Source organism: Carcharhinus amblyrhynchos, unplaced genomic scaffold, assembly GCF_965287045.1.
Source record: "Carcharhinus amblyrhynchos unplaced genomic scaffold, sCarAmb.v2.hapA scaffold_47, whole genome shotgun sequence".
NCBI classification, from domain to species: Eukaryota; Metazoa; Chordata; class Chondrichthyes; order Carcharhiniformes; family Carcharhinidae; genus Carcharhinus; species Carcharhinus amblyrhynchos.
This window is the reverse complement of record NW_027649788.1, coordinates 24231-96319: the sequence shown is the minus strand read 5'-3', so window position 1 is coordinate 96319 and position 72089 is coordinate 24231. Positions and strand designations below refer to the sequence as shown.

Here is a 72089-nt window from a genome sequence, read left to right as displayed (position 1 = left end):
GGAGCTATCAGCAAGTAGTCACACCAGAGCAACAGGAAGAAGGCACGTGGGTAACTATTAGGAAGGGGAAACCTCAGGTGATGGAGAGCACGCCGGTGGATGTCCCCCTTCAAAATAAGTCCTCCTGCCTGAGTACTACTGGGGGGGACAGCTCATCTGAGGGAGGCAGCAGTGGCCAGGTCTCTGGAGCTGAGCCAGTATGTCAAAAAATTAAAAAAGAGAGCAGAAAGGTAGTATTAATAGGGGTCTCCACAGTGAGGGGGGGCGGACAGGCATTTTTGTGGACGTAGACGTGAGTCGTGGATGGTGGTTCGTCTCCCTGGAGCTGGGATCCGGGATGTCTCTGGGCATGTCCCAGACATCCTGAAGGGGGTGGGTTGGGAACCAGAGGTTGTAGTGCATATAGGTACTACTGACGTAGGCAAGAAGAGGGAGGCAGTGGTGAAAAGGGATTATAGGGAACTGGGTAGGCAGCTGAGGAAGAGAAATGCGAAGGTAGTAATCTCAGGATTGCTGCCTGTGCCACGAGAGAATGACGGCAGGAATGGAATGAGGTGGAGGCTGAATGCGTGGCTGAGGGACTGGAGCAGGGGCAGGGATTTCGGTTCCTAGATCATTGGGACCTCTTTAGGGGCAGGTGTGACCTGTACAGTAAAGACGGGTGGCACTTGAATCCCAGGGGGACTAATATCTTGGTGGGAAGACTGGCTAAGGCTACTGGGGAGACTTTAAACTAGAAAGGATGGGGGGAGGGAATTGTGATGGGGAGACTTGGACCGAGGAGGTTAGCTCCCAGGTAGGGAAGGACTGCAGGCAGTATGAGAGGGAGGTTAGACAGGGGTTGGAGAAGGGAAATGCCCAGACTGAGGGGCTGAAGTGTATCTATTTTAACGCCAGGAGTGTAGTAAATAAGATAGATGAGCTTAGGGCGTGGATTGCTGCTTGGGAATGTGATGTGGTGGCCATTACGGAGACTTGGATGTCTCAAGGACAGGACTGGGTACTTCAGGTGCCAGGATTCAGATGCTTCAGGAAGGACAGGGAGGGGGACAAAAGAGGTGGTGGAGTGGCTCTGTTGATCAGGGACAGTGTCATGGCTGCAGAGAAGGAGGATGCCGTGGAGGGACTGTCTACGGAGTCCCTGTGGGTGGCAGTTAGGAACAGCAAAGGGTCGATAACTTTGCTGGGTGTATTCTACAGGCCGCCCAATAGTGACAGGGAAGTTGAGGTGCAAATAGGGAAACAGATTCTAGAGAGATGTAGTAATAACAGAGTTGTCATGATGGGAGACTTCAATTTCCCAAACATCAACTGGAATATCCCAAGGGTATTGGTCTCTGGAGAAGCAGGGGCAAAACATTAACCAGTCGGGGAAAACATGAACCAAATGGGGAAAACATTAACCAGTGGGACTTGGTCCCTGGAGAAGCAGGGGGAAAGCATTAACCAGTTGGACTTGGAGCCTGGAGAAGCGAGGGGAAAACATTAACCAGTCGGACATGGTCCCTGGAGAACCGAGGGGAAAACATTAACCAGTTCCACATAATCCCTGGAGAACCAGGGGCAAAACATTAACCAGTCGGGGAAAACATTAACCAATAGGGGAAAACATTAACCAGTGGGACTTAGGCGCTGGCTGGAGTGGGCAAAACATTAACCAACCGTGGGGAAAGCAGTAACCAGTCGGACGTTGTCCCTGGAGAAGCTGGGGAAAGCTGAAACATTTGGACTTGGTGCCTGGAGCAGAAGGGAAAACATTAACCAGGCGGACAGAGTCCCTGGAGAACCGAGGGGAAAACATTAACCAGTTGGACTTGGTCCCTGGAGAAGCAGAGGCAAAACATTAACCAGTCGGGGAAAACATTAACCAGTGGTCCTTAGGCTGTATAGGGCATTGGTGAGGCCGCAGCTGGAGTACTGTGTGCAGTTTTGGGCGCCGCACCTGCGCAAGGATATTTTAGCCCTGGAGGGAGTGCAGAGGAGGTTTACTAGGCTGATACCGGAGTTGAGGGGATTGAGCTATGAGGAGAGGCTGAATAAACTGGGCTTGTACTCGTTAGAGTTTAGAAGAATGAGGGGAGATCTCATTGAGACGTATAAGATGATGAATGGGATGGATAGGATAGAGGTGGAGAGACTCTTCCCGCTCAAAAAAGACAGTAGGACTAGGGGGCACAGCCTCAAGATAAAGGGGAGGCGGTTTAGAACAGAGTTGAGGAGGAACTTCTTCACTCAAAGGGTGGTGAATCTCTGGAATTCTCTGCCCGTTGAAGTGGTGGAGGCTGCCTCGCTAAATATTTTTAAGAAGCGGGTTGATGGGTTCTTGATAAGAGAGGGGATTAAGGGTTATGGGGAGAGGGTGGGAAAGTGGAACTGAGCCACGACAGATCAGCCATGATCTTATTGAATGGCGGGGCAGGCTCGAAGGGCTAGATGGCCTACTCCTGCTCCTATTTCTTATGTTCTTATGTTCTTATTATCCAACCGGGGAAAGCATTAACCAACCGTGGAAAACATTCACCAGTGGGACTTAGTCTCTGGCTGGAGTGGGCAAAACATTAACCAACCGCGGGGAAAACATGAACCAGTGGGACATGGTCCCTGGAGACGCAGGATGTAAACGTTTACCAGCTGGGCTGGGTGCCTGGAGCAGAAGGGAAAACATTACCCAGTCGTAGTTGGTGCCTGGAGAAGCAGAGGCACAACATTAACCAACTGTGGGGAAAACATTAACCAGTCGGGGAAAACTTTCACCTCTCCCTCTGTATCTCTGTGTCCCAGTAAGCTGATTCAGTGTGAATGTAGGCCTTGCTTGTCAGTACGAACCATTCAAGGTGACACCTTTAAATATCGATCCCCCTCTCTCTGTCTGTCTGTCTGTCTGTCTCTCCCTCTCTCTCACTGTCCCTCTCTCTCAGTAACTTCACTGCAGTGTTAATGTCAGCCTGACTTCGGACACTTAATAAACTTTAAAAACTCACTCTCTGCCTCTCTCAGTTCAGGCACAGGTTGAGTGTTCGAGTGAGAGCGGGGGAGAGGTGAGTATTGAAGCCGGTGCAGGCAGCTGTCAACAAAGCTTTGAAGAAATGGCAGGCAGTGTTTGTAAAGATGCTGAGGGAATGGGAAAGTCAGTGTGTCAGCCAGATGGGGGAAGGGAGGCTTCCACTTGCCAGGGGAAACCATTAACCAGCTGCTGCTGCTGCGGTGTGGGCAATGGCAGTCCCCCTTTTATTGTACCCTCTGGACAAGCAGGGGCAAAACATGAACCAGTTGGACGTGGTGCCTGGAGCAGAAGGGAAAACATTAACCAGTTAGACTCTGGTCCCTGGAGTAGAAGGGAAATCATTAAACCAGTTGCACTTAGTCTCCAGAGAAGCAGGGGCAAAGCATTAACCAGTCGGAGAAAACATTAACCAGTGGGAACTGGTCCCTGGAGAAGCAGGGGGAAAACATGAACCAGTTGGACATAATCCCTGGAGAAGCAGGGGCACAACGTTAACCAACCGTGGGGGGAGAAAGCATTAACCAACCGGGGAAACCATTAACCTGTCGGGGAAAACATTAACCAGTGGGACTTAGGCTCTGGCTGGACGGGCAAAACATTAACCAACCGTGGGGAAAACATTAACCAGTGGGACTTGGGCCCTGGAGAAGCAGGGGGAAAGCATTAACCAGTTGGACCTTGTCCCTGGACAACCGAGGGGAAAACATTAACCAGTTGGACATAGTCCCTGGAGAAGCAGGGGCACAGCAGCAACCAAACGTGGGGAAAACGTCTGTTGTGGGTACGGTTTCGTTAAGGGGAAGTCGTGTCTGACAAATTTACTGGAGTTCTATGAGGATGTGTCTCGGGCAGTGGATAGAGGAGAGCCGGTGGATGTGGTCTTTCTTGATTTTCAGAAGGCGTTTGACAAGGTACCTCACAAGAGGTTATTGCAGAAGGTAAGGGGGCATGGAGTTGGGGGTAGGGTGTTAGCGTGGATAGAGGATTGGTTGTCAAATAGGAGGCAGAGAGTAGGGGTCAATGGGTGCTATTCGGATTGGCGGTTGGTGACTAGTGGAGTGCCCCAGGGGTCAGTGCTGGGACCTCAGCTATTTACCATTTATATAGATGATCTGGAGGAGGGAACCGAGTGTATGGTGTCGAAATTTGCTGATGACACTAAGATTGGGGGAACGGCAAATTGTGCGGAGGGTGTGGAGAGTCTGCAGAAGGATCTAGATAGGCTGGGCGAATGGGCCAGGAATTGGCAAATGGAATTTAATGTTGGCAAGTGCGAGGTGGTCCACTTTGGCAGGAATAAAGGTTGGAAGGACTATTACTTACGGGGCGAAAAACTGCAGCAGGCGACGGTGCAGAGGGACCTCGGGGTCCTTGTGCATGAGTCGCAAAAACCCAGCCTGCAGGTGCAGCAGGTGGTCAGGAAGGCAAATGGGATGCTGGCCTTCATAGCGAGGGGGATTGAATATAAAAGTAGGGAGGTCTTGCTGCGGCTGTATAGGGCACTGGTGAGGCCGCAGCTGGAGCACTGTGTGCAGTTTTGGTCGCCGTACTTACGCAAGGATATTTTAGCCTTGGAGGGAGTGCAGAGGAGGTTTACTAGGCTGATACCGGGGTTGAGCTATGAGGAGAGGCTGAATAAACTAGGCTTGTACTCGTTAGAGTTTAGAAGAATGAGGGGAGATCTCATTGAGAAGTATAAGATGATGAATGGGATGGATAGGATAGAGGTGGAGAGGCTCTTCCCGCTCAGAAAGGACAGTAGGACTAGGGGGCACAGCCTCAAGATAAAGGGGGGGTGGGCTAGAACGGAGTTGAGGAGGAACTTCTTCACTGAAAGGGTGGTGAATCTCTGGAATTCTCTGCCCGTTGAGGTGGTGGAGGCTGCCTCGCTAAATATTTTTGAGACGCGGGTTGATGGGTTTTTGATAAGCGAGGGGATTAAGGGTTATGGGGAGAGGGCGGGAATGTGGAACTGAGACACGACAGATCAGCCATGATCTTATTGAATGGCGGGGCAGGCTCGAAGGGCTGGATGGCCTACTCCTGCTCCTATTTCTTATGTTCTTAAGTTCTTAAAACATTAACCAGTAGGGCAAAACATTAACCAGTCAGGGAAAACATTAACCAGTCGGGCAAAACATTAACCAACTGGGGAAAACATTAACCAGTGGGACTTAGGCTCTGCCTGGATGGGCAAAACATTAAGCAACGGTGGGGAAAGCATGAACCAACCGCGGGGAAAACATTAACCAGTGGGACTTAGTCCCTGGAGATGCAGAAGGGAAAACCTTAACCAGTCGGACATAGTCCCTGGAGGAGCTTGGGGAGAACATGAACCAGTCGGACAGAGCCCCTGGAGAAGCTTGGGGAAAACATCAACCAGTTGGACATAGTCCCTGGAGAAGCAGGGGCACAACATTAACCAACCGTGGGGAAAGCATTAACCAACTGGGGAAAACATTAATCAGTCGGGCAAAACATTAACCAGTCGGACCTCGTCCCTGGAGAACCAAGGGGAAAACATTAACCAGTTGCACAAACCCCCTGGAGATAGATGCAGGGATAAAACATTAACCAACGGTGGGCAAAACATTAACCAGTCGCAGAAAACATTAACCAACCGGGGAAAACATTAACCAGTGGGACTTTGGGTCTGGCTGGATGGGCAAGACATGAAACAGCAGTGGGGAAAACATGAACCAACCATGGGGAAATCACTAACCAGTGGGACGTGATCCTTGGAGAACCGAGGGGATAACAGGAACCAGTTGGACATAGTCTTTGGAGAAGCAGGGGCAGAACATTCACCAACCGTAGGGAAAACGTTAACCAACCGGGGAAAACATTAACCAGTCGGGGAAAACATTAACCAGTCGGTGAAATAGTTAACCAACCGGGGAAAACATTAAGCAGTCGGGGAAAACATTAACCATTGGGACTTCGGCTCTGCCTGGGTGGGGAGAACCAACCGCGGGGAAAATATTAACGAGTTGGCCTGGGTGCCTGGAGCAGAAGGGAAAGCATTAGGCAGTTGGACATGGTGCCTGGAGAAGCAGGGGGAAAACATTACCCAGTTGGACATAGCCCCTGGAGAAGCAGGGGCACAACATTAACGAACCATGTGGAAAACATTAGCCAGTCAGGCAAAACATTAACCAATGGGACTTGGTGCCTGGAGAAGCGAGGGGAAAACATGAACCAGTTGGACATAGTCCCTGGAGAAGCAGGGGCACAACATTAACCAACCGTGGGGAATACATTAACCAGTATGGCAAAACATTAACCAGTCGGGGAAAAAATTAACCAGTTGGGCAAAACATTAACCAACCGGGGAAAACATTAATCAGTCGGGGAAAACATTAACCAGTGGGACTGAGTCTCTGGCTGGATGGGTAGAACCGTATCCAACCGCGGGGAAAACATTAACCAGTCGGGCATAGTCCCTGGAGAAGCAGGAGCACAACATTAACCAACCGTGGGGAAAACATGAACCAGTCAGGCAAAACATTGACCAGTCGGGGAAAACGTTAACCAGTCAAAGAACAAAGAACAAAATCAGCCTGGGAAACAGGCCCTTCGGCCCAACGAGCCCACGCTGCCATCTCAACGCCACCTCTCTACCCATGACCCCTATCAAATGTTTTATGGCCATCCAGATTGAGGGAAAACTGATTTAGGGACAATTTATTCCTGCCAATCAGCCGAACAGCACATCTTTGGGGTGTGGGAGGAAACCGGAGCACCCGGAGAAAACCCACACAAGCACGGGGAGAATGCGCAAACTCCCACAGACACCGGCCCAAATCCATGTGTCTGCACAGCAATCAGCGATAGTCACTGAGCTGTCGTCTTGCCCAGTATCTTGTCCAGTTTAGGCACACACTAACGACATGAAGCACTAGGCCAATCTCGAACAACCAAGAGCAGCCCCAGTACGACCCATCGCGTGTATGCCCCTCGTTGGACACAAGGTGGACCGACTTCAAACCTGTGAATGAAAACAGAGAAAAACATTATTATCATACTATACCCATTTACATTTCTAGGGACACCCCAATGCTAATGACCCTTAATTAAAGGTTCTCCTATATCCACCCATCTCCAGCTCAGTCATGTGCCTAAGTTACTCTTAAAGGACTCTAGCGTGTTTGCTTCCACCACCTTACTTGGCAGAGCATTCCATACCCCCACTACCCTCTGCGTGAAAAACCTCCCTCGAATATCTGTGTTGTACCTCTCCCCCTTCACCTTAAGCCCATGGCCCCTCGTCCTACGTGACTCGATTATAGGAAATAGCTTACCTCTGTTTACTCTATCTATACCCTTCATAATCTTATATACCTCTATTAGATCCCCTCCTCAGTCGGCGTCTTTCAAGGGAAAAGAGCCCCAATTTCTTCAATCTTTCCTCACACCCCAGTCCTTCCATACCAGGCAACATCCTGGTAAATCTCCTCTGCACTCTCTCCAGAGTCTCCACGTCCTTCTGGTAGTAAGGCGACCAGAACTGTACGCAGTACTCCAAATGCGGCCTAACCAACATTCTATACAACTGCAACATTAGACTCCAGCTCCTATATTCTATACCCCTTCCTATAAAGGCTAACATACCATAGGCTTTCTTCACCACACTCTCCACTTGCACTGCCACCTTCAAAGACTTGTGCACTTGCACCCCCAGGTCTCGCTGCGACTCTATACTCCTTACAGGCTTACCCTTTATCATATAACTTCCCCCTACATTATTCCGGCCAAAATGCATCACCTCACATTTATCCGGATTAAACTCCATTTGCCACGTATCTGCCCAATCAACCAGCCTATCAATATCCTGCTGTATTGCCAGACACTGCTCCTCACTGCCCGCCAATCCAGCCATCTTGGTGTCATCAGCAAATTTGCTGATCACACCACCAACTCCCTCTTCCAAATCATTTATATACACTACAAAGAGAAGAGGTCCCAGTACCGAGCCCTGCGGCACCCCACTAGTGACAGACCTCCAGCTAGAAAAAGACCCCTCCACAACTCCTCTCTGACTCCTCTTTGCAAGCCAGTTCTCTACCCATCTAGATACCTGACCACATATCCCATGAGCTTTAATCTTCTGTACCAACCTACCATGAGGGTCTTTGTCAAACGACTTACTGAAATCCATATAGACATCAACGGCTCGTCCTTCGTCAACCGTTTTTGTCACCTCCTCAAAGAATTCTACCAGATTCGTAAGGCAAGACTTCCCCTTGACAAAGCCATGCTGCGTATCCTTAATCAGATCGCAACGCTCCAAGTGCACATACATCCTATCCCTAAGAATCCTCTCCATCAACTTACCTACCACTGACGTTAAGCTCACCGGCGTATAGTTACCCGGGCTATCCCTCCTACCCTTTTTAAACAACGGTACCACGTTCGCTATCCTCCAGTCCTCTGGGACCTCACCTGTGTCCAAAGAAGAGACAAAGATTCGCGTCAGAGGCCCAGCAATCTCATCCCTTGCATCTCTAAGCAGCCTAGGATAAATGCAATCAGAACACGGAGATTTATCAGTCTGAATGCCCTCGAAAAGCCCTAACACTTCTTCCCTCGTAATCAACAGATCTTTCAATCGGTCTACCGCTCCCTCAATGGCCGTACTAGACATCAAGCCCCTCTCCTTCGTGAATACCGACGCAAAGTATTCATTCAGGATCTCCCCCATTCCCTCTGCCTCGAAGCACAATTCCCCACGTCTGTCCCTGAGAGGACTGATTTTACCCCAACCACCCTTTTGTGAAACGACCTCAAATATTACCGAGAGCCAGAACAGGTCCCCATCCCACACTTAGCAGAAGTACTGAGAGAGTTACGTCTCTAAGTGGGACACTCTGTTCGATTATACCACCAGTTCCAATCACATATCAAAACCCGAGAGCATGACACAGAGTCAGCCTTACAGAGCCAGACATGGGTTCGGAAGGTGTGGGACTGGGGTCTAAGTGTGGACATTCACCCCTGGATCCGGATAGTCTCGCACATACCGGTTGCCATCTAACTCATACTGGCAATATCCTGGGGGGGGGTCATAATGTGCTATACATCCCACCAGCACAAGAAAAATAAAACTAGGAGGGAACTAATCGGAACGATTGGCAACATGGGACAATGAACATCTCGGGAAGACTTCTCCCGCATACACCTAATTTGACAAACCTGGGGCTCCCCTAAACTGTACGACTGCAGCGTGCAAATGCAGGGAGCACCGGACATAGCATTTGTGAAGGAAATCGGTCTGAGGGAGGAGGAACAAGCCCGCTCCCGACCCACACGGGGGAACTGTTATGGGACAGCAAATTTTATGAAATTGGGCACACAAAATGGAAGCAAACTAAAGCTACCCTCAGAGCCCCTCCACCAAGAATCACAAAGTAACAGACACCGATCTGTGGGCAAGAGCATGCTCTTAGAATGCAGGTGAGGGCTGGCACATAAGGGAAGCTGGACAGGATGGCACCGACAGGAACTAAATCTCCACCCCGTCAAAATTAGCACCTTTAAAACAGTCAACCAACCCATGGAGACACCTAAAATTAGCACAGTTAAGGAAACATACTTGGCCCCTCAAAACCTCTTTTGAGATCAATGACACACCTATGGTTCAAACCCCGGAGATTCTAGACTATTAAATAACCAATCAGACAAAGCAATTAACACACACTGAAAACAATTTCCTCAACACTTGGAAACATCGAGACAGGATGGCTAAGGTCGAATACTGTAAATAAAGTATTAGCATTTGAATCACACACTGCCCCGAAGTTCAGGTATAACTATAGCCTGCTGCCAGGGACGGGCAGAGCGCTTTCGGGACAGTCCGATTGGATGTCCTGACTGTGCTTCTCCGTCGACGTAAATGAAAATAAAGCTGTGCCATTATTGAACTTCACCCTGAGTCCGTCGTGGTCGTTTCGCCCACTCGCGCTAACACCCTCTATTCTTAGCAGTCTCTGGTATGCTTATGTCGCCGTTTCATCTCTTTATTAGAAACATTAAAGATTCAATTTCTATCATTCCGTCTTTCTGGCAAGGCATAAGAACATCAGAGCATAAGAAATAGGAGCAGGAGTAGGCCATCTAGCCCTTCGAACCTGCCCCGCCATTCAATAAGATCATGGCTGATCAGAAGTAGATCAGTTCCACTTTCCCACTTTCTCCCCATAACCCTTAATTCCCTTGTCTGTCAAAAACCTATCTACCTGTGACTTTTTTTTCCCCAGTTTGTTCATTTTCAGTCTGTTAACGTTTCTCCCATTATTATGCAATATTTTTCTTCACAGCCTGTCACTGGATTCAAATTGGGCTGCACAGTAGCACAGTGGTTAGCACTGCTGCTTCACAGCTCCAAGGACCTGGGTTTGAATCGAAGGGCTACATGGCCTACTCCTGCTCCTATTTCTTATGTTCTTACGGCCTTACCCGTGAGCATCACGCTCCATCCTCCCCAGGCTACAGACTGCGGCCATCCCTTCCGGGTTACACACCGTCTGATCTCACTGGCTCCATGCCCCCGAACTCAAGTCTCCATCCTTCCCGGGTTACGCACTGTCTGAACTCGCTGCCTCCGTTTTCTCCAGTTTACACACTGTCTGATCGCCATGTCTCCATCCTGCCCGGATTGGACACTGTCTGTTCATATTGGTACCATCCTCTTGTGTTTACAGACAGATCTCACTGCCTCCATTCCCACCCTCCCGCCATTACACATTATCTGATCTCACTATCTCTATCTCCCTGGGATTACACTGTCTGATCTCACTATCTCTATCTCCCTGGGATTACACTCTCTGATCTCACTATCTCTATCTCCCTGGGATTACACTGTCTGATCTCACTATCTCTATCTCCCTGGGATTACACTGTCTGATCTCACTATCTCTATCTCCCTGGGATTACACTGTCTGATCTCACTATCTCTATCTCCCTGGGATTACTCTCTCTGATCTCACTATCTCTATCTCCCTGGGATTACTCTCTCTGATCTCACTATCTCTATCTCCCTGGGATTACACTCTCTGATTTCACTATCTCTATCTCCCTGGGATTACACTCTCTGATTTCACTATCTCTATCTCCCTGGGATTACTCTCTCTGATCTCACTATCTCTATCTCCCTGGGATTACACTCTCTGATTTCACTATCTCTATCTCCCTGGGATTAGACTCTCTGATCTCACTATCTCTATCTCCCTGGGATTACACTCTCTGATTTCACTATCTCTATCCCCCTGGGATTACTCTCTCTGATTTCACTATCTCTATCTCCCTGGGATTACACTCTCTGATCTCACTATCTCTATCTCCCTGGGATTACTCTCTCTGATCTCACTATCTCTATCTCCCTGGGATTACACTGTCTCATCTCACTATCTCTATCTCCCTGGGATTACTCTCTCTGATTTCACTATCTCTATCTCCCTGGGATTACACTCTCTGATTTCACTGTCTCTATCTCCCTGGGATTACACTGTCTGATTTCACTATCTCTATCTCCCTGGGATTACACTCTCTGATCTCACTATCTCTATCTCCCTGGGATTACACTCTCTGTTCTCACTATCTCTATCTCCCTGGGATTACTCTCTCTGATTTCACTATCTCTATCTCCCTGGGATTACTCTCTCTGATCTCACTATCTCTATCTCCCTGGGATTACTCTCTCTGATTTCACTATCTCTATCTCCCTGGGATTACTCTCTCTGATTTCACTATCTCTATCTCCCTGGGATTACACTCTCTGATTTCACTATCTCTATCTCCCTGGGATTACACTGTCTGATTTCACTATCTCTATCTCCCTGGGATTACACTCTCTGATCTCACTATCTCTATCTCCCTGGGATTACACTCTCTGATCTCACTATCTCTATCTCCCTGGGATTACTCTCTCTGATTTCACTATCTCTATCTCCCTGGGATTACTCTCTCTGATTTCACTATCTCTATCTCCCTGGGATTACTCTCTCTGATTTCACTATCTCTATCTCCCTGGGATTACTCTCTCTGATCTCACTATCTCTATCTCCCTGGGATTACACTCTCTGTGATTTCACTATCTCTATCTCCCTGGGATTACACTCTCTGATCTCACTATCTCTATCTCCCTGGGATTACTCTCTCTGATTTCACTATCTCTATCTCCCTGGGATTACACTCTCTGATTTCACTATCTCTATCTCCCTGGGATTACTCTCTCTGATTTCACTATCTCTATCTCCCTGGGATTACACTCTCTGATCTCACTATCTCTATCTCCCTGGGATTACTCTCTCTGATTTCACTATCTCTATCTCCCTGGGATTACTCTCTCTGATTTCACTATCTCTATCTCCCTGGGATTACACTCTCTGATTTCACTATCTCTATCTCCCTGGGATTACTCTCTCTGATTTCACTATCTCTATCTCCCTGGGATTACACTCTCTGATCTCACTATCTCTATCTCCCTGGGATTACACTCTCTGATTTCACTATCTCTATCTCCCTGGGATTACTCTCTCTGATTTCACTATCTCTATCTCCCTGGGATTACACTCTCTGATCTCACTATCTCTATCTCCCTGGGATTACTCTCTCTGATTTCACTATCTCTATCTCCCTGGGATTACTATCTCTGATTTCACTATCTCCATCTTCACTCTCTTTGCTTTCTGGGAAAGTCGGAATTCGCCATTTTCTCCCCAGAATTGGTCCAGGAACCAGGCCGCTTCTTAAACACGATTAAAAAAGCTGAAAATCCTCCCTGCTCAGAACCGAGTATAAATATTTGCATCGCTTTCTCACCCGGACTTTCTACCGCCGAAACTTCTGGAAAGAAGCATCTCTGCGACTGCGCGTCGTTGTTTGTGAAGTAAAACTGCACGCGCTCGAAGTGCCCGGCGCATGCGCATACGGAGAATTGCGTCTTCCTTCCCCCTCTCCCCCCTTCCCCCCCTCCCCAGATCACAACTCACAAAGGGCCTGCGCAGTGCGCGAGTCTTGGAGTTCCTTCCGTGCTGTCCGTCTCGCGCACAGGCAGTTACAACCCGAGCGCGCCGCTGCCTGGAGAATGAAGAGGGCGGGGCTGCAATCTACACCCTCTCCCCATTTGTTGTAGCGGCTATCAATCACCTGCTCCCAGCCAATAGGAAGGTCCTTCTCATCAGTGTGCTGTCTTGACCCCAGTGAAAGGTTCTCATCAGTGTGGATGGAGCAGACTTTAAACAAGGAAGAATTAGCAATTGGTGCTCAGCTCCTAATAACACTCACATTGGCTGAAAAATGGCTTTCAAAAGAACTGGAAGTCGGGGATACAATTCCTTTCCTTTACTGAACGCTGCTGTACATCCTGGCAGGTTAAATCTGTTTGTCACAGTCAAGAGGTTTTTTCTTTCCTCAGCCATTGAATTGCTGTCCAGATGTTTCACGGTACTTCTGGGTGACAAAACCAGATCCTTCACAGAATATTTACCTCGGATTTACGCCACACATCTTCACTTGTACGTCACATTACGACTTTCAACTTGGTCCTGGTAGATTTATCAACACAGATGTCATCATCTACATTAGCGTGCAGGCTTAGATATTGAAGAGCTGCCTGCCAGTCACGAGACATGTCTTCACATATAGGAACCCAGAAAAGAAGTCAACAATATATTTCACCTTCACGCTACCAGCGCTAAGATGGAATTGGATATCACCCTGGTGGTCACAACAGTATCAAGGCCCCAAACTTGTTCACCCAGATGTATTTCTTGATAGAACCCTTGGCTAAAAGCATCACCTCCTCAGGACTGCAGAAGAAACCTCCAAAACATTCCTCTGTAAACTCGTTCCTTCCTCATTGGGATCACATGCCAACATCCTCAGGACCTCTGTTTTTGCGAGCACATGTGATTGTTGGAGGTCAGCCATCTCCGTTCCATGGCACTACAGCTGGAGTTTCTCATGTGCGTTTCTGAGGCCTACCCGCCTTTAGCTATCCTTCCAAGTGGGGACATTCACTAATAACTGAACAATGCACAACACCATTCGCAAACCCTCAGATACTGAAGTCGACCATGTTCAAATGTAGTAAGAAATAGACAATATCCACTTTTGGGTTGACAAATGACAAGTAGTGTTAGCGCCACACAAGTGTCAGGCAATGACTATCTCCAATAAGAGAAAATCTGATCATTCCTCCTTTGATATTCAATTGCATTACCATCGCCGAATTGTCCATTACCGACACCCTGGGGTTTACTGTTGGCCTGAAACTGAACTGGATTACTCATATGCATACTATTGTTCCAACATCACGTCAGATGGGAGGGGAGGTAGTATACAGTCATATTGTAATCAGTGCAATAATCCAAAGACATAGGGCCAGGCTGTTGAACTGAAGACCCGTGTTCAAACCCTATGAAACCGTTGTCAATTGTTGTGAAAACCTATCTGGTTCACTGATGTCCTTTACTCAAGTAAATCTATGATCCTTGCCTGGGCTGGCCTTTATGTAACCTCAGACTAAAAACAATATTGTTGTCTCTGAAAATGCCTTCTGAAATAACCTAACAAGCCATTCAGTTCAACGGAAATGGGAGAGGAACAATAAATGCTGGCCCAGCCAACGATGCTCAGATCCCATGATTAGAAATAACCAATGGCAAAATCTCATCTCCTGACTTTCGAAAACCAAGGAATCAGGTGTTTGATGGAGTACTCTGTTATTTCTTTTGGGATGAGTACAGCTTCAACAATGCTCAAGACACGTTATGCCGTCCAGGACATAGTAACCCATTTGATTGGCACCTCATCAAAAAATACCCACTCCCTCCATCATCAATGCGCATTGGTAGCAGTATGTGCAATCTAACAGTTGTACTACAGAATCTTATCAAGCCTTCTGAAGTAGCAAATTCCAAACCCACAACCACTGTCATCTAGAAAGAAAAAGGCAGTTGACACATGGGAAAATCACCGCCTGGAAATTTTCCTCGAAGTCACTCAACATACTGATCGGGAAATACATTGCCAATCCTTCACTGCCATTAGAGAAGAATCCTGGAACTGTTTCCCAAACAACACAATGTGTTTACATATATTACATGGACTGCAGCAGTTCAAAAAGGAAGATCACCACCGCCATCTCATGGAATTGGACAATAAATGCTGGCTAAGGCAGCAAGCACTACATCTTATGAATTAATAATAATAAAAAAAAGTGGATGGTGTCCAGCTGCCCAAATCAAATGGATCAACATGCAACTCAATTGAAGAATGTCGATCTTCACAGGGTTCCTGGCCACTTTCTTTTGCTTCCAGTCCTAACCAATATTGCCAACTCCCTCCATGACATCAGTAAGGTAATTGCATCCAGAAAGTGGATGTCTACTCCAACCCAGCTACCTGGCTTCAAATTCTCATCAGCAGTTTCCCTTAAACTGAATTAACTTGAAATTAATTTTGCAACATGAATCACTATAGAGGACACAAGTATCATCAACTTTATAAGACCCTTGTCAGGCCTCATTTGGAGTACTGTGCGCAGTTCTGGTCGCCTCACTATAGGAAAGACGTAGAAGCTATTGAAAGGGTACAGAGGAGATTTACAAGGATGTTGCCTGGACTGGGAGGCATGCCTTATGAAGATAGGTTGAGGAAACTGGGTCTCTTTTCCCTGGAGAGACGTAGGTTGAGAGGCGACCTGATAGAGGTTTATAAGATGTTGAGAGGAATAGATAGGGTGGATTCTCAGAGGCTATTTCCCCGGGTTGAAATGGTCGCTACGAGAGGACACAGGTTTAAGGTGCGGGGAGGAAAGTACAGAAGTGATGTTAGGGGTAAGTTTTTCACTCAGAGGGTGGTGAGTGAATGGAATCGGCTGCTGTCAGTGGTGGTGGAGGCGAACTCGCTGGGGTCTTTTAAAAGACTTCTGGATGAGTATATGGGGTTTTATGGGATTGGAGGTTATAGATAGGTGTTGATGTGATCGGCGCAACTCGCGGGCCGAGGGGCCTGTTTGTGCTGTAGTGTTCTATGTTCTATATCATATCAGAAGCAGTCATGAACTAGGAATGGAAGGCAGGGAGGAAATCAGCAAAATTGCATCAGGAAGGTGTTACTTAAGCAAAAAATGTTGCAGCTACGGGCTGGCATCTGCTTCCTCCTGAGAAGCATCATTCTTGAGTCTTAAATGAAGTTGCTGGTGAAATGATGATGCATTGCTTTTAGTTTTCCGAAGTCCATAGTTTTGGGGAAGGTCATATTAGATTGGAAGATAATTGTCTTAACGGTTATGGGTCTGTGATTGGGTAGGTGGGCATTACGAGGTTCGAACTGGTTCCTCAAGAGTGATGGTCAAGTTTTGATGACAGTCAAAGAAAAAAGCACGGGAAACAGGCCCTTCGGCCCAACGAGCCCGCACCACCATTTTAACATTGAGTCCCCTTTCCACCCATGACCCTTGTCTATGCTTATGGCATTCCAGATTGAGGGAAGACTAATTTAGGGACAATTTGTTACACCAATCAGCCTAACAGCACATCTTTGGGGTGTGAGAGGAAACCGGAGCACCAGGAGAAAACTGACGCAAGCACGGGGAGAATGTGCAAACTCCTGCAGACACTGGCCCAAATCCATGTATCTGCACAGCAGTGATAGTCACTGATCTGTCGCGTTGCCCATCATCTGGTTCAGTTTAAGCGTACACTAACGACGTGAAGTACTAGGCTATTCTCGAAACAACCAACAGCAGCCCTCGTACGACCCATCATTGTTCCCTGACCGCTCGACATTATCAATTACCTGTGGGACGATCCCACTAATTAAAGTTTGTTTGTTACTTCAGCTGATTCTTGTCAAGGTAAAATAACTTTCATGATATCGGCCTTACCAATTTATTTAGATGGGAAAATATGTTGTCATGTTCCCATGATTAATATCGTGAGCTCCCAAACAGTGAACCTAAACTATTTGCAATATATATAATGTCTTAGATACAGGGATAGAAGGTATTATAGCCAAGTCTGCAGATGACACAAAAGTAGATGGGATACTAATTTGCAGTGAGGGAATATGAAACTTAAAAGATGGATGTAACTAGGCTTGGTGAGTGTGCCAAAATGTGGCAGATAGAGTTTTACGTGGATATGTGTAAGCTTATCTATTTTGACCAGAAAAGTAGAAAGGTAGCATTTCTCTTTCTCAATTGAAATGCAGTGGGATCTGGGTATCGTTGTGCGCAATTTGCGGGCAACTAGTATGCTGGTATAGAAGATAATAAGGACAGCAAATGGAACTTTGGCATTTATAGCTGAAAGAATTGAGTATAAAAATAACAAAGTGTTGCTGCTACTACATGGGGCATTGGTGAGACCAAGTCAGAATACTATGCAAAGTTTTGTTTCTCTTATTTGAAGAAGGATGCAGAGACATTAGAGTCAGTTCAGAGGCAATTCACCGCATTGATTCCAGAGACAAGGAGTTCTTTTACGAAGATAAGTTGAGAAGTTTAGGCTGATACTCTTTAGAATTGAGAATCATGAGTGTAGATGAAGTATACAATATGATAAAGAATATTTGGTTTAATTAATTTGGACCTGATTTGTCTGTAAAATTATCGCCACAGAAATGGAAACTGCAATATTCTGATTATAGTACGAATTACAGGATAATCAGATGTCTTACGGAATAAGCCATTTGACTTATCTCAGTTGGCTGGACTGCTGGATAGCGATTTTAAAAAGTGATGCCAAAAACGTAGATTTAATTCCCGTACTGACTAAAATTATTCATTAAGTCCCACCTTCTCAAATATGCCTGACGGTTGGTGATCATTGGGTTAAATCACCATCAGTCACAACTTATATTTAGCTGGGACGATGACGAATTTACCTTTTGCAAGTAAGATAAGAAAAAGTTTTGACAAAATAAGTGAAAAATGGACATTTCCTCTTTTGGGGCAATTTAGAATGAGAGATCATTACTTTAGGATGGAAGGTAGCTGATTTAAAACAGATGAGAAGAAAATACTTCTCTCAAATGTTACGAATCTGTAGAATTCACTTTAATCATTGAATTATTACAGTGCACAATCATAGAAGGCCATTCAGCCCATTGAATGTTGTTCAATTATTCTCTCCAATTATGCATGGTTTTGATGTCTCAGTGAGACTTCTGCAGAATTTCATATTTTAAATATATATTCTGATATTTCATAGAACATAGAACACTACAGCACAAACAGGCCCTTCGGCCCACGAGTTGCGCCGATCACATCAACACCTACCAAGCCATAGACCTATCTATAACCCCCAATCCCATTAAATCCCATATACTCATCCAGAAGTCTTTTAAAAGACCCCAGCGAGTTCGCCTCCACCACCACTGACGGCAGCCGATTCCATTCACTCACCACCCTCTGAGTGAAAAAGTTACCCCAAACATAACTTCTGTACTTGCCTCCCCGCACCTTAAATCTGTGTCCTCTCGTAGCGACCATTTCAACCCGGGGAAATAGCCTCTGAGAATCCACCCTATCTATTCCTCTCAACATCTTATAAACCTCTATCAGGTTGCCTCTCAACCTTCGTCTCTCCAGGGAGAAGAGTCCCAGCTCCCTCAACCTATCTTCATAAGGCATGCTTCTCAATCCAGGCAACATCCTTGTAAATCTCCTCTGTACCCTTTCAAACGCTTCTACATCCTTCCTATCGTGAGGCGACCAGAACTGCGCACAGTACTCCAAGTGGGGCCTGACAAGGGACTTATAAAGTTGCAGCATTACCTCCCGACTCCTAAACTCAATCCCTCGATTAATGAAGGCCAGTACACCATACGCCTTTGTGACCACATCCTCCACCTGCGAGGCCGATTTCAGAGTCCTGTGGACCCGGACCCCAAGATCCTCCTGCTCTTCAACACTGCTAAGACTCCTGCCCTTGATAGTGTACTCGTTCATCCCATTGGTCCTGCCAAAATGGACCACTACACATTTATCTGCGTTGAAGTCCATCTGCCACTTCTCCGCCCAGTCTTGCATCCTATTTATGTCCTGCTGCAACTTCTGACATCCTTCCAGACCATCCACAACACCACCGACCTTTGTGTCATCGGCAAACTTACTAACCCATCCCTCCACTTCCTCATCTAGGTCATTTATGAAAATGACAAACAGCAAGGGTCCTAGAACAGATCCCTGGGGCACTCCACTGGTGACTGACCTCCATGGAGAAAAAGACCCATCCACAACCACTCTCTGCCTTCTGCAGGCAAGCCAGTTCTGGATCCACAAGGCCAAAGCCCCTTGGATCCCATGCCCTCTCACCTTCTCAAGAAGTCTTGCATGGGGGACCTTATCAAACGCCTTGCTGAAGTCCATGTACACCACGTCCACTGCACTTCCTTCGTCAATGTGTTCAGTTACATTTTCGAAGAACTCAACTAGGCTCGTAAGGCACGACCTGCCCTTGACAAAACCACGCTGACTATTTCTGATCATGCTAAACCTCTCCAAATGCTCGTAAATCTTGTCCCTCAGAAGCCTCTCCATCAGCTTACCAACCACTGAGGTCAGACTCACCGGTCGGTAATTTCCTGGCCTATCTCTGTTCCCTTTCTTGAAAATAGGAACCACATCCGCAATCCTCCAATCCTCCGGAGCCTCTCCCGTCTCCATTGACGACGCAAAGATCATCACCAGGGGCTCTGCAATCACCTCCCTCACCTCCCACAGTAACCTGGGGTACATCCCATCTGGTCCCGGCGACTTGTCTATCTTGATAGAATTCAAAAGTTCTAACACATCCTCTTCCTTAATATCCACATCCTCAATCTTTTCCATCTGCTGCAAATCCGTAGCAAAATCTCCCAGTTCAGTTTCCACCGTGAATACTGAGGCAAAGTACTCATTAAGTACCTCTGCCATTTCTTCTGGTTCCACACAGACTTTCCCCCTTCACCTTTTATAGGTCCTATCCCTTCTCTTCTCATCCTTTTACTTTTCACATATTTATAGAAGGCCTTGGGATTCTCCTTAATCTTACCCACCAAGGCATTCTCATGACCCCTTCTGGCTCTCCTAATTTCCCTTTTAAGCTCCTTTCTCCAATCCTTATACTCCTCTAGATCCTTAACATCTCCTCGCTCCCTGAACCTTTTGTACACCTTCCTTTTCTTCCTGACTAGGTTCACCACATCCTTCGTGCACCACGGTTCCCGCCACCTACCAAAACCTCCTTGTCTCATCGGAACATTGTCGTGCAGAGCTCCAGACAAACATTCCTTAAATATCCGCCACCTTCCCTCTGTACTTTTCCCCAAGAATGCCTCCTTCCAGTTTATTTGTCCAAGTAACTGCCTGACATCTTCGTAGTTCCCCTTACTCCAGACAAACACCTTCCTAGCCTGCCTGATCCTATCTCGTTCCACTGTAGTTGTGAAGGAGATAGAATTATGATCACCATTCCCAAGATTCTCTCCTACCGAGAGATCCGTCACCTGTCCTGGTTCATTCGCCAGCACCAGGTCAAGTACAGCCTCTCCTCTCGTCGGCTTATCCACGTACTGTATCAGGAAACCTTCCTGAACACACCTAACAAAGTCCTCCCCATCCAAACCCCTTACCCTAGGGATATTCCAATCGTTGTTTGGGAAATTGAAGTCTCCCATCACGACAACTCTGTTATTACTACATCTCTCTAGAATCTGTTTCCCTATCTGCACCTCAACTTCCCTGTCACTATTGGGCAGCCTATAGAATACACCCAGCAAAGTGTTCAACCCTTTGCTGTTCCTAACTTCCACCCACAGAGACTCTGTAGACAGTCCCTCCACGGCATCCTCCTTCTCTGCAGCCATGACACTGTCCCTGATCAACAGAGCCACTCCACCACCTCTTTTGCCTCCCTCCCTGTCCTTCCTGAAGCATCTGAATCCTGGCACCTGGAGTACCCAGCCCTGTCCCTGAGACATCCAAGTCTCCGTAATGGCCACCACATCACATTCCCAAGCAGCAATCCACGCCCTAAGCTCATCTACCTTATTTACTACACTCCTGGCGTTAAAATAGATACACTTCAGCCCCTCAGTCTGGGCATTTCCCTTCTCCACCCCCTGTCCAACCTCCCTCTCATACTGCCTGCAGTCCTTCCGTAGCTGGGAGCTAACCTCCTCGGTCCCAGTCTCCCCATCACAATTCCCTCCCCCCATCCTTTCTAGTTTAAAGTCCCCCCAGTAGCATTAGCCAGTCTTCCCACCAAGATATTAGTCCCCCTGGGATTCAAGTGCCACCCGTCTTTACTGTACAGGTCACACCTGCCCCTAAAGAGGTCCCAATGATCTAGGAACCGAAATCCCTGACCCCTGCTCCAGTCCCTCAGCCACGCATTCAGCCTCCACCTCATTCCATTCCTGCCCTCATTCTCCCGTGGCACAGGCAGCAATCCTGAGATTACTACCTTCGCATTTCTCTTCCTCAGCTGCCTACCCAGTTCCCGATAGTCCCTTTTCACGACTGCCTCCCTCTTCTTGCCTATGCCAGTAGTACCTATATGCACTACAACCTCTGGTTCCTCACCCACCCCCTTCAGGATGTCTGGGACACGCCCAGAGACATCCCGGATCCCAGCTCCAGGGAGACGAACCACCATCCGCGACTCACGTCTACGTCCACAAAAACGCCTGTCCGCCCCTATTAATACTACCTTTCTGTTCTCTTTTTTAATTTTTTGTCATACTGGCTCAGCTCCAGAGACCTGGCCACTGCTGCCTCCCTCAGATGAGCTGTCCCCCCCAGTAGTACTCAGGCAGGAGGACTTATTTTGAAGGGGGACATCCACCGGCGTGCTCTCCATCACCTGAGGTTTCCCCTTCCTAATAGTTACCCACGTGCCTTCTCCCCGTTGCCCTGATGTGGCTACTTGCTGATAGCTCCTGTCAATTATCTCCTCACTCTCTCTAATGAGCTGAAGGTCCTTGAGCTGCATTTGCAGCTCCTTAACCTGGTTCCGTAGGGTCTGCAGCTCCACACACCGAGCACAGGTGTGGACATCTGGTAGACCAGGAGCCTCCAAGACCTCCCACATGTTGCACTGGCAACAACATACTGGCCTCACACCCATACTTGCCCCTTCTTTGTAACCCAGAGGAAAAAGTAAAAAAAAACTTATAACTTACCTTGCCTCACCCTTATCTCTTTGGCCCTGTGAGCCAAAGCCCTTACAGCACACTCAAAAACAAAAACAGACTTACCTGCTCTCAGTCAGAGCCCCTCTCTCTCTCTCTCTTTTTGAGGTTAGAGGAGCGGGGAGGGCTGGGATACTCTACCTATGTAGAGTATCGGGATTCCTCACCGCTCTAATTTATAGTAAGGTAAAAAAAACTCTACCCGAGTGCCCTAGTAACTGCTTCCGGTGCAAAAATTTAAAGAAAAGAAAACAAATACAAAGTTAGTTTTAAAAAAATCGCTGTACTCACCCACAAGCTCTCCTCTCGTAAACCGCAGCCTCTCTTCAGTGCTCCAACGGAACAATGAGGTTGAATCCCCGAGGTGAGTAACTTTTATGTGTTAAAAAAAAACTCTACCTGAGTGTCTTTGCAACTGCTTCCGGTATAAAATTTAAAGAAAAAAAACTAGTAAAAAGTTAGCTTTAAAAAATCGCTCTACTCACCCACAAGATCTCCTCTCGCAAATCGCTGCCTCTCTTCAGTGCTCCCATGGAACAATGAGCATGCAGATTATTAGAAGGAAATAACGGGAGCTCTGTTTGTCTGTCTGTCTGTCTCTCTAACATCCATCTGTCCATCCATCACACGTCCGACCATCCGTCTGCCCACCTGTGCACCCGTCCGTCTGTCTGTCTGGTTATCTGTCTATTTATCTATCCATCTATCTATCTGTCAACCTGACTGTCTGACAGTCTGTCTGCCTGTATGCCAGTCTGTCTGTCTGTCTACCTTTTTTGTTTATCTATCTCTCTATCCATTCCTCTACCTATCTGTCTGTCCCTCTATAAATCTGCTATTATTTTTTTCTCTCCATCCCTCTCTCTCTTTGTTTCCAGATCACGCTCTTGTCGATCAAAACCAAAAAAAAGTCAAAACTCACAGATGCTTAAGTCCCTCAACACCGTTAAAACAATTATCACCCAATAAAACCATTGAGGAACATACTGAACTTAAATGGTGAATCAGTAATACTTTGCCCTCCCGAACTGTTCCGGCTTCTCTGGATCTTGTTCTGTTTTGCTATGAGATTTCGATGGTACAGATCCACGTGACACTTGACCATCCACAAAGCAGCAGTTCCGCTGGAAATAGCCCAGTTGTCGTTTGCAGCGTGAAACAATACTGGAATAAAAATCTTCAGATCTTTGTACTCAACGAATCATCTTCCACTTTTTTTTTCAATCCCTACTTCAGGGCTCCGCCAAACCATTTGAAATCACATGAAATGGTGCAGTACGGAAATAGTATATGCCTTTGTTTTGCATAAATTCTTGAAAAAAAACATTGTGTACATAGTTCCATTATCCAAAACAGAAGAATCATGTGCACCATGAGTTGCAAATATTTGATGTAGATTTTCACTTTAACAATACCTGTTATATTAATCATGAATTCTGCTCCCAAACAGGGTCGAAACGGCCATCCGTGACCCCCACAGTATGCATCAATCCTGCATACATAACTCATCCTCTATGATAGTTGCCTATCTTTGCAACACAAATGGATTAACTTTTGACAGAACAGAGTCTCTGTCCGTCAACTGCTTCGTCTGTTTTGGAGATTGGGAAATGTTTGGGAAATCTTGAATAACTTTTTTGTTTCTGTCTTCACGGAGGAGGACTTGAATAATTTGCCGGGTGTTAGCGATGGAAAGGTGGTAGGACTGGAGGGTCTTAATGACATTACTGTTACTAGAGAGGTGGTGCTTGACAGACTGGAGGGGGCTGATTGTGGACAAGTCCCCAGGACCGGATGGAATGCATCCGAGGGTTCTGAAAGAAATGGCGGAGATTATAGTGGATGCCTTGGTGGTTATTTTCCAGACGTCGCTGGATTCCGGGGAAGTGCCGGAAGATTGGAAAACGGCTACTGTTGCGCCGTTGTTTAAGAAGGGTGCCAGGCAAAAGGCGGGGAATTATAGGCCGGTTAGTTTAACGTCTGTGGTAGGTAAAATGTTAGAATCCGTCATTAAGGAGGAAATTGTGAGGCATCTTGAAGGGAATTGCTTGATAGAGCAGACGCAGCACGGTTTCATTAAAGGGAAGTCGTGTCTGACAAATTTACTGGAGTTCTATGAGGACGTGTCTAGGGCAGTGGGTAGAGGAGAGCCGGTGGATGTCGTCTTTCTGGATTTTCAGAAGGCGTTTGACAAGGTGCCTCACAAGAGGTTATTGCAGAAGGTCAGGGGACATGGAGTTGGGGGTCGGGTGTTAGCGTGGATAGAGGATTGGTTGTCAAATAGGAGGCAGAGAGTGGGGGTCAATGGGTGCTATTCGGATTGGCGGTTGGTGACTAGTGGAGTGCCCCAGGGGTCGGTGCTGGGGCCTCAGCTATTGACCATTTATATAGATGATCTGGAGGAGGGAACCGAGTGTAGGGTGTCGAAATTTGCTGATGACACCAAGATTGGTGGAACGGCAAATTGTGCGGAGGGTGTGGAGAATCTGCAGAAGGATCTAGATAGGCTGGGCGAATGGGCCAGGAAATGGCAAATGGAATTTAATGTTGGCAAGTGTGAGGTGGTCCACTTTGGTAGGAAGAATGGTAGGAAGGACTATTACTTACGTGGCGAAAAACTGCAGCAGGCGACGGTGCAGAGGGACCTCGGGGTCCTTGTGCATGAGCCGCAAAAACCCAGCTTGCAGGTGCAGCAGGTGGTCAGGAAGGCGAATGGGATGCTGGCCTTCATAGCGAGGGGGATTGAATATAAAAGTAGGGAGGTCTTGCTGCAGCTGTATAGGGCATTGGTGCGGCCGCAGCTGGAGTACTGTGTGCAGTTTTGGGCGCCGCACCTGCGCAAAGATATTTTGGCCTTGGAGGGAGTGCAGAGGAGGTTTACTAGGCTGATACCGGAGTTGAGGGGGTTGAGCTATGAGGAGAGGCTGAATAAACTAGGCTTGTACTCGTTGGAGTTTAGAAGAATGAGGGGAGATCTCATTGAGACGTATAAGATGATGAATGGGATGGATAGGATAGAGGTGGAGAGACTCTTCCCACTCAAAAAAGACAGTAGGACTAGGGGGCACAGCCTCAAGATAAAGGGGGGGGCGGTTTAGAACAGAGTTGAGGAGGAACTTCTTCACTCAAAGGGTGGTGAATCTCTGGAATTCTCTGCCCGTTGAAGTGGTGGAAGCTGCCTCGCTGAATATTTTTAAGAAGCGGGTTGATGGGTTTTTGATAAGAGAGGGAATTAAGGGTTATGGGGAGAGGGCGGGAATGTGGAACTGAGCCACGACAGATCAGCCATGATCTTATTGAACGGCAGGGCAGGCTCGAAGGGCTAGATGGCCTACTCCTGCTCCTATTTCTTATGTTCTTACGTTCTTTCCAGTAAAAAGAGATCCCATGGGAAGACAATGCCTTGAATGGCAAATCCAAGAAAGGGAGATGACTCAACACATTCACAGTCTCGTTGTTTTCCCCTGTTCTGTGCACAATGTGGTCCTGATCAGCTGGCAATGGGAAGAGTGTATTTGGACTCACATAATAGACTTCCCAATGACTTGTGGTCTGTTTATAGGGTGAACGAATGACGATAGAGGTTCGAATACAATCTTTCTACTGCAAAACGACAGTTACATTTTGGTTGTCCTCGTGTGAATATTCCTTATCAGCCTTTTTTTCTGAAACCAATGGCCTTTCAGACCCGCCCTCTATTAAATGAAAGTAAATCTGCCCAACACAGTAGCGCAATTCATTGTACCACCGGATATGTTCCCCTGTCTGATTCAAAATGTCCCTGCAGATCCGTCGATTTCAATAAGTTATTCACATTCTTGGACTCTTTTCGCTCTGCACACATTCTATAAACCCGTGGAATATGAGTGTCCCAGTGTCAGAGCGGTGTTTCACGGCTGCCTCGATCTGTACTTGTGAACAGGGTCCGTTCAGTAGCTGCACAGCGGGAACGTGGGTTTAAGTTTCTTTTTGGGCGGGGGACTGGGATCGTGTTATTTTACATTCCCACTGACCCCCCCGACCAGCCCGACCACAGACTGACTGCCCACTAGGGGAGCCGACAGAACAGGTCTGACAGAGTAGGGATATTCCTCTGGGATTTATGGTTCAGGGACAGCACCCTGGGATTTAAGGTGAAGGAGGACGTCCAAGGTTTTGGGCCACTGGGATCGGACTCACGGAGTTCGGGACACGTCCGGAAGCTGCAAGTCGGTGAGGACCTCTGCAGGCGGGAGAGATCGGGCCACTGGGGGCAAAATCCCCCAGGAATTTGCTCCATGTCCGGGCGCTCCTAAGTCTGGAGCCTCTGTGAGTGTCTCCACCACTACAAGCAGGAGACCTCTGGTAGCGGGAAAAAACCACTACACATCGGGGGAACTCCGACCCGCGGTCGACTACACGCCAGTCCGCACCCAGGTCCGGGTGACTCCCTGGGAGATCGGGAAACGGCTGCCCTCTGAGAGTCGATTTAGCGATAGGAGTTTGGGTAGGAGCTAGTGGCCCCGGTCACTGTAGTCAGGAGTCTCTCCGTACACTGCGGCCCCTGCGGAGAGGCTGTACAGAGCTCACCTGCCTCTGAGAGCGGCAATCTCCCCGCTACACGCAGGTCGGGCTCTGCGGGTTGTCACTGAAGGGACAAACGTACTAACAGTGGGAACACGAGACCGTAACCCAATCAGATACACACACAAGTATCTGTGAAAGCATTAGAGCCAGGGTTAGTTACACTACTGACCCCAGTAAAGGAAACTAACACGGAGAGCAACAGTACCACCTTTGAATGGGGACCAGAAGGGTCCCTCACCCGCTATCTAGCAGAGAAAAAAAACAAGAATCTAATTAAAAGCACGATGAAGGCAGGGTGGAAACCCCACGACCCTCTCGAAACCCAACGGGAGTGGTGGGCGAAAGAGAAAAGGAGCAAGGATGAGAAGGCTTGGATGCTAATATTAAAGGCTGATCTCACCCTTGCAGGACGAGTTCATAAATATGTACAAGGCAAGCAGGAACAAACTGCACAGGGACAACACGCCGCTGTGATGGACACTAACCCTGTGCTGCCAGCGCTGTCCGACTTCTCACACCAACCTCCCAGTGAGGAGTGTCCCGACTGGGAATGTTTAGTGGATGAGACGGTCCATTAGCCCCAACAGGAGGGAGCATTCCACCTCCCACCGACCCCCCCATCCCAGAGCGTTATGGCAGCCCCCCATTAAAATTGTGTGTGTCCCCGGGGGGGGCAAGGGGGAGACGGGCGAGGGCAATCTGCCCAGGCTCGGAGAAAGATGACCCATGTATCCCTTACCCCGGGGAGGGTGGGGGGACACCGTGAAACTGCTGGACAAACTCACGACCCTCCAGCCCACACACAGTAACGCGATCTTCTGGCAAAAACACTTAAAGAGATGCAAATGTGTCCCAATTTATATCATCGGGAGATAGCAGGGCTCCTAAGAGCCAAAATGCCGGGGAATTATTGGACCCGGCTTCAGGGAGAGCGCCAGAACGGGACCTGGTGCACCAACCTGAACCAGAGCCGCCCAGAGCAAGACCGAGCTCTGAGGGATTTGAAAGATGATATTACCCAAACCATGGGGCGAGTCCCCGTGAGCTGGAACGCAATCGTAGGGTTAGTGCAGGGGAAGGAGGAGAAAGCCCAGGAATACGGGCGATGGAAATTTGATGCCTTTTTGGGCCCACGGGGGAATGCCCGATGCCGATAGACAGAACCCCGCGTTCCTCCAGCTATATAAGGACAGGCTGAGCCCAGCGCACCGAGCAATCCTAAAGACCGGGTTGGTAAACTTTAACACCTTTGACGAGCGAGAGAACTGGGCTATTACTGTAGACAACCAACAGAGAAAGATCCAAAGCGCTAGGGCAGGGAGATCTTCCCTGGGAACTGACGGAGGGAGCTGCTACAAGTGTGGGAAACCTGGTCATTATAGAAAGGACGGCCCAGCCCAGGCGTCCCAACCCTCCCACATTTGCCCCAATTGCAGCAGGACTGGACACAGCGATTCAGCTTGCTGAAGCAGGAGGTTCCCAAGGAGAGAGAGAGAGCCCCCCCCCAGGTACGACCAAACCCTGGCAAGCCCCCCCCCCGAGCTGAAAGGGAATGAAGTCATTCCCAATCCCGCACACCTCAGCCACCAGCAGCTGCTGGATATTATCCAGACTCTGGCAGAGAGAAAGACCGCATGAATCGCGTCGGCCCCCCCACCCCGGGAGCCCACCCCCGCATCTGGGTTAACGCATCGTTGGGGGGAGGGCCGGCGATGCAGAATATTAATAGATACGGGGGGGGGGGGCGCGATATCCCTCACCAACATGGCACTTCCTACAACCCACCGTTCCATCGTAGTAGTGGGGGGGTCGGGGGAAATAGAACTACAGCTTACCAGAGTCAGGCAGTCCGACTAGAGATTGAGGACATCTTACTCCCAGTACACTTCTGGGTCTGCCCGAATCTGGAGGGAACAATCTTGGGAATAGACCTCCTGGGGGGGAGTTCGGGGGCGGTGGTGGGTGCCTTTAACAAGCGCCTGCTGTGGACTGCGAGAAAGGAACACAAAAGTGGGATTCGGGGATATTGGGTCCCGAACACAAACGTGGATGCAATCCGGGCAGGAGACCACACACCCACAGCCCGAGATTGGAGAAGGGAAGGGATAGTAGGGCTTCTATGTCCATCATTACCCCAAGTCTGGGCAGCAGGGAAACAAGACTGCGGCCTGGTAAAAACCCCTCCCCTACACATACACGGGCCCATCCGCACCCCTCACATACAATACCCCATAAAGCCCCAGGCATTACAGGCCCCTGAGAAAACCATTCAGGCTTTGGTTGCCCAGGGTATTTGAAGACCTACAGTGTCTAACACCAACTCCCCGATACGGCCAGTCCGTGAGCCAGATGGAAGTTACTGACTGGCCATAGACTACACTGCCCTCAACAAAATAACCCCCAAAGAACACCCCATAGTCGCGAGTCCATCCACTATTTTTAACGGACTCGGATCTGAACATGGTATTTTCTCTGTGTTAGACACAGCAAACGGATTCTCGTCCATCCCACTTCACACGGACTCCCAGGAAAGGTTGGCCTTTCCCTGTGGAGGGAAACAGTACACACGGACACGCCTCCCCCAAGGGCTCCACAACATTCCCAACATTTTCCACCCAGTTATGAGTGAGGCCCTTGAGGACTGCGATCTGTCCCCATACGGAAGGACCTTCCTCCAATATGTGGACCACATCTTCATTGCCTCCACCAACCGCACAGCACATATCGGAGCCCCGTCCACAATCCTACGCGCCTCGCAGGCTGCGGGGTTTAAAATCAACCCAACCAAGGCACAGATTACACAACAGGAGCTCCGGGATTTAAGAAACAACATAAGTCAGGGAAAGACAGCCCTTCCCTCCGATCGGAAGACCGGGATTATAAATATGCCCCGTCCAAACACAGTTAAAGGGGTGTGTAGAGTTATGGGACTACTTAACGACTGCCGGGATTTCATTGACCAGTTCGCATCTCTGTCTGAACCAATTCAGCGGCTGGTCAAAGGGGGAAAGCCAGGAGCAGGAACGATCGAGTGGGGACCCGAACAGGAGGTAGCATTCACCCGCCTAAAATCAGAACTATTAGCAGCTCCAGCCCTACGCCCACCGAATATAATCAAACCCTTCCACCTCTTCTATGACCCAGAAGAGGGATTTTATCGCTCCGTGGGAACCCAAGAATACGGGGGGACCATGCGACCGGTGGCATATTATTCCACCCGACAATCCCCGGGAGCCCAGGGACTGCACAAGTGTGTGGCAGCTCTAGATTGCCCCTCCTGGGCAGTCAGGGTACGCGAACCGATCACTGTGTCAGGACAAATCATTTCACACACGAAACACACCATCGCTGAGCTCCTGAATACAGGCCGACTCCAGACTGTTTCGGACGCCCGAAGGGCCAATTGGGAAGCGGTACTCCTCCCCCGAGACCGGTCAGTCCAGACAGTGCGGGACACTGGGAAGAACCCCGCTGAGGGACTCCTATCAGAGGGAAGTCCGCATTACTGCCCGATTAACCCAGACACTGAAGCGGAGGGAGGCATTAATGACCAACCCCGAGATAACCCCGACCTCATACTGTATGTAGATGGGTCCCGAAGACAAGTAGAGGGACAATACCACACAGGCTGGGCAATAGTAGACCAGGAAGGGACACTGGGAGCAAAGGGCACGATGAGTGGGGAGGCCTCAGCCCAAATGGCCAAACTCATAGCCCTCACGGAAGCCCTCAAGACAGGAAGGGAAAAGTGAGTAAATGTGTATACTGACAGCCGATATGCATTTGGGGTGGTCCACGATTCCATGATGGACTGGAAAAGGCGCGGGTTTATCAGCACGGTTGGGGGTGGGGGGAGGGGGGGTGCATAAGGCATGAAAATATAACCCGAGACCTGGTAGCTGCAGCCAGGCTGCCCTCAGAAGCAGCCGTAATGAAGATAAAAGCCCACCAAAGGGTAAAGACAGCGGAACAGAAAGGGAACCAACTCGCAGACACTGCAGCCAAGGCTGTAGCTGGGGAAGCCCTCCCGCACACAGCCCCCACCACAACAGCACCCTTGGAGGAAGTGGATCTTTATGAGCTGCAGGGTAACACCAGCCCACATGAGGTGGCACAGTGGGAACAGGCAGGGGCGTCCAGGGACAAAGATGGAGTGTGGCGCAGAGGGCACCAAGTCATCACCCCCTCATTTCTACCCACCGAACTACTCCGAGTCCACCACGAGCCCCACCACTCCGGCCGGGATGGGACCCTGGCCCCACTATCAGCTGATTGGTGGTGGCCAGGGATGGGACGGGGTGGAGCCAAACATTGCCAGCGCTGTATCATACACGCCCAGCACAACCCGGGCCCACCCCTGAGAGTCAAACTGGCCCACCAACCCCGACCAAAGGGACCCTGGGAAAACCTGCAGATCGACTTCAGAGGCCCCCTACCCACTCGCCGAGGGAAGAAATATTGTTTAGTCTGAATCGATCAATTCACCCGCTGGGTGGAAGCATTCCCAACTCGGGATTGCGAAGACACCACCGGAGCCGCATCCCAGCATACGGAATCATCCCAAGGTGGGGAGTCCCACTACAACTCAACTCCAACCAAGGATTTCAGTGAGGCGTTTGACAAAGTCCCTCATGGTAGGTTGGTGGAAAAGATTAAGGCTCATGGGATACAAGGCCAGGTATCTCGATGGGTAGAGAACTGGCTTGCTAAGAGGAGACAGAGAGGAGTTGTGGAGGGGTCCTTTTCTAGCTGGAGGTCTGTCACTAGTGGTGTGCCGCAGGGCTCGGTACTGGGGCCCCCTCTCTTTGTAGTGTATATAAATGATTTGGAAGAGGGAGTCGGTGGTGTGATCAGCAAATTTGCAGGTGACACGAAGATGGCTGGATTGGCAGGCAGTGAGGAGCAGTGTCTGGCAATACAACGGGATATTGATAGGCTGGGATATTGGGCAGATATATGGCAAATGGAGTTTAATCCAGATAAATGTGAGGTGATGTATTTTGGCCAGAATAATGTAGGGGGCAGTTATATGACAAAGGGTAAGCCTATAAAGAGTATAGAAACACAGTGAGACCTGGGGGTGCAAAGGCACAAGTCTTTGAAGGTGGCAGTACAAGTGGAGAAGGTTGTGAAGAAAGCCAATGGTTTGTTAGCCTTTATAGGAAGGGGTATTGATAATAACAGCTGGAGTCTAATGTTGCAGTTGTTTGCCTGAACAGAGAGAGGCAGAGAGTGAGTTTTTAAAGTTTCTTAAGTGTCAGAAGTCAGGCTGACATTAACACTGCAGTGAAGTTACTGAGAGAGAGGGACAGTGAGAGAGAGACAGACAGACAGAGAGGGGGGATCGATATTTAAAGTTGTCAACTTGAATGGTTCGTACTGACAAGCAAGGCCTACATTCACACTGGATCAGCTTACTGGGACACAGAGATACAGAGGGAGAGGTGAAAGTTTTCCCCGACTGGTTAATGTTTTCCCCCCGCTTCTCCAAGCTCCAAGTCCCACTGGTTAATGTTTTCCCCGGTTGGTTAATGTTTTCCCCATGGTTGGTTCATGTTTTGCCCATCCAGCCAGAGACTAATTCCCCCGGTTAATGTTTTCCCCCGTTGGTTAATGTTTTCCCCGACTGGTTCATGTATTGCCCCTGCTTCTGCAGGGATTATGTGCAACTGGTTAATGTTTTCCCCTTGGTTCTCCAGGGACTATGTCCGACTGGTTAATGTTTTCCCCTCGCTTCTCCAGGCTTCAAGTCCAACTGTACAATGCTTTCCCCCTGCTTCTCCAGAGACCAAGTCCCACTGGTTAATGTTTTGCCCGTTTGGTTAATGTTTTCCCCGATTGGTTAATGTTTTCCCCTACTGGTTCATGTTTTCACCGGTTGGTTCATGTTTTCCCCAATTGGTTAATGTTTTGTTCACAGTTGGTTAAAGTTTTGCCCCTGCTTCTCCAGGCGCCAAGCCCGACTGGTTAATGTTTTCCCCCTGCTTCTCCAGGGGCCAAGCCCGACTGGTTAATGTTTTCCCTTCTGCTCCAGGCACCAAGTACGACTGGTTCATGTTTTCCCCCTGCTTCTCCAGAGACCAAGTCCCACTGGTTCATGTTTTCCCCGATTGGCTAATGTTTTCCCCGGTTGGTTAATGTTTTCACCGACTGGTTAATGTTTTGCCCACGGTTGGTTAATACTTTGACCCTGCTTCTCCAGGCACCAACCACGGGGAAAACATTTACCAGTGGGACTTGGGCCCTGGAGAAGCAGGGGGAAAACATTAACCAGCTGGGCTGGGTGCCTGGAGCAGAAGGGAAAACATTAACCAGTGGGATATGGTGCCTGGAGAAGCAAGGGGAAAATATGAACCAGTTGGACATAATCCCTGGAGAAGCAGGAGCAGAACATTAACCAACCGTGGGGAAAACATTAACCAGTCGGGGAAAACATTAACCAGTGGGACTTAGGGTCTGGCTGGATGGGCAAAACATGAAACAACGGTGGGGAAAGCATGAACCAAACATGGGGAAAACACTAACCAGTGGGACTTGATCCCTGGAGAAGCAGGGGGAAAGCATTAACCAGTTGGGCTGGGTGCCTGGAGAAGCAGGGGGAAAGCATTAACCAGTTGGGCTGGGTGCCTGGAGAAGCAGGGGGAAAACATTAACGAGTTGGCCTGGGTGCCTGGGGCAGAAGGGAAAGCATTAGCCAGTTGGACATGGTGACTGGAGAAGCAGGGGGAAAACATTAACCAGTCGGACCTTGTCCCTGGAGAAGCAGGGAGAAAACATTAACCAACCGTAGGGAAAACATTAACCAACCGGGGAAAACATTAACCAGTCGGGGAAAACATTAACCAGTGGGACGTCGGCTCTGGCTGGATGGGCAAAACATGAACCAACCGAGGGGAAAACATTAAACAACCGGGGAAAGCATGAACCAGTTGGACTTGGTGCATGGAGAAGCAGGGGGAAAACATTAACCAGTTGGTCTTGGTCTCTGAAGAAGCAGGGGCAAAACATTAACCAACCGTGGGCAAATCATTAACCAGTCGGGGAAAACATTAACCAACCGGGGAAAACATTAACCAGTCGGGGGAAACAGGAACCAGTGGCACTTGGTCCCAGGAGAAGCAGGGGGAAAACATGAACCAGTCGTACTTGGTGCCTGGAGAAGCAGGGGGAAAACATTAACCAGTTGGGCATAGTCCCTGGAGAAGCGAGGGGAAAATAATTAACCAGTTGGAGATGGTCCCTGGAGAAGCGAGGGGAAAACATTAACCAGTCGGACCTAATCCCTGGAGAACCGAGGGGAAAACATTAACCGGTTGGACTTGGTACCTATAGAAGCAGGGACAAAACATTAACCAACTGGGCAAAACATGAACCAACCAGGCAAAACATGAACCACTGGTCCTTAGGCTATGGCTGGATGGACAAAACATGAATCAACCGTGGGGGAAAATATTAACCAACCGGAAAACATTAACCAGTGGGACTTGGAGCCTGGAGAAGCAGGAGGGAAAACATTAACCGGTCGGGGAAAACTTTCACCTCTCCCTCTGTATCTCTGTGTCCCAGTAAGCTGATCCAGTGTGCATGTAGGCCTTGCTTGTCAGTCCGGACCATTCAAGTTGACACCTTTAAATATCGATCCCCCACTCTCTGTCTGTCTGTCTGTCTGTCTCTCCCTCTCTCTCACTGTCACTCTCTCTCTCTCTCTCTCAGTAACTTCACTGCAGTGTTAATGTCAGCCTGACTTCTGACACTGAATAAACTTTAAAAACTCACTCTCTGCCTCTCTCAGTTCAGGCACAGGTTGAGTGTTCGAGTGAGAGCGGGGGAGAGGTGAGTATTGAAGCCGGTGCAGGCAGCTGTCAACAAAGCTTTGAAGAAATGGCAGGCAGTGTTTGTAAAGATGCTGAGGGAATGGGAAAGTCAGTGTGTCAGCCAGATGGGGGAAGGGAGGCTTCCACTTGCGAGGGGAAACCATTAACCAGCTGCTGCAGTGTGGGCAATGGCAGTCCCCCTTTTATTGTACCCTCTGGACAAGCAGGGGCAAGACATGAACCAGGTGTACTGAATCCCTGGAGAAGCAAGGGCAAAACATTAACCAGTCGGGGAAAACATTAATCAGAAAGCCAAAGCCACTGGAGCATTGTGGAAGTCATTAACCAGTCGCACAAAGTCCCTGGAGAAGCGAGGGGAAAACATTAACCAGTTGGATCTGCTCCCTGGAGTAGAAGGGAAAACATTAACCAGTTGCACTTAGTCTCCAGAGAAGCAGGGGCAAAGCATTAACCAGTCGGGGAAAACATTAACCAGCTGGACTTGGTGCCTGGAGAAGTGAGGGGAAAACATTAACCAGTCGGGCACAGTCCCTGGAGAAGCAGGGGCACAACATTAACCAACCGAGGGGAAAACATTGACCAGTCGGGGAAAACATTAACCAGTCAAAGAACAAAGAACAAAATCAGCCTGGGAAACAGGCCCTTCGGCCCAACGAGCCCACGCTGCTATCTCAACTCCAGCTCTCTACCCATGACCCCTATCTAATGTTTTATGGCCATCCAGATTGAGGGAAATCTGATTTAGGGACAATTTATTCCTGCCAATCAGCCTAACAGCACATCTTTGGGGTGTGGGAGGAAACCGGAGCACCCGGAGAAAACCCACGCAAGCACGGGGAGAATGCGCAAACTCCCACAGACACCGGCCCAAATCCATGTGTCTGCACAGCAATCAGCGATAGTCACTGACCTGTGGTCTTGCCCAGTATCTTGTCCAGTTTAGGCACACACTAACGACATGAAGCACTACGCCAATCTCGAACAACCAAGAGCAGCCCCAGTACGACCCATCGCGTGTATGCCCCTCGTTGGACACGAGGTGGACCGACTTCAAACCTGTGAATGAAAACAGAGAAAAACATTATTATCATACTATACCCATTTACATTTCTAGGGGCACCCCAATGCTAATGACCCTTAATTGAAGGTTCTCCTATATCCACCCATCTCCAGCTCAGTCATGTGCCTGTCTAAGTTACTCTTAAAGGACTCTAGCGTGTTTGCTTCCACCACCTTACTTGGCAGAGCATTCCATACCCCCACTACCCTCTGTGTGAAAAACCTCCCTCTAATATCTGTGTTGTACCTCTCCCCCCTCACCTTAATTCCATGGCCCCTTGTCCTACGTGACTCTATTATAGGAAATAGCTTACCTCTGTTTACTCTATCTATACCCTTCATAATCTTATATACCTCTATTAGATCCCCCCTCAGTCGGCGTCGTTCAAGGGAAAAGCGCCCCAATTTCTTCAATCTTTCCTCATACCCCAGTCCTTCCATACCAGGCAACATTCTGGTAAATCTCCTCTGCACTCTCTCCAGAGTCTCCACGACCTTCTGGTAGTAAGGCGACCAGAACTGTACGCAGTACTCCAAATGCAGCCTAACCAACGTTCTATACATCTGCAACATTAGACTCCAGCTCTTATATTCTATACCCCTTCCTATAAAGGCTAACATACCATAGGCTTCCTTCACCACACTCTCCACTTGCACTGCCACCTTCAAAGACTTGTGCACTTGCACCCCCAGGTCTCGCTTCGACTCTATACTCCTTACAGGCTTACCCTTTATCATATAACTTCCCCCTACATTATTCCAGCCAAAATGCATCGCCTCACATTTATCCAGATTAAACTCCATTTGCCACATACCTGCCCAATCAACCAGCCTATCAATATCCTGCTGTATTGCCAGACACTGCTCCTCACTGCCCGCCAATCCAGCCATCTTGGTGTCATCAGCAAATTTGCTGATCACACCACCGACTCCCCCTTCCAAATCATTTATATACACTACAAAGAGAAGGGGTCCCAGTACCGAGCCCTACGGCACACCACTAGTGACAGACCTCCAGCTAGAAAAAGACCCCTCCACAATTCCTCTCTGACTCCTCTTTGCAAGCCAGTTCTCTACCCATCTAGATACCTGACCACATATCCCATGAGCTTTAATCTTCTGTATCAACCTACCATGAGGGACTTTGTCAAACACCTTACTGAAATCCATACAGACGACATCAACGGCTCGTCCTTCGTCAACCGTTTTTGTCACCTCCTCAAAGAATTCTACCAGATTCGTAAGGCAAGACTTCCCCTTGACAAAGCCATGCTGCGTATCCTTAATCAGCTCGCAATGCTCCAAGTGCGCATACATCCTATCCCTAAGAATCCTCTCCATCAACTTACCTACCACTGACGTTAAGCTCACTGGCCTATAGTTACCTGGGCTATCCCTCCTACCCTTTTTAAACAACAGTACCACGTTCGCTATCCTCCAGTCCTCTGGGACCTCCCCTGTGTCCAAAGAAGAGACAAAGATTTGCGCCAGAGGCCCAGCAATCTCATCCCTCGCCTCTCTAAGCAGCCTAGGATAAATGCAATCAGGCCCCGGAGATTTATTGGTTTTAATGCCCTCTAAAAGCCCTAACACTTCTCCCCTCGTTTGAAGGAACGAATGAGTGAAATGCTAGATTCCTTTCTGGGCGCCAACGAATGAAGACATTATTTTGGGAAATGCAGCAAAACGGCATCATCTTTTCAAACTATAGTGCGGGTAGTCAACTTCTGAAGTTGAGAAAACAATGTCAGATGCTCAGACGTTGCATCATCCAAACAAATACACAGGTTAAGGGAACATTATTCAAAGGCTCAGAGGAAGTACGGTCAATCTCACTCTGGAATTCTGGTTTATTCGAAGTGTTCATCCGTGTCTATTCGCTGATATTCAGATGGAGAATTCCAGAAAAGGAAGGGAAGTGTCACACATGAAAAGTGCAAATGTAGCTGGGGAAAATCAATTTGATGAAAAATAAATGACTAAAAATGGAGTTGGGGGTAAGGTGTTAGTGTGGATAGAGGATTGGTTGTCCAATTGGAGGCAGAGAGTTGGTATCGATGGGTGCTATTCTGATTGGCGGTTGGTGACTTGTGGAGTGCCACAGGGATCAGTGCTGGGGCCTCAGCTATTTACCATTTATACAGATGATCTGGAGAAGGGGGCTGAGTTTAGGGTGACGACATTTGCTGGTGACACGAAGATGAGTGGAAAAGCAAATTGCGTGGAGGGTGTGGAAAGTCTGCAGAGGGATCTGGATAGGCTGAGCGAGTGGGCGAGGACCTGGCAGATGGAGTACAATGTTAGCAAGTGTGAGGTTATCCACTTTGGCAGAAATAATAGTAGGAGGGATTACTATTTAAAGGGCGAAAAGCTGCAGCATGCTACGGTGCAGAGGGACCTGGGGGTCCTTGTGCATGAGTCGCTAAAACCCAGTCTGCAGGTGCAGCAGGTGATCAAGAAGGCGAATGGGATGCTGGCCTTTATAGCGAGGGGGATAGAATATAAAAGTAGGGAGGTCTTGCTGCAACTGTACAGGGCATTGGTGAGGCTGCAGCTGGAGTACTGTGTGAAGTTTTGGTTGCCGTACTTGCACAAGGATATTTTGGCCTTGGAGGGAGTGCAGAGGAGGTTCACTGCTGATACTGGAGATGAGGGGGTTAGACTATGAAGGGAGACTAAATAGACTGGGTCTGTACTCGTTGGAGTTTAGAACGATGAGGGGGGATCTTTTCGAGATGTACAAGATAATGAAAGGGATGGATAGGGTAGAAGTAGAGAGATTCTTCCCGCTCAGAAAGGACAGCAGGACTAGAGGGCACAGCCTCAACATAAGGGTGGGGGGGGGGTTTAGAATGGAGTTGAGGAGGAACTTCTTCACTCAAAGGGTGGTGAATCTCTGGAATTCTCTGCCCGTTGAAGTGGTTGAGGCTACCTCGCTAAATATTTTTAAAACACGGGTAGATAGATTTCTGATAGACAAGGGAATTAAGTGTTATGGGGAGAAAGCGGGAAAGTGGAACTGAGCCACTTCAGATCAGCCATGATCTTATTGAATGGCGGGGCAGGCTGGAAGGGCTGGATGGCCTACTCCTGCTCCATTTTCTTATGTTCTTATGGCCTTACCCGTGAGCATCGCCCTCCATCCTCCCCAGGCTACACACTGCAGCCATCCCTTCCGGGTTACACACCGTCTGATCTCACTGGCTCCATGCCCCCGAACTCAGTCTCCATCCTTCCCGGGTTACGCACTGTCTGAACTCGCTGCCTCCGTTTTCTCCAGTTTACACACTGTCTGATCGCCATGTCTCCATCCTGCCTGGATTGGACACTGTCTGTTCATATTGGTACCATCCTCTTGTGTTTACAGACAGATCTCACTGCCTCCATTCCCACCCTCCCCCCATTACACATTATCTGATCTCACTATCTCTATCTCCCTGGGATTACTCTGTCTGATCTCACTGCTCCATCTCCCTGGGATTACACTGTCTGATCTCACTATCTCTATCTCCCTGGGATTACACTGTCTGATTTCGCTAGCTCTATCTCCCTGGGATTACACTCTCTGATTTCGCTAGCTCTATCTCCCTGGGATTACACTGATTTCGCTAGCTCTATCTCCCTGGGATTACACTCTCTGAGTTCGCTAGCTCTATCTCCCTGGGATTACACTCTCTGATTTCGCGAGCTCTATCTCCCTGGGATTTCACTGTCTCATCTCACTATCTCTATCTCCCTGGGATTACACTGTCTGATCTCACTATCTCTATCTCCCTGGGATTACACTCTCTGATCTCACTATCTCTATCTCCCTGGGATTACACTCTCTGATCTCACTATCTCCCTAGGATTACACTCTCTGATCTCACTATCTCTATCTCCCTGGGATTACACTCTGTGATCTCACTATCTCTATCCCCCTGGGATTACACTCTCTGATCTCACTATCTCTATCCCCCTGGGATTACACTCTCTGATCTCAGTATCTCTATCTCCCTGGGATTACTCTCTCTGATCTCACTATCTCCCTGGGATTACACTCTCTGATTTCACTATCTCTATCTCCCTGAGATTACACTCTCTGATTTCACTATCTCTATCTCCCTGGGATTACACTGTCTGATTTCACTATCTCTATCTCCCTGGGATTACACTCTCTGATCTCACTATCTCTATCTCCCTGGGATTACACTCTCTGATTTCACTATCTCTATGTCCCTGGGATTACACTCTCTGATCTCACTATCTCTATGTCCCTGGGATTACACTCTCTGATCTCACTATCTCTATCTCCCTGGGATTACACTCTCTGATCTCACGATCTCTATCTCCCTGGGATTACACTCTCTGATCTCACTATCTCTATCTCCCTGGGATTAGACTCTCTGATCTCACTATCTCTATCTCCCTGGGATTACACTCTCTGATCTCACTATCTCTATCTCCCTGGGATTACACTGTCTGATCTCACTATCTCTATCTCCCTGGGATTACTCTCTCTGATTTCACTATCTCTATCTCCCTGGGATTGCTCTCTCTGATCTCACGATCTCTATCTCCCTGGGATTACTCTCTCTGATTTCACTATCTCTATCTCCCTGGGATTACACTCTCTGAGTTCGCTAGCTCTATCTCCCTGGGATTACACTCTCTGATTTCGCGAGCTCTATCTCCCTGGGATTTCACTGTCTCATCTCACTATCTCTATCTCCCTGGGATTACACTGTCTGATCTCACTGTCTCTATCTCCCTGGGATTACACTCTCTGATCTCACTATCTCCATCTCCCTGGGATTACACTCTCTGATCTCACTATCTCTATCTCCCTGGGATTACACTGTCTGATCTCACTATCTCTATCTCCCTGGGATTACACTCTCTGATCTCACTATCTCTATCTCCCTGGGATTACACTGTCTGATCTCACTATCTCTACCTCCCTGGGATTACACTCTCTGATCTCACTATCTCCCTAGGATTACACTCTCTGATCTCACTATCTCTATCTCCCTGGGATTACACTCTCTGATCTCACTATCTCTATCCCCCTGGGATTACACTCTCTGATCTCACTATCTCTATCTCCCTGGGATTACTCTCTCTGATCTCACTATCTCCCTGGGATTACACTCTCTGATTTCACTATCTCTATCTCCCTGGGATTACACTCTCTGATTTCACTATCTCTATCTCCCTGGGATTACACTGTCTGATTTCACTATCTCTATCTCCCTGGGATTACACTCTCTGATCTCACTATCTCTATCTCCCTGGGATTACACTCTCTGATTTCACTATCTCTATCTCCCTGGGATTACACTCTCTGATCTCACGATCTCTATCTCCCTGGGATTACTCTCTCTGATCTCAATATCTCTATCTCCCTGGGATTACACTCTCTGATCTCACTATCTCTATCTCCCTGGGATTACACTCTCTGATCTCACTATCTCTATCTCCCTGGGATTACACTGTCTGATCTCACTATCTCTATCTCCCTGGGATTACACTGTCTGATCTCACTATCTCTATCTCCCTGGGATTACTCTCTCTGATCTCACTATCTCTATCTCCCTGGGATTACTCTCTCTGATTTCACTATCTCTATCTCCCTGGGATTACACTCTCTGATTTCACTATCTCTATCTCCCTGGGATTACACTCTCTGATTTCACTATCTCTATCTCCCTGGGATTACTCTCTCTGATCTCACTATCTCTATCTCCCTGGGATTACTCTCTCTGATCTCACTTTCTCTATCTCCCTGGGATTACACTCTCTGATTTCACTATCTCTATCTCCCTGGGATTACAGTCTCTGATTTCGCTATCTCTATCTCCCTGGGATTACTCTCTCTGATCTCACTATCTCTATCTCCCTGGGATTACACTCTCTGATCTCACTATCTCTATCTCCCTGGGATTACACTGTCTGATTTCACTATCTCTATCTCCCTGGGATTACACTGCCTGATCTCACTAGCTCTATCTCCCTGGGATTACTCTCTCTGATCTCACTATCTCTATCTCCCTGGGATTACTCTCTCTGATTTCACTATCTCTATCTCCCTGGGATTACTCTCTCTGATTTCACTATCTCTATCTCCCTGGGATTACTCTCTCTGATTTCACTATCTCTATCTCCCTGGGATTACACTGTCTGATCTCACTATCTCTATCTCCCTGGGATTACTCTCTCTGATCTCACTATCTCTATCTCCCTAGGATTACACTCTCTGATTTCACTATCTCTATCTCCCTGGGATTACTCTCTCTGATTTCACTATCTCTATCTCCCTGGGATTACACTGTCTGATTTCACTATCTCTATCTCCCTGGGATTACACTGTCTGATTTCACTATCTCTATCTCCCTGGGATTAGTCTCTCTGATCTCACTATCTCTATCTCCCTGGGATTACACTGTCTGATCTCACTATCTCTATCTCCCTGGGATTACTCTCTCTGATCTCACTATCTCTATCTCCCTGGGATTACTCTCTCTGATCTCACTATCTCTATCTCCCTGGGATTACTCTCTCTGATTTCACTATCTCTATCTCCCTGGGATTACTCTCTCTGATCTCACTATCTCTATCTCCCTGGGATTACTCTCGCTGATTTCACTATCTCTATCTCCCTGGGATTACTCTCTCTGATCTCACTATCTCTATCTCCCTGGGTTTACTCTCTCTGATTTCACTATCTCTATCTCCCTGGGATTACTCTCTCTGATCTCACTATCTCTATCTCCCTGGGTTTACACTGCCTGATCTCACTAGCTCTATCTCCCTGGGATTACTCTCTCTGATTTCACTATCTCTATCTCCCTGGGATTACTCTCTCTGATCTCACTATCTCTATCTCCCTGGGATTACTCTCTCTGATCTCACTATCTCTATCTCCCTGGGATTACTCTCTCTGATTTCACTATCTCTATCTCCCTGGGATTACTCTCTCTGATTTCACTATCTCTATCTCCCTGGGATTACACTCTCTGATCTCACTATCTCTATCTCCCTGGGATTACTCTCTCTGATTTCACTATCTCTATCTCCCTGGGATTACTCTCTCTGATTTCACTATCTCTATCTCCCTGGGATTACTCTCTCTGATCTCACTATCTCTATCTCCCTGGGATTACACTCTCTGATTTCACTATCTCTATCTCCCTGGGATTACTCTCTCTGATTTCACTATCTCTATCTCCCTGGGATTACTCTCTCTGATTTCACTATCTCTATCTCCCTGGGATTACTCTCTCTGATCTCACTATCTCTATCTCCCTGGGATTACACTCTCTGATCTCACTATCTCTATCTCCCTGGGATTACTCTCTCTGATTTCACTATCTCTATCTCCCTGGGATTACTCTCTCTGATTTCACTATCTCTATCTCCCTGGGATTACTCTCTCTGATCTCACTATCTCTATCTCCCTGGGATTACTCTCTCTGATTTCACTATCTCTATCTCCCTGGGATTACACTCTCTGATTTCACTATCTCTATCTCCCTGGGATTACTCTCTCTGATTTCACTATCTCTATCTCCCTGGGATTATTCTCTCTGATTTCACTATCTCTATCTCCCTGGGATTACTCTCTCTGATTTCACTATCTCTATCTCCCTGGGATTACTCTCTCTGATTTCACTATCTCCATCTTCACTCTCTTTGCTATCTGGGAAAGTCGGAATTCGCCATTTTCTCCCCAGAATTGGTCCAGGAACCAGGCCGCTTCTTAAACACGATTAAAAAAGCTGAAAATCCTCCCTACTCAGAACCGAGTATAAATATTTGCATCGCTTTCTCACCCGGACTTTCTACCGCCGAAACTTCTGGAAAGAAGCAACTCTGCGACTGCGCGTCGCTGTTTGTGAAGTAAAACTGCACGCGCTCAAAGAGCCCGGCGCATGCGCGTACGGAGAACTGCTTCTTCATCTGCCCTCCCCCCTCCTCCCCCGTTAAAAACCCACAAAGGGCCTGCGCAGTGCGCGAGTCTTGGAGTTCCTTCCGTGCTGTCCGTCCCTTTTTGGCTGGAATAATGTAGGGGGCAGTTATATGATAAAGGGTTAGCCTATAAAGAGTATAGAAACACAGTGGGACCTGGGGGTGCAAGTGCACAAGTCTTTGAAGGTGGCAGTGCAAGTGGAGAGTGTGGTGAAGAAAGCCTATGGTATGTTAACCTTTATAGGGAGGGGTATAGAATATAAGAGCTGGAGTCTAATGTTGCAGTTGTATAGAACGTTGGTTAGGCTGCATTTGGAGTACTGCGTACAGTTCTGGTCGCCTTACTACCAGAAGGACGTGGAGACTCTGGAGAGAGTGCAGAGGAGATTTACCAGGATGTTGCCTGGTATGGAAGGACTGGGGTATGAGGAAAGATTCAGCAAATTTGGGCTGTTTTCCCATGAAAGACGGCGACTGAGGGGGGATCTAATAGAGGTATATAAGATTATGAAGGGTTTAGATAGAGTAAACAGAGGTATGCTATTCCCTATGTTAGAGACACACAGTACGACGGGCCACGGGCTTGGGGTGAGTGGGGAGAGGTATAACACGGATATTAGAGGGAGGTTTTTCACACAGAGGGTAGTGGGGGTATGGAATGCTCTGCCAAGTAAGGTGGTGGAGGCAGGCACACTGGAGTTGTTTAAGAGTAACTTAGACAGGCACATGAGTGGGTTGGAGATGGGAGGATTTTGGAGATTGTTTTAAATAAATATCATGAGCATTGGGACGTCCCTGGTAATGTAATAGGATGTGGTATGATACTAATGTTTTTCTCTTTTAATTCACAGGTTTGACGTCGGTCCACCTCGTGTCCAACGAGGGGCATACACGCGATGGGTCGTACTGGGGCTGCTCTTGGTTGTTCGAGATTGGCCCAGTGCTTCATGTCGTTAGTGTGTGCCTAAACTGGACAAGATACTGGGCAAGACGACAGCTCAGTGACTATCGCTGATTGCTGTGCAGACACATGGATTTGGGCCGGTGTCTGTGGGAGTTTGTGCATTCTCCCCGTGCTTGCGTGGGTTTTCTCCGGGTGCTCCGGTTTCCTCCCACACCCCAAAGATGTGCTGTTCGGCTGATTGGCAGGAATAAATTGTCCCGAAATCAGTTTTCCCTCAATGTGGAGTGTAGATAAGGGTCATAGGTGGAGGGGGGGCTGGTAATGTTAAAATGGCGACGTGGGCTCGTTGGGCCGAAGGGCCTGTTTCCCGGGCTGTTTATGTTCCTTGTTCTTTCTTTGTTCTTTGACACACTTCACAGGCAAGATAATGAAACAGGCTTGTAAGACCCTGGGAATCCGACAACGATTCCATATCCCATCCCACCCTCAGAGTTCTGGGATGGTCGAGAGAATGAACCGCACACTTAAAAACGCAATTGCCAAGTCAATTGCTGAGACAGCTCAGGGGTGAGTAGATGTCCTTCCCTGTATTTGAATGCACCTATGAGACACCCCAGGACACTCCATAGGACTTACACCATTTGACTTCATGACAGGGAGGGCAATGAGACTCCCAGAAAACATAACGGTAGGAGGAGAAGAACTGGCACCCATCCGGGATAAAATGAGAAGATATGTGCAACAGTTAGACCACCAACTCAGAGAGCTACACCACACAGCCAGAGACCAACAGGCTATAAAAGACCAGGTTCGGAAACATGACATCTGCCATACCCCTACACTTCCCCAGGTAGGGGACAGGGTTTTGATCCAAGTTGCCCCCTGATCAAACAGGGTTCACATCGAAATGGGTCGGACCCCATGAGATTATCCTCAGCAACAAGACATGTGCCTGTGTTGACATCAAAGGGAAAGTGGGCAAGAGTTTCCAGAGTGTGTTCAAGTCCACGGCAAGAAGTGTATCATCGAAAGAGAAAGGAAACATTCCGTGACTACTTTCTTGGGATGAGGTGAGCCGAGCTGAGTATACGGAAAATGTGAAAGATAGCAATGTTGTATCATGAGGTTGATGTTGATAATTCGGGAGGACAAGGGATGATTTCAATCATGATTAGTGAACTCTAATGATAGAATGAGAAGACATTTGGCGCAGAACACCTGCAATGCAAGTTCGGTGGGAGATATCGTCTGAATAACTGCTGGCGTTAAGAGAGAGATTTTCTTTGCGAATTTCATTAATCCTGTCAAGATGCATATTTAAATCACCCGTGATTACTGCTGCACTTTTCTCAGGAGCATTCTTTTTTTTATTGTTATATACTGTACCCTACTTTGGAATTAAAGCTTGGGGCCCTCAACTTACTCCTACCAGAATGTCCTTTCTTTGTTTTTATTTCCACCCTGATAGAAGCAACATTTTTATCTTTAATGCCAATATAATTTCTTCATGGAGCTTTGACGTTATATATAACCAGTAAAGCAACCCCAGATCGTGTTCTACCATGTATATTCTTTTAGAATACTGAGTAGCTTTGGACATTCAACTCCCAGTCCTTGCACTCCTGACATGAGGTCAAGGCATGGGAGTCATGGTGGTTGGAGGGTAATGATATCACTTTCGTTTGCTGTTTAATATAGTCTCCAATTATGAATATGTATTGCATATAATAACGGTTGCTTAGTAAATGAAAGAAAAACATTGATTCAATTTAGTCTCAGCGTCTTGGGTATTCAATCCACAGGGAATTTATCCCATTGGCATAATTTGTTTGTTCTAACATAAGGATAACATTTTTTTGAACACGTTTGCAACATCTGTATCTCCTTGGAAATCGAGGGAATGCATAAAGGTGAATGCACAGGGACGTGTCACTACAGATTTTAATTCAGAGGAATAACTTGCTCAGCAAAGGAAGAGGGCCATTCCACGCAGAAAATGCATCGACCTATTCAATTGGTCAGGAAAATATTCTATCTGTTGCTTGCCTTAGTTGGTGTTCCTGGTACGTAGCTAAAACACATTATATAGTGTAACTATGCATAAGCTTGTTTCTGCTATAAATCTGTTTCTTGTCATGTTGCATTGCATTGAATTGACACAATTGTTTGAATTCTAATGGAGTAAATAATCTGGAGAAAATAAATTTCCTGAATTATTCTTGTAGTCGTGTTGTGTTGGATGAACTATTTCCATCTCACCCATGACTTTCAGTTGTTGGATTCAGTGCAATATTGTTTCTGTTGATCCAAACATCGAAGTAGGGGGAAAAAAACATCAGGAACATGAATTTCCAAGGTGACGAGTTGACAAAAGTTATACTGAATATGATGACCAATTAGAATGTGGCATCTGGCTTCAGTAATGAGAAAAAATAATGTTTATCAAGTTAAAATAATCTTGTGTTTGGGGTGGTAACTGGAGAGCAGATAAAGACTTGTCAATGGACAATATAATTCAATCTGGGAAGAAACTTCACTCATACTAAGGAAAGACAATGACCGAATTGTCTTGTAACGATTGATCTCCTTCCCCAAGTCTGGTCCTGATAATCATTAGGTCCTGGGCGCAGTGTTTTTAAGAGGTTATCTCTACAAATGTCATGAAATAAACATTAATATCTCTGACCATGTAATATTCAAGTTTCGGATGTTAAAACATGGAAACTCGCCCCAACTGATTTACTTCAATCTTTATTTTGTCCTCAGTCTATCTTTATTACAGCTGGTCTAATCTCCATTCCTTCCTCGCCGTGGTTCAAACTCACTCCGTGAACGTTTTTTCACATTTCATAAACATTTGAAATACACTCCGTCCATGTATGTGTACAATACTTGAGAAGGATGTGAAGGCTTTGGAAAGTGTATAGAGGAAATTCAGAAGCCTGATTCCAAGCCAAACGAACTGTAGCTGTTTTGATGGATTGGAGAGAGTGGTCTATCATCTGCGGAGGAAATAAGGCTGAGGTGCCACTTGATGTGGTTGTTCAAGATGCCGAGGGACTGAGATAACATAAACAATGAGAAACTGCTCCCAATTGAGAGAGCATCAACAACTGGAGAAGAGATGCAACATAATGGGCACAAAGTTTGAAAGAGAATGTGCGTTTAGTTTTACTCAGACTGTTGTTGGTATGTGGATTGAATTTCCATAATCCAAATGATGGAAGAATATCCTTTCAAGGCATTGAATGGAAATCGGTATGCAAACTAAAATCAGTAATGTGTAATGTTAAAGGGATAGGTCATGGTTGTGGTACTTGTGTGAATATTCTTTCAGAGAGCCAGTTGCTATATAATGGGCCGAAAGGCCTCCTTCCTTGCTTTAAGTACTCTATGATTCTATGTAGTAGCAAATGTACTTTTGCTCCAGTCATGGAATAAAATACTGCCTGTGAAATACATATCTCTACATATGTAATATATATATGCATATATATATATAGTGGATTCATAAATAGTTTTGCCTAGTTTTGAAGAAACCGAGGTTTGCGCAGCCTCAGAAGTGTTACAGGTAACTTATCCACATTCAAAATCTCAAGCCTGTCGGAAATTTGAATTTCTTCTCTTGAGTCACCCCTTATCCTTCTCGTCTCCATATTATGGAGACACGTTATTTTTAGCTAATCCACACCTCCATAGTTTTGGTGTGGTTTCAGTAATAATACACCTGTACAACAACAAAATAAAAATCACGTGAAGATAGGAACACAAACAAAAGGCAAAAGGTGTCTCACCACAAATAACACACCATCTCTTAATTTAGTGATCTTCTGTGCAGATATTAATGCTGCACTTTGAACATGCTTGAATCCTCACATCATTATTCTTCTGAATATAAAACACTGAAACATCAACAGCTCCGTTCCAGAATCCAGGGAATGGAACGAAACGAATCGTTTTCTCTGTTTGAGGGAGTGTTTTGAGTTTGCAAGGGAATCTGGAAACGTCGGAATCCCCATGAATGCTTTATTGCTGCAAAAAATGTATGCTATGTGCAGAAAGGGAAGGTGCTTATTGTTGGCTTATAATGTGTGTTCCTCTTGTATTTTTGCAGTTAACTCAGTGGCAATCATCATTCTGGCCAACGGGAAATGCGGCCTTTCCAGTTGTACCACGTGCTACCTGATGGCAATGGCCATAGCGGATCTACTGGTCATTATTACTGAGGTCATTCTCTATCGAATCAATGATTATTATTTCCCACCTAATTTCCTCTCAATAACGCCTGTGTGTAGTGTTCACTATGTCCTGCTCCGTGCAGCCACAGACTGTTCTGTCTGGTTCACTGTCGCTTTCACCTTTGATAGATTTGTTGCCATTTGTTGCCAAAAGTTAGCATCAAAATATTGCACCAAGAAAACTGCGTCCATCGTTCTAGGAACAACCAGTTCTTTGTTCGGTTTGAAAAATATTCCTATCTATTTTAGATTTAAACCTAAAATTATTGTCGACAATGTACCATGGTACTGTTCCAATAAGCGAAGCTATTTCACTGACCCTAGATGGATTGGGTTCAGAAATTTTGAAAAGATTTTCAACCCGTTGATGCCATTCGGGTTAATTCTGTTGCTCAACGCTCTGACTGTCAGACACATTTTAGTGGCCAGTCGAGTCCGCAAGGGATTGAGGGGTCAGAAAAAGGCAGATAATTGCAATGATCCAGAAATGGAGAGCAGAAGGAAATCTATAGTTATACTATTCACCATATCCGGGAGCTTTATCTTTCTGTGGCTGCTGTATGTTTTATACTTCTTTAATGTTCCAAATAGCTTAGATGTTCTTTCATTTTATATATTTGAAAAGATTGCATATATGCTGCGCAATTTAAGTTGCTGCACAAACACATTTATTTATGTAGCAACTCAGTCGAAATTCAGAGAACAGTTCAAGGGAGCAGTGATATATCCTGCTACATCAATTATTAAATTAATTAATAAATGCAAAGAATGAAAACAGCTCACAGCATCGGTGTGCTGCAATAGGTGACCTTCAGTGAACCAGAAGTAAAACATTTGGAAGGGCAAAAACGTGGAAGTACTATTAACGATGGGTCAGGAGGCAATAGAGAGAGGCAGGATGAGAAACAAAATCGCAGTAGGTAACGTACACAGAATCAGTCCATGACCTCAGACAAACAGCGACCAATTCAAGGACTGGGAAAAAAAGCAATGAGTGGAAAAACGCAGGCAAAACAATAAACGGATCGATAAACACACGGGAAAAGTTTGAATGATTTGTAGCAACTACAAATTTGTAGCAGGTAGAATCGGACACACCAAAGTGACACAGCAAAGTAGCTTGTGGTGGCATGCAGATTATGAGAAGGAAATAACGGGGGCTCTGTTTGTCTGTCTGTCTGTCTCTCTAACATCCATCTGTCCATCCATCACACGTCCGCCCGTCCGTCTGCCCATCCGTGCACTCGTCCGTCTGTCTATCTGGTTATCTTTCTACTTATCTATCCATCTATCTATCTGTCAACCTGACTGTCTGACAGTCTGTCTGCCTGTATGCCAGTCTGTCTGTCTGTCTACCATTTTGTTTATCTATCTCTCTATCCATTCCTCTACCTATCTGTCAGTCCCTCTATAAATCTGCTATTATTTTTTTCTCTCCATCCCTCTCTCTCTTTGTTTCCAGATCACGCTCTTGTCGATCAAAACCAAAAAAAAGTCAAAACTCACAGATGCTTAAGTCCCTCAACACCGTTAAAACAATTATCATCCAATAAAACCACTTCGGAACATACTGAACTTAAATGGAGAATCAGTAATACTTTGCCCTCCCGAACTGTTCCGGCTTCTCTTGTCTCTTGTTCTCTTTTGCTATGAGATTTCGATGGTACAGATCCACGTGACACTTGACCATCCACAAAGCAGCAGTTCCGCTGGAAATAGCCCAGTTGTCGTTTGTAGCGTGAAACAATACTGGAATAAAAATCTTCAGATCTTTGTACTCAACGAATCATCTACCAGTTTTTTTTCAATCCCTACTTCAGAGCTCCGCCAAACCATTTGAAACCACATGAAATGGTGCAGTACGGAAATAGTATATGCCATTGTTTTGCATAAATTCTTGAAAAAAAACATTGTGTACGCGGTTCCATTATCCAAAACAGACGTATCATGTTGACAATGAGTTGCAAATATTTGATGTAGTTTTTCACGTTAACAAGAGCTGTTATATTAATCATGAATTCTGCTCCCAGACAGGGTCGAAACGGCCATCCGTGACCCCCACAGTATGCATCAATCCTGCAAACATAACTCATCCTCTATGATAGTTGCCTATCTTTGCAACACAAATGGATTAACTTTTGACAAAACAGAGTCTCTGTCCCTCAACTGCTTCGTCTGTTTTGGAGATTGGAAAATGTTTCCAGTAAAAAGAGATACCATGGGAAGACACAATGCCTTGAATGGCAAATCCAAGAAAGGGAGATGACTCAACACATTCACAGTCTCGTTGTTTTCCCCTGTTCTGTGCACAATATGGTCCTGATCAGCTGGCAATGGGAAGAGTGTATTTGGACACACATAATAGATTTCCCAATGACTTGTGGTCTGTTTATAGGGTGAACGAATGACTATAGAGGTTCAAATACTATAGAGGTTCGAAAGGACCGTCGGAGGAGAGGTAATAAGCTGTGGATAACGAAGGAGATGAAGGAAAGTGTTAAATTAAAAGCTGAGGCGTTTAGAGTAGCAAAGAGTAGTGGGCGAGAAGAGGATTGGGAGAGGTTTAAAAGTCAACAAAGATTGACAAAGAAGTTGATAACGAAGGGTAGGAGAAACTATGGAGCTGGGCTAGCGCTGAATATAAAAAAGGATAGCAAGAGTTTTTATAAATATATAAAAAGGAGGCTGGCTAGGGTGAACATTGGACCCTTAGAGGATGAGAGGGGGACTTAGTGGTAGGGGATGGGGAAATGGCTGAGGCCTTGAATAACTTTTTTGTTTCGGTCTTCACGGAGGAGGACGTGAATAATTTGCCTGGTGTTAGCGATGGAAAGGTGGTAGGACTGGAGGGTCTCAATGACGTTATTGTTACTAGAGAGGCAGTGCTCGACAGACTGGAGGGGCTGATTGTGGACAAGTCCCCAGGACCGGATGGAATGCATCCGAGGGTTCTGAAAGAAATGGCGGAGGTTATAGTGGATGCCTTGGTGGTTATTTTCCAGACGTCGCTGGATTCCGGGGAGTGCCGGAAGATTGGAAAACAGCTAATGTTACGCCGTTGTTTAAGAAGGGTTGCAGGCAAAAGGCAGGGAATTATAGGCCGGTTAGTTTAACGTCTGTTGCAGGTAAAATGTTAGAATCCGTCATCAAGGAGGAAATAGCGAGGCATCTTTAAGGGAATTGCTTGATAGAGCAGGCGCAGCACGGTTTCATTAAAGGGAAGTCGTGTCTGACAAATTTACTGGAGTTCTATGAAGATGTGTCTAGGGCAGTGGATAGAGGAGAGCCGGTGGATGTGGTCTTTCTTGATTTTCAGAAGGCATTTGACAAGGTACCTCACAAGAGGTTATTGCAGAGGGTAAGGGGACATGGAGTTGGGGGTAGGGTGTTAGCGTGGATAGAGGATTGGTTGTCAAATAGGAGGCAGAGAGTCGGGGTCAATGGGTGCTATTCGGATTGGCGGTTGGTGACTAGTGGAGTGCCCCAGGGGTCGGTGCTGGGGCCTCAGCTATTTACCATTTATATAGATGATCTGGAGGAGGGAACCGAGTGTATGGTGTCGAAATTTGCTGATGACACCAAGATTGGTGGAATGGCAAATTGTGCGGAGGGTGTGGAGAGTCTACAGAAGGATCTAGATAGGCTGGGCGAATGGGCCAGGAACTGGCAAATGGAATTTAATGTTGGCAAATGCGAGGTGGTCCACTTTGGCAGGAATAGTGGTAGGAAGGATTATTACTTACGTGGCGAAAAACTGCAGCAGGCGGTGGTGCAGAGGGACCTCGGGGTCCTTGTGCATGAGTCACAAAAACCCAGCTTGCAGGTGCAGCAGGTGGTCAGGAAGGCGAATGGGATGCTGGCCTTCATAGCGAGGGGGATTGAATTTAAAAGTAGGGAGGTCTTGCTGCAGCTGTATAGGGCATTGGTGAGGCCGCAGCTGGAGTACTGTGTGCAGTTTTGGTCGCCGCACTTACGCAAGGATATTTTGGCCTTGGAGGGAGTGCAGAGGAGGTTTACTAGGCTGATACCGGAGTTGAGGGGGTTGAGCTATGAGGAGAGGCTGAATAAATTAGGCTTGTACTTGTTAGAGTTTAGAAGAATGAGGGGAGATCTCATTGAGACGTATAAGATGATGAATGGGATGGATAGGATAGAGGTGGAGAGACTCTTCCCACTCAGAAAGGATAGTAGGACTAGGGGACACAGCCTCAAGTTAAAGGGGGGGCGGTTTAGAACGGAGTTAAGGAGGAACTTCTTCACTCAAAGGGTGGTGAATCTCTGGAATTCTCTGCCCATTGAAGTGGTGGAGGCTGCCTCGCTAAATATTTTTAAGACATAAGAACATAAGAAATAGGAGCAGGAGTAGGCCATCTCGCCCCTCGAGCCTGCCCCGCCATTCAATAAGATCATGGCTGATCTGTCGTGGCTCAGTTCCACATTCCCGCCCTCTCCCCATAACCCTTAATCCCCTCTCTTATCAAAAACCCATCAACCCGCGTCTGACTGTCTGTCTGGTTATCTGTCTATTTATCTATCCATCTGTCTGTCAACCTGACTGTCTGACAGTCTTCCTGCCTGTATGCCAGTCTGTTTGTCTGCCTACCTTTTTGTTGCTCTATCTCTCTAAACATTCCTCTACCTATCTGTCTGTCTCTCTAGAAATCTGCAATTATTTTTTCCCTCTCCTTCCCTCTCTCTCTTTGTTTCCAGATCACGCTCTTGTGGATCAAAACCAAAAAACACGTCAAAACTCACACATGCGTAAGTCCCTCAACACCGTTAAAACAATTGTCATCGAATAAAACCACTGAGGAACATACTGAACTTAAATGGAGAATAAGTCATAAGAACATAAGAAATAGGAGCAGGAGTAGGCCATCCAGCCCTTCGAGCCTGCCCCGCCACTCAATAAGATCATGGCTGATCAGAAGTGGATCAGTTCCACTTTCCCGCTTTCTCCCCATCACCCTCAATTCCCTTGTCTATCAGAAATCTATCTACCCGTGACTTAAATATGTTTAGCGAGGTAGCCTCCACCACTTCAACGGGTAGAGAATTCCAGAGATTCACCACCGTTTGAGTGAAGAAGTTCCTCCTCAACTCCGATCTAAACTGCCTCCCCGCCCCGCCCTTTTCTTGAGGCTGTTCCCTCTAGTCCTGCTATCCTTTCTAAGCGTCAGGAATATCTCTACCTCTTCCCTATCCATCCCTTTCATTATTTTCTACGTCTCTATAAGATCCCCCCTCATCCTTCTAATCTCCAACGAGTACAGACCCAGTCTATTTAGGCTCTCTTCATAGTCCAACCCCCTCATCTCCGGTATCAGCCTAGTGAACCTCCTCTGCACTCCCTCCAAGGCCAATATATCCTTGCGCAAGTGCGGCGACCAAAATTGCCCATAGTACTCCAGCTGTGGCCTCACCAGTACCCTGTACAGTTGCAGCAAGACCTCCCTACTTTTATATTCTATCCCCCTCGCTATAAAGGCCAGCATCCCATTCGCCTTCTTGATCACCTGCTGCACCTGCAGACTGGGTTTTAGCGACTCATGCACAAGGACCCCCAGGTCCCTCTGCACCGTAGCATGCTGCAGCTTTTCACCCTTTAAATAGTAGTCCCTCCGACTATTATTTCTGCCAAAGTGGATAACCTCACACTTGCTAACATTGTACTCCATCTGCCATGTCCTCGCCCACTCGCTCAGCCTATCCAGATCCCTCTGCAGACTTTCCACACCCTCCACGCAATTTGCTTTTCCACTCATCTTCGTGTCATCAGCAAATATCGTCACCCTAAACTCAGCCCCCTCCTCCAGATCATCGATATAAATGGTAAATAGCTGAGGCCCCAGCACCGACCCCTGCGGCACTCCACAAGTCACCAACCGCCAATCAGAATAGCACCCATCGATACCAACTCTCTGCCTCCTATTGGACAACCAATCCTCTATCCACACTAACACTTTACAACCAACTCCATGCACCCGAACATTCTGTAGCAACCTTTTATGAGGCACCTTATCAAACGCCTTCTAAAAATCTAAAAACACCACATCCACCGGTTCCCCTCTGTCTACCACACGAGTCACATCCTCATAGAAATCCAAGAAATTTGTCAAACACGACTTCCCCTGAACGAATCCGTCCTGCATAATTTGTAATATTTTGTCCTCCTGAACAACTCCTGCTTCTCTTTTGCCCTTTTTTGCTCTGAGATTTCGATGGTACAGATCCACGTGACACTTGACCATCCACATAGCAGCAGTTCCGCTGGAAATGGCCCGGTTGTCGTTTGTAGCGTGAAACAATACTGGAATAAAAATCTTCTGATCTTTGTACTCAACGAATCATCTTCCACTTTTTTTTTCAATCCCTACTTCAGGGCTCCGTCAAACCATTTGAAACCACATGAAATGGTGCAGTACGGAAATAGTATATGCCATTGTTTTGCATAAATTCTTGAAGAAAAACCATTGTGTACATAGTTCCATTATCCAAAACAGAAGAATCATGTAGACCATGAGTTGCAAATATTTGATGTAGTTTCTCACTTTAACAAGAGCTGTTATATTAATCATGAATTCTGCTCCCAAACAGGGTCGAAACGGCCATCCGTGACCCCCACAGTATGCATCAATCCTGCATACATAACTCATCCTCTATGATAGTTGCCTATCTTTGCAACACAAATGGATTAACTTTTGACAGAACAGAGTCTCTGTCCCTCAACTGCTGAATCTGTTTTGGAGATTGGAAAATGTTTCCAGTAAAAAGAGATACCATGGGAAGACACAATGCCTTGAATGGCAAATCCAAGAAAGGGAGATGACTCAACACATTCACAGTCTCGTTGTTTTCCCCTGTTCTGTGCACAATATGGTCCTGATTAGCTGGCAATGGGAAGAGTGTGTTTGGACACACAGAAAAGATTTCCCAATGACTTGTGGTCTGTTTATACGGTGAACAAATGACGATAGAGGTTCAAATAGAATCTTTCGACCGCAAAACGACAGTCAGATCTCTTTTTGTCCTCGTGTGAATATTCCATATCAGCCTTTTTTTTTCTGAAACCAATGGCCTTTCGGACCCGCCCTCCATTAAATGCAAATAAATCTGTCCGACACAGTAGCGCAATTCATCACACCACGGGATACGTTCCCCTGTCTGATTCAAAATGTACTAACAGATACGTCGATTTGAATAAGTTATTCAGATTCTTGGACTCTTTTCGCTCTGCACACAATCTATAATTGCACAATTCTAGGATAATGGAATGTGAGATCTGAAACTCATTTTAAAAATCTCCTGAGTCCCCCTGAGGAAACATTGCAAGACACATATTATCCTTGCATTTCCACTGAACTCAAACAGTTTGATTTTAAATCGCCCTCTATTCTTAGCAGTCTCTGGTCTGCTTATGTCGCTGTCTCATCTCTTTATCAGAAACATTGAAAATTCAGTTTCTATCATTCCATGTTTCTGGCAAGGCTGCACATTTCAATCAGTTTTTTAAAATCAATTTGATGTTCCCCACTCACATTTGCACTTTTCATGTAAGAGACTTCCCTTTCCTGAATTCTCCATCTCAATATCAGCGAATAGACTTGGATGAATACTTACTATAATCCTGAATTGCGAATTGACATTGACCGTACTTGCTCTTAGTCTGCTTCTATACAGCCTTTGAATAATGTTCCCTTAACCTGTGTGTTTGTTTGGATGATGCAACGTCTGAGCTTCTGACATTGATTTCTCAACCTCAGAAGTTGACTCCCCGCACTATAGTTTGAAAAGATGATGCCGTTATGCTGCATTTCCCAGAATACTGTCTTCATCCCTTGCCCTCCAGAAAGGAATCTAGCATTTCACTCATTCCTTCCTTCAAACCTCAACTCCACCACATGCAACACATCTGATGCTCCAATCTCAAAATGTTCAACTTTACTCACCAACCACGAGATTATTTTTGGTAAAAGCTGAGGATCGACCTGATAGATGTTTACACAATTATGAGACCAATCGGCAGAATGTCTTGTCAGAGTCTTTTTATCTCAGGGTATAAATGTCAATTGCTGCAGGACTTATTTTAATGTCATAACGGGGAAAGTTTAAACGAGATGAGAGAGGCAAGATTTTTCTTCACAGAGAGGGTGGTAAGTACCTGTATTTCACTGACGGAGGGGATGTCAGAAGCAGATGTAATAGCAATGTTTACAAAAACATCTTGACAGATAGATACATGAATAAACAGGGAATAGGGGGATACAGGCTGCGTAGATGCAAAACAAAATCATTAGTTTAGAAAAGTATCATTTGTCGGCACAGGCTTGACCGGACAAACGACATTTTCTTTCCGGGCCTCTCCCTGTGTGTTTTTTTTTTAGCATTTGAGATGTTTTATTGTGAATTGGTTCTCCAACAAACAAAGAATGCAGCTTAGAACTGGATGACTTGGCTCTTCCTCTGCTTATCTCCTCCCAGCTCAAAGTGCTTGCATCTCTTCATGGCCAGCATTCTCTCTGACCCACAGTTGGGCTCCACACACTCCAATCTCAGCACAATCTTCTTTGTGGTCTTCGCCTTTTCCCCAAATTTAGGTTTTGTCAGTCCACCATAACCCCTCTGCTTTCTGTCATAACATCTCTTACCCTGTGTGTATTAGGAATCCTTTCCCTTCTTGTACTGGGTAACCTCGTGGGGCTGGTGCCTCCGATTTTTTTTTGCAATATGTCCTCCGGGTCTTTGGTACGTTGACCATTTTCCCAAACCGGGCGGTGAGCGGAAAAAAAGCTCAGGCCTCTCCCTGTTCCTCTTCAATTTCAAAACAATAGAGTCTTCAATCACACCCAGGATAGGATTATTTGCAGACATCCACCGAACTCCAGCCAACACAACCCTCCTCTCCTTCCTTCCCATGAACATGCAGGACATAGAACACGTGTCCTTTTAACTAAGGTTATGAGGTCATCGGGCCCAGAAACAAGGGACCATTCGGCCTGGGTATCATGTCTCACGGTGAAATAACACAGTGGCTGAGGCGACAGACAGGGCCGAGTGGTGGTACAGTTAATAGCACAGCAGTCTCCCCGCGTGAGGACCTGGATTTAGTTGCTGTCGTGGGTGACTGTGTAGAGCTTGACATTCTCTCCGTGTTTGCATGTTTTTCCTCTGGGTGCTTAGAACAAAAACAAAACAAAGAACAACCCAACACGGGAAACAGGCCCTCCGGCCCAACGAGCCCTCGCCGCCATCGTAACAAAGCATTTTCCTACACCTACCTTGACCCGTGTGTATGCGTATGGTACCCCTATTGGAACCAGATTCAGGGGAGAATAGTTTAGGGACAATTTGTTACACCAATCAGCCTAACAGCACATCTTTGGGGTGTGGGAGGAAACCGGAGCACCCGGAGGAAACCCACACAACCACAGGGAGAATGTGCAAACTCCCACAGACACAGGCTCAAATCCATGTATCTGCACAGCTAGCAGTGATAGTCACTGAGCTGTTATGGTGCCCATCTGCTGGTCCAGTTTTAAGCACACACAACGATGTGAAGTACTAGGACACTCTCGAAACATCCAAGAGCAGCCCACGCACGACCCACTGTGTGCATGTCCCTCGTTAGACAACAAGGTGGACCGACACACCTGCGGATTAAAAGAGACAAAACATTAACATGCAGCATTAGATTTCCAGTATCGTCCCGAGGCTCTGACCCTTTTTAAAACCGTCTCCTATAACCCTCCATCCCTGTTTCACTCATGTGTCTATCTAAGGAAACCTTAAACAAGTCCAGCATGCCTGCCTCCACCACCTTACTTGGTAGTGCATTCCATACCCCCATGACCCTCTGTGTGAAAAACCTCCCTTTAGTATCCAAATTATACCTCTCACCCTTAGCTCGTAACCCCTCGTGATATTTGCCGCCAATCTTGGAAAAAGCCTGCCACTGTTGACTCTATCGATACCCTTCATTATTTTATACACCTCTATCAGATCCCCCCTTAATCTCCGTCTTTCTAATGAGAAGAGCCCCAGTTTATCCAACCTTTCCACATAACCCAGTCCTTCCATACCAGGCAGCATCCTGGTAAACCTCCTCTACACTCTCTCCAGGGTCTCCACGTCCTTCCGGTAGTAAGGTGACCAGAACTGGATGCAGTACTCCAAATGCGGTCTAACCAAAGTTCTGTACAACTGAAGCATTAGACACCAGCTCTTATACTCTATACCCCTTCCTATAAAGGCTAGCATTCCATAAGCTTTCTTCACAACCTTCTCCACCTGGGTTGCCACCTTCAGAGACTTGTGCATTTGCACTCCCAGGTCCCTCTGCATTTCTATACTCTTAATTGGTCTACCTTTTATCATGTAACTCCTCCCTGCATTATTCCTTCCAAAATGCATCACCTCACAGTTGTCAGGATTAAATCCCGTCTGCCATCTATCTGCTCAATATACCAGCCTATCTATATCCTGCTGTGTCACCTGACAATCCTCCTCGCTATCCGCCAATCCTGCCATTTTGGTGTCATCTACAAACTTGCTGATCACACCATGTACGCCCTCTTCCAAGTCGTTTATATATATTACGAAGAGAGGAGATCCCAGTACTGAGCCCTGCGGCACACCACTGGTGACAGACCTCCAGCTAGAAAAGGACCCTTCCACTACTACCCTCTGTCTCCTGTTGCGTAGCCAGTTTTCAATCCATCTAGATACCTGTCCCTGTATCCCATGTGCCTTAACTTTTTCTACCAGCCTACCGTGAGGGACTTTGTCAAACGTCTTACTGAAATCCATATAGATGACACCAACGGCTCGTCCATCGTCAACCGTTTTTGTCACCTCCTCAAAAAATTCTACCAGATTCATAAGGTGAGACCTCCCCTGAACAAAGCCATGCTGCGTATCCCTAATCAGATCGCAACGCTCCAAATACTTATACATCCTATCCCTAAGAATTTTTTCCAATAATTTTCCTACCACCAATGTCAAACTCACTGGCCTATAATTACCAGAGTTATCCCTACTGCCCTTATTAACCAGCGGTACCACATTCACTATCCTCCAGTCCTCTGGGACCTCACCTGTGTCTAAAGAAGACACAAAGATTTGCGTCAGAGGCTCAGCAATTTCATCTCTCACCTCCCTCAGCAGCCTGGGATAAATGCCATCAGGCCCTGGAGTTTTATCAGTTTTTATGCTACCTAAAAACCCTAACACTTCCTCCCTCGTAATGGATATTTCCTTCAACTGGTCTACAGCTCCCTCCAAGACATTACAAGACACCAAGCCCATCTCCTTTGAGAATTCCGACGCAAAGTATTCATTCAGGATCTCCCCCATTCCCTCAGACTCAATGCATAATTCCCCTCCTTTGTCCCTAAGAGGACCAATTTGCCCTCTAACCACCCTCTTGTTCCTAATATAAGAGTAAAATGCCTTTGGATTTCCCTAAATCCTATCAGCCAAAGCCATTTCATGCCCCCTTTTCCCCCTTCTAACTCCCCTTTTGGTCTCCTCTCAAAAGCCAACGATGTGCAGGTTCAGTCGATTGTCCATGCTAAATTGTCCCTTACTTTCTCAAGGTGACCAGGTTAGATTGATTAGCCATGGGAAAGCATGGTTGGTGTGCCGAGGTAAAATTCTCTGTTCGAAAATCTTCATTAATCGAGGGATTGAGTTTAGGAGTCGGGAGGTAATGCTGCAACTTTATAAGACCCTTGTCAGGCCTCACTTGGAGTACTGTGCGCAGTTCTGGTCGCCTCACTACAGGAAAGCTATTGAAAGGGTACAGAGGAGATGTACAAGGATGTTGCCTGGATTGGGAGGCATGCCTTATGAAGATAGGTTGAGGGAGCTGGGACTCTTCTCCCTGGAGAGACGAAGGTTGAGAGGCGACCTGATACAGGTTTATAAAATGTTGAGAGGAATAGATAGGGTGAATTCTCAGAGGCTATTTCCCCGGGTTGAAATGGTCGCTACGAGAGGACACAGATTTAAGGTGCGGGGAGGCAAGTACAGAAGTGATGTTAAGGGTAAGTTTTTCACTCAGAGGGTGGTGAGTGAATGGAATCGGCTGCCGTCAGTGGTGGTGGAGGCGAACTCGCTGGGGTCTTTTAAAAGACTTCTGGATGAGTATATGGGATTTAGTGGGATTGGGGGTTGTAGATAGGTCTATGGATTGGTAGGTGTTGATGTGATCGGCGCAACTCGTGGGCCGAAGGGCCTGTTTGTGCTGTAGTGTTCTATGTTCTAAACCAATATACTCAACATCGTTTGGCATTAACTGACAGCATCACACCAGTTCCATCCTTCCTGGATTACACACTATATGATCTCACTGGTTCAATCCACCACAGGTTACATGCAGTCTGATCTCACTGGCTCCATCCACACCAGTTTACATACTGTATGATCTCACTGGCTCCATCCTCCCAGGATTACACAGTCTAGATCATTGGCTCAATTCGACCTGGGCCATACACTGTTTGATATCACAGACTCTATCCTCCTCAGGATAATGCAATGTCTGGCTCCAAATTCCCTGGGTTACATACTATCTAATCTTACTGGCTCTATCCACACTGGTTTACACACTGACTACTTCAATCCTCCAGGGACCTGCTCGTGGGAAAGGAGGTTCATTGGACTTTTGGCCTTGCTCTGTCTCCAAAAATAAGAACATCCATTTATGATTAACCGTGGATTGCAGGTTGAACTATTTAAACTGAACTGCAATGAGCGGTTAGGTTTTCGACTGCACTGCCATGATCCTGTTGAAAACTGGTTTAATTGTTATTTTCAAATTGTATAATAAAGGAAAGGAAATAACTGTGCCATGACGAAAGGGAGCGGGAATGGAAATATCAGCATTGCTGTCTGAGAAAGCCAGCACAGATTTGATTAGCTGAGTGGCCGCTTATTATTTCCCCCCCGGAAACATTCCAATATTGGAAATTTGGAAAATTGGAAAATATTGCCTAACTAATACTGCGAAACTATAATGGATCTGTTCGAAAAACTAAAAATTATAATAGTGCTCACAATTTTCTAGCTCCCTAAGGTACGCTGTTTTTTCTGATTCTGAGAAAATGGGTAGTGTTATGGATCCGATAGTACCCTGGGTAAAGATCAACTACACATCATCATCATACAGATATCTTTCAATCGAGCAGTGCAATTGTCTTTACTCTGTTCTCTGGTACAAAGCTGAATCTGAATTGCAGGAAGTATTTTGTTTATTTTGAACTGTTTTCATATATTAGTGATATTTTCAGAAAAAAAACATGTTATTCCTGTATGTGGTACCAGGGATATTACATCTGTTTCTCTTCAATTTGATGCTCAGAGGACCCTGTATAGAAATCAAGTCCTGTGGGCAGTTATGGTTGTGTAACCTTAGGTTAGTTTTTAAGTAATCTGATTCTTATCAAAATGCAAAAAAAAATCAGGAGGCAACGATTACCTGTCAAAAGCGAAAATAATGCAGATAATGGAAAACATGAAATAAGAATACAGAATATTGTATATACTGACAGCAGGTCAGGCAGCATCTGTAAGGAGGGAACAAAATGAATTTTGATGAAAAATCATCAACCTGAAACATTAACTGTTAACTGTCCAAAGAAGCTGCTTCACCTGCTCAACACTTTTTTATTGCAAAGATCAATGTTTATTTGCTGGGTTCAGGCACAATCAGAAACAGTACACTGAGATATCAGAGTTCAGAGAGAGATGCCTTTGAACTTGGATCACTATCTGTTCTCGTCTGTCTTATATTAACTCTGTGATAAAATAATAGTTTTGAACATTGCTTTTTTCGTCTCAGGAGCCAGATTCCTGTGCCTTGAATTTGGATAACTTCCATCATTGGTTGTTTTCCAATTGGCAGGAGGTCACTGACCATAGTCTCCTTGATTAATCCTTAGTTAATGTTTAGCTGTCTGGGCTGCACTAGAATGTTCGCATCAATGAACTAGTTGAAAAAGTATAGAAATCTAATGGAATTAGAAAATGCTGGAAATATTCAAGTCAGCAATTTGCAACGTCTGCAGCATTTTGCAATTGTGTTCTTTCTTGGTTCCACTTCCTGGAACTGAACTAGAAAATAGGTTATGCGAATAAGGGGCATGGTTTTGTTCCCAGTTTGTTCATTTTCAGTCTGTTAACGTTTCTCCCACTATTATGCAATCTTTTTCTTCACAGCCTGTCACTGGATTCAAATTGGGCAGCACGGTAGCACAGTGGTTAGCACTGCTGCTGCACAGCTCTAGGGACCTGGGTTCGAATCCTGGCTTGGGACACTGTCTGTGTGGAGATTGCACATTCTCCCTGTGTCCGCGTGGGTTTCCTCAGGGTTCTCCAGTTTCCTCCCACAGTCCAGAGATGTATGGGCTAGGTTGGTTGGCCATTCTAAATTGTCCCTTAGTGTCCCCTGTGATGCATAGGTTAGAGAGACTGAGTTCGGAGAGTGTGTAATTCGGGGGCATGGAGCCAGTGAGATCAGATGGTGTGTAACCTGAAGGGTAAATATGTAGGGATATGGGGATAGGCCTGGGTGGGGTTCTGGTTGGTGCTGAATGGCCAGGAACCCTGTGAAGATCGACATTGTTCAATTGAGTTGCATGTTGATCCATTTGATTTGGGCAGCTGGGCAACATCCACTTTTTTTATTATTATTAATTCATGAGATGTAGTGCTTGCTGCCTTAGCCAGCATTTATTGTCCAATTCCATGAGATGGCGGTGGTGATCTTCCTTTTTGAACTGCTGCAGTCCATGTAATATATGTAAACACACTGTGTTGTTTGGGAAACAGTTTCAGGATTCCTCTCTAATGGCAATGAAGGAATGGCAATGTGTTTCCCGATCAGTATGTTGAGTGACTTCGAGGAAAATTTCCAGGCGGTGATTTTCCCATGTGTCAACTGCCTTTTTCTTTCTAGATGACAGTGGTTGTGGGTTTGGAATTTGCTACTTCAGAAGGCTTGATTGGTGCGAGGTTTAAAGACTCGTTGACCGTAGGGCGGTCCGGTCTCCTGCGGTCTCCTACCAGTGTCCTCAGCTACCAATGCGCATTGATGATGGAGGGAGTGGATATTTTTTGATGAGATGCCAATCAAATGGGTTACTATGTCGTGGACGGCATAACGTGAGCATTGTTGAAGCTGTACTCATCCTGAAAGAAATAACAGAGTACTCCATCAAATGCCCGATTCCTTGGCTTTCGAAAGTCAGGAGATGAGATTTTGCCATCAGTTATTTCTAATCATGGGATCTGAGCATCGTTGGCTGGGCCAGCATTTATTGTTCCTCTCCCATTTCCGTTGAACTGAATGGCTTGTTAGGTTATTTCAGAAGGCATTTTCAGAGACAACAATATTGTTTTTAGTCTGAGGTTACATAAAGGCCAGCCCAGGCAAGGATCATAGATTTACTTGAGTAAAGGACATCAGTGAACCAGATGGGTTTTCACAACAATTGACAACGGTTTCATAGGGTTTGAACACAGGTCTTCAGTTCAACAGCCTGGCCCTATGTCTTTGGATTATTGCACTGATGACAATACGACTGTATACTACCTCCCCTCCCATCTGACTTGCTGTTGGAGCAATCGTATGCATATGAGTAATCCAGTTCTGTTTCAGGCCAACAGTAAACCCCAGGGTGTCGGTAACGGACAATTCGGCGATGGTAATGCAATTGAATATCAAAGGAGGAATGATCAGATTTTCTCTTATTGGAGATAGTCATTGCCTGACACTTGTGTGGCGCTAACACTACTCGTCATTTCTCAACCCAAAAGTGGATATTGTCTATTTTTTACTACATTTGAACATGGTCGACTTCAGTATCTGAGGGTTTGCGAATGGTGTTGTGCATTGTTCAATTATTAGTGAATGTCCCCACTTCTGACAGTATTTTGGAAGAATAGCTAAAAGCGGGTAGGCCTCAGAAACACACATGAGAAGCTCCAGCTGTAGTGCCATGGAACGGAGATGGCTGACCTCCAACAATTACATGTGCTCGCAAAAACAGAGGTCCTCAGGGTGTTGGCATGTGATCCCAATGAGGAAGGAACGAGTTTACAGAGGAGTGTTTTGGAGGTTTCTTCTGCAGTCCTGAGGAGGTGATGCTTTTAGCAGAGGGTTCTATCAAGAAATACATCTGGGTGAACAAGTTTGGGGCCTTGATACTGTTGTGACCACCAGGGTGATATCCAATTCCATCTTGGCGCTGGTAGCGTGAAGGTGAAATATATTGTTGACTGCTTTCCTGGGTTCCAATATGTGAAGACATGTCTCGTGACTGGCAGGCAGCTCTTCAATATCTAAGCCTGCACGCTAATGTAGATGATGACATCTGTGTTGATAAATCTATCAGGACCAAGTTGAAAGTCGTAATGTGACGTACAAGTGAAGATGTGTGGGGTAAATCCGAGGTAAATATTCTGTGAAGGATCTGGTTTTGTCACCCAGAAGTTCCGTGAAACATCTGGACAGCAATTCAATGGTTGAGGAAAGAAAAAAACTCTTGACTGTGACAAACAGATTTAACCTGCCAGGATGTACAGCAGCGTTCAGTAAAGGAAAGGAATTGTATCCCCGACTTCCAGTTCTTTTGAAAGCCATTTTTCAGCCAATGTGAGTGTTATTAGGAGCTGAGCACCAATTGCTAATTCTTCCTTGTTTAAAGTCTGCTCCATCCACACTGATGAGAACCTTTCACTGGGGTCAAGACAGCACACTGATGAGAAGGACCTTCCTATTGGCTGGGAGCAGGTGATTGATAGCCGCTACAACAAATGGGGAGAGGGTGTAGATTGCAGCCCCGCCCTCTTCATTGTCCAGGCAGCGGCGCGCTCGGGTTGTAAGCGCCTGTGCGCGAGACGGACAGCACGGAAGGAACTCCAAGACTCGCGCACTGCGCAGGCCCTTTGTTAGTGGGGGAGGAGGGGATGGCGGGGGGGAGAACGAAGACGCAGTTCTCCGTATGCGCATGCGCCGGGCTCTTTGAGCGCGTGCAGTTTTACATCACAAACAACGACGCGCAGTCGCAGAGTTGCTTCTTTCCAGAAGTTTCGGCGGTAGAAAGTCCGGGTGAGAAAGCGATGCAAATATTTATACTCGGTTCTGAGCAGGGAGGATTTTCAGCTTTTTTAATCGTGTTTAAGAAGCGGCCTGGTTCCTGGACCAATTCTGGGGAGAAAATGGCGAATTCCGACTTTCCCAGAAAGCAAAGAGAGTGAAGATGGAGATAGTGAAATCAGAGAGAGTAATCCCAGGGAGATAGAGATAGTGAAATCAGAGAGAGTAATCCCAGGGAGATAGAGATAGTGAAATCAGAGAGAGTAATCCCAGGGAGATAGAGATAGTGAAATCAGAGAGAGTAATCCCAGGGAGATAGAGATAGTGAAATCAGAGAGAGTAATCCCAGGGAGATAGAGATAGTGAGATCAGAGAGAGTAATCCCAGGGAGATAGAGATAGTGAGATCAGAGAGAGTAATCCCAGGGAGATAGAGATAGTGAGATCAGAGAGAGTAATCCCAGGGAGATAGAGATAGTGAGATCAGAGAGAGTAATCCCAGGGAGATAGAGATAGTGAGATCAGAGAGAGTAATCCCAGGGAGATAGAGATAGTGAGATCAGAGAGAGTAATCCCAGGGAGATAGAGATAGTGAAATCAGAGAGAGTAATCCCAGGGAGATAGAGATAGTGAAATCAGAGAGAGTAATCCCAGGGAGATAGAGATAGTGAAATCAGAGAGAGTAATCCCAGGGAGATAGAGATAGTGAGATCAGAGAGAGTAATCCCAGGGAGATAGAGATAGTGAGATCAGAGAGAGTAATCCCAGGGAGATAGAGTTGGTGAAATCAGAGAGAGTAATCCCAGGGAGATAGAGATAGTGAAATCAGAGAGAGTAATCCCAGGGAGATAGAGATAGTGAAATCAGAGAGTGGAATCCCAGGGAGATAGAGATAGTGAGATCAGAGAGAGTAATCCCAGGGAGATAGAGATAGTGAGATCAGAGAGAGTAATCCCAGGGAGACAGAGATAGTGAAATCAGAGAGAGTAATCCCAGGGAGACAGAGATAGTGAAATCAGAGAGTGTAATCCCAGGGAGATAGAGATAGTGAGATCAGACGGTGTAATCCCAGGGAGATAGAGATAGTGAGATCAGACGGTGTAATCCCAGGGAGATAGAGATAGTGAGATCAGACGGTGTAATCCCAGGGAGATAGAGATAGTGAGATCAGACGGTGTAATCCCAGGGAGATAGAGATAGTGAGATCAGACGGTGTAATCCCAGGGAGATAGAGATAGTGAGATCCGACAGTGTAATCCCAGGGAGATAGAGATAGTGAGATCAGACAGTGTAATCCCAGGGAGACAGAAATAGTGAGATCAGATAATGTGTAATGGGGGGAGGGTGGGAATGGAGGCAGTGAGATCTGTCTGTAAACACAAGAGGATGGTACCAATATGAACAGACAGTGTCCAATCCGGGCAGGATGGAGACATGGCGATCAGACAGTGTGTAAACTGGAGAAAACGGAGGCAGCGAGTTCAGACAGTGCGTAACCCGGGAAGGATGGAGACTTCAGTTCGGGGGCATGGAGCCAGTGAGATTAGACGGTGTGTAACCCGGAGGGGATGGCCGCAGTGTGTAGCCTGGGGAGGATGGAGCGTGATGCTCACGGGTAAGGCCAAAAGAACATAAGAAATAGGAGCAGGAGTAGGCCATCTAGCCCTTCGATTCAAACCCAGGTCCCTGGAGCTGTGAAGCAGCAGTGCTAACCACTGTGCTACTGTGCAGCCCAATTTGAATCCAGTGACAGGCTGTGAAGAAAAAGATTGCATAATAGTGGCAGAAACTTTAACAGACTGAAAATGAACAAACTGGGGGAACAAAAGTCACAGGTAGATAGGTTTTTGACAGACAAGGGAATTAAGGGTTATGGGGAGAAAGTGGGAAAGTGGAACTGATCTACTTCTGATCAGCCATGATCTTATTGAATGGCGGGGCAGGTTCGAAGGGCTCGCTGGCCTACTCCTGCTCCTATTTCTTATGCTCTTATGTTCTTATGCCTTGCCAGATAGATGGAATGATAGAAATTGAATCTTTAATGTTTCTAATAAAGAGATGAAACGGCGACATAAGCATACCAGAGACTGCTAAGAATAGAGGGTGTTAGCGCGAGTGGGCCAAACGACCACGACGGACTCAGGGTGAAGTTCAATAATGGCACAGCTTTATTTTCATTTACGTCGACGGAGAAGCACAGTCAGGACATCCAATCGGACTGTCCCGAAAGCTCTCTGCCCGTCCCTGGCAGCAGGCTATAGTTATACCTGAACTTCGGGGCAGTGTGCGATTCAAATGCTAATACTTTATTTACAGTATTCAACCTTAGCCATCCTGTCTCCATGTTTCCAAGTGTTGAGGAAATTGTTTTCAGTGTGTGTTAATTGCTTTGTCTGATTGGTTATTTAATCGTCTCGAATCTCCGGGGTTTGAACCATAGGTGTGTCATTGATCTCAAAAGAGGTTTTGAAGGGCCAAGCATGTTTCCTTAACTATGCTAATTTTAGGTGTTTCCATGGGTTGGTTGACTGTTTTAAAGGTGCTGATTTTGACGGGGTGGAGATTTAGTTCCTGTCGGTGCCATCCTGTCCAGCTTCCCTTATGTGCCAGCCCTCACCTGCATTCTAAAAGCATGCTCTTGCCCACAGATCGGTGTCTGTTACTTTGTGATTCTTGGTGGAGGGGCTCTGAGGGGAGCTTTAGTTTGCTGCCATTTTGTGTGCCCAATTTCATAAAATTTGTTGTCCCATAACAGTTCCCCCGTGTGGGTCGGGAGCGGGCTTGTTCCTCCTCCCTCAGACCGATTTCCTTCACAAATGCTATGTCCGGTGCTCCCTGCATTTGCACGCTGCAGTTGTACAGTTTAGGGGAGCCCCGGGTTTGTCAAATTAGGTGTATGCGGGAGAAGTCTTCCCGAGATGTTCATTGTCCCATGTTGCCAATCGTTCCGATTAGTTCCCTCCTAGTTTTATTTTTCTTGTGCTGGTGGGATGTATAGCACATTATGACCCCCCCCAGGATATTGCCAGTATGAGTTGGATGGCAACCGGTATGTGCGAGACTATCCGGATCCAGGGGTGAATGTCCACACTTAGACCCCAGTCCCACACCCTCCGAACCCATGTCTGGCTCTGTAAGGCTGACTCTGTGTCATGCTCTCGGGTTTTGATATGTGATTGGAACTGGTGGTATAATCGAACAGAGTGTCCCACTTAGAGACGTAACTCTCTCAGTACTTCTGCTAAGTGTGGGATGGGGACCTGTTCTGGCTCTCGGTAATATTTGAGGTCGTCTCACAAAAGGGTGGTTGGGGTAAAATCAGTCCTCTCAGGGACAGACGTGGGGAATTGTGCTTAGAGCCAGAGGGAATGGGGGAGATCCTGAATGAATACTTTGCGTCGGTATTCACGAAGGAGAGGGGCTTGATGTCTAGTACGGCCATTGAGGGAGCGGTAGACCAATTGAAAGATCTGTTGATTACGAGGGAAGAAGTGTTAGGGCTTTTCGAGGGCATTCAGACCGATAAATCTCCGGGTTCTGATTGCATTTATCCTAGGCTGCTTAGAGATGCAAGGGATGAGATTGCTGGGCCTCTGACGCGAATCTTTGTCTCTTCTTTGGACACAGGTGAGGTCCCAGAGGACTGGAGGATAGCGAACGTGGTACCGTTGTTTAAAAAGGGTAGGAGGGATAGCCCGGGTAACTATACGCCGGTGAGCTTAATGTCAGTGGTAGGTAAGTTGATGGAGAGGATTCTTAGGGATAGGATGTATGTGCACTTGGAGCGTTGCGATCTGATTAAGGATACGCAGCATGGCTTTGTCAAGGGGAAGTCTTGCCTTACGAATCTGGTAGAATTCTTTGAGGAGGTGACAAAAACGGTTGACGAAGGACGAGCCGTTGATGTCTATATGGATTTCAGTAAGGCGTTTGACAAAGACCCTCATGGTAGGTTGGTACAGAAGATTAAAGCTCATGGGATATGTGGTCAGGTATCTAGATGGGTAGAGAACTGGCTTGCAAAGAGGAGTCAGAGAGTAGTTGTGGAGGGGTCTTTTTCTAGCTGGAGGTCTGTCACTAGTGGGGTGCCGCAGGGCTCGGTACTGGGACCTCTTCTCTTTGTAGTGTATATAAACGATTTGGAAGAGGGAGTCGGTGGTGTGATCAGCAAATTTGCTGATGACACCAAGATGGCTGGATTGGCGGGCAGTGAGGAGCAGTGTCTGGCAATACAGCAGGATATTGATAGGCTGGTTGATTGGGCAGATACGTGGCAAATGGAGTTTAATCCGGATAAATGTGAGGTGATGCATTTTGGCCGGAATAATGTAGGGGGAAGTTATATGATAAAGGGTAAGCCTGTAAGGAGTATAGAGTCGCAGCGAGGCCTGGGGGTGCAAGTGCACAAGTCTTTGAAGGTGGCAGTGCAAGTGGAGAGTGTGGTGAAGAAAGCCTATGGTATGTTAGCCTTTATAGGAAGGGGTATAGAATATAAGAGCTGGAGTCTAATGTTGCAGTTGTATAGAACGTTGGTTAGGCCGCATTTGGAGTACTGCGTACAGTTCTGGTTGCCTTACTACCAGAAGGTCGTGGAGACTCTGGAGAGAGTGCAGAGGAGGTTTACCAGGATGTTGCCTGGTATGGAAGGACTGGGGTGTGAGGAAAGATTGAAGAAATTGGGACTCTTTTCCCTTGAAAGACGCCGACTGAGGGGGGGATCTAATAGAGGTATATAAGATTATGAAGGGTATAGATAGAGTAAACAGAGGTAAGCTATTTCCTATAATAGAGTCACGTAGGACGAGGGGCCATGGGCTTAAGGTGAGGGGGGAGAGGTACAACACAGATATTCGAGGGAGGTTTTTCACGCAGAGGGTAGTGGGGGTATGGAATGCTCTGCCAAGTAAGGTGGTGGAAGCAAACACGCTAGAGTCCTTTAAGAGTAACTTAGGCACATGACTGAGCTGGAGATGGGTAGATATAGGAGAACCTTTAATGAAGGGTCATTAGCATTGGGGTGTCCCTAGAAATGTAAATGGATATAGTATGATAATAATGTTTTTCTCTGTTTTCATTCACAGGTTTGAAGTCGGTCCACATCGTGTCCAACGAGGGGCATACACGCGATGGGTCGTACTGGGGCTGCTCTTGGTTGGTCGAGATTGGCGTAGTGCTTCATGTCGTTAGTGTGTGCCTAAACTGGACAAGATACTGGGCAAGACGACAGCTCAGTGACTATCGCTGATTGCTGTGCAGACACATGGATTTGGGCCGGTGTCTGTGGGAGTTTGCGCATTCTCCCCGTGCTTGCGTGGGTTTTCTCCGGGTGCTCCGGTTTCCTCCCACACCCCAAAGATGTGCTGTTCGGCTGATTGGCAGGAATAAATTGTCCCTAAATTAGTTTTCCCTCAATCTGGATGGCCATAAAACATGAGATAGGGGTCATGGGTAGAGAGGTGGAGTTGAGATGGCAGCGTGGGCTTGTTGGGCCGAAGGGCCTGTTTCCCAGGCTGATTTTGTTCTTTGTTCTTTGACTGGTTAACGTTTTCCCCGACTGGTCAATGTTTTGCCTGACTGGTTCATGTTTTCCTCACGGTTGGTTAATGTTGTGCTCCTGCTTCTCCAGGGACTATGCCCGACTGGTTAATGTTTTCCCCGCGGTTGGATACGGTTCTACCCACCCAGCCAGAGACTCAGTCCCACTCGTTAATGTTTTCCCCGACTGATTAATGTTTTCCCCGGTTGGTTAATGTTTTGCCCAACTGGTTAATGTTTTCCCCGACTGGTTAATATTTTGCCCTACTGGTTAATGTTTTCCCCACGGTTGGTTAATGTTGTGCTCCTGCTTCTCCAGGGACTATGCCCGACTGGTTAATGTTTTCCCCGCGGTTGGATACGGTTCTACCCATCCAGCCAGAGACTCAGTCCCACTGGTTAATGTTTTCCCCGACTGATTAATGTTTTCCCCGGTTGGTTAATGTGTTGCCCAACTGGTTAATGTTTTCCCCGACTGGTTAATATTTTGCCCTACTGGTTAATGTTTTCCCCACGGTTGGTTAATGTTGTGCCCCTGCTTCTCCAGGGACTATGTCCAACTGGTTCATGTTTTCCCCTCGCTTCTCCAGGCACCAACTCCCATTGGTTAATGTTTTGCCTGACTGGCTAATGTTTTCCACATGGTTGGTTAATGTTGTGCCCCTGCTTCTCCAGGGGCTATGTCCAACTGGGTAATGTTTTCCCCCTGCTTCTCCAGGCACCAT

At 46.8% G+C, this 72089-nt stretch overlaps 1 protein-coding gene across 1 annotated transcript; it reads left to right on the top strand.

Moving 5' to 3' along the window:
- Window positions 1-29373: 29373 nt before the first annotated feature.
- On the top strand, window positions 29374-49507 carry LOC145337346 (putative G-protein coupled receptor 139). The gene is made up of 2 exons (XM_080182137.1): window positions 29374-29587; window positions 48612-49507. Exons 1-2 carry the CDS (start codon window positions 29374-29376, stop codon window positions 49505-49507), a joined length of 1110 nt encoding a protein of 369 aa, XP_080038263.1.
- The last annotated feature ends 22582 nt before the right edge of the window (window positions 49508-72089 follow it).

Bases quoted from the DNA above. Each gene is read 5' to 3' on its own strand.
- LOC145337346 (XM_080182137.1), top strand. From the start codon at position 29,374: ATGAGTGAGGCCCTTGAGGACTGCGATCTGTCCCCATACGGAAGGACC. The intron at 29,588-48,611 runs GTCAGGGAAAGA...GTATTTTTGCAG, and splicing joins GGATTTAAGAAACAACATAA to TTAACTCAGTGGCAATCATC.